Source organism: Solanum verrucosum, unplaced genomic scaffold (assembly GCF_900185275.1).
Source record: "Solanum verrucosum unplaced genomic scaffold, falcon-dt-bn FXZP01000288.1, whole genome shotgun sequence".
NCBI lineage: Eukaryota > Viridiplantae > Streptophyta > Magnoliopsida > Solanales > Solanaceae > Solanum > Solanum verrucosum.
In genome coordinates, this window is record NW_026019933.1 from 612791 (window position 1) to 684879 (window position 72089).

Consider the following 72089-nt stretch of genomic DNA (forward strand, 5'->3'; position numbering starts at 1 on the left):
AATTTAGCAAATATCTTATGTAATTCTTTAATAACACATTTAGGAGGAGTGATAGCAGAGAGAACATAAATGGGGATACTTTGAAGAGCACTAGTAAGAAGAACTTGTTTACCACCAAATGAGAGCATATTTCCTTTCCATGATTGTAGTTTCCCTCTTACTCTATCAAACAACTTTGTATAGTGTTCTTTCCTTTTCCTCGAGTATGTGATAGGACAACCTAAATACTTCATAGGAAAAGAGCCTTTACTTATTCCTGTACATTGTTCCACATGAGATGAAATCGCAACAGCTACATTTTGGTGCAAATAGTAAAAACTCTTCTCTTTGTTCACCTTTTGACCAGATTGCCTCTCATAGTCCTGCAAGACAGTCATGATTTTCTCCAAAGAATATTCATGAGATGAAGAGAAAATAATTGTATCATCTGCGTATGCTAAATGATTAAGATTACTACTCCACTTAGGCATCTCATATCCTACAAATTGAGGATCATCAAATAAGGAATTAAGAGCTCTAAATAGAACCTCTACTGATAAAATAAGAAGGGTTGGTGATAAAGGATCTCCCTACTTCACTCCCCTAGTAGAGTGAAAAAACCCATAAGACTGGCCATTCAACAATACCGAGTAGTAATTATTAGAAATTAGCCTCCAAACCATATCTACAAATCTGTCAGAGAAACCCATCTTCCTTAGAACCTTCATAAGGAAAAACCATGATACTCTATCATCTGCTTTAGCCATGTCTAGCTTTATGACAACATTAGTAGGCTTTCCTCTTTAGGTGATGTCTGTTATCAACTCCTGAGCTAGGAGGACATTTTCAATAATACTTCTCCCTTTGACAAAACTGGACTGATTAGAAGATATCAAATTAGGGAGAATATTCTCAAGTCTATCATGAATGATTCTAGAAAGAATCTTATTAACAAAATTACTCAAACTAATAGGTCTCATATCTGAGAAGGATTGAACATTATCCTTCTTAGGTATGAGGACCAAATTAGTATGTGTAATAGATTTGGGAAGAGTGTTACCTTGCAAAGAACTCCCGCACCATTCTTATGATGTCTGAACCTACAATATCCCAGCAAACTTGATAGAATCTGCCTGTAAGACCATCAGGACCACCAGAACTATCACCGTTAAGTTTGAACACAACATTCTTCACCTCTTCACCATCTGGAATGACCCCCAAAGTTGTATTCTCTTCATCAGATATTAATTTTGGAATATGAGATAGTAAGGGAAAACTAGTAGCATCCCTTTCTTGCTTAAACTGATTCTGAAAATGCATTACTGCTTCAGCTGCTATATCTTCTTCTTCATCTAACTATGAACCCTGAGAGTTTTGAATTCTAGCTACTTTCATTTTTTGTCTCCTTCCTTTAACCAAACTATGAAAGAATTTGGTGTTCCTATCTCCACTTTCAAACCAATCATAACCAGCCTTTTGTTGCCAATACATTTCTTCTAAATGAAGATATTTATTATATTCAGCTATGGCTCTCTGCATAATATTTCTATTCTCACCTGTGGGAGCTTCCTCAAACAATTTATCCTTAATTCGTGCTATCTCTTCTCTAATGATGAGTTGCTGAAATATGTTCCCAAATGTTTCCTTGCTCCAAATGGAAAGGGCCATTTTACCTTCTTAATCTTCCTCTTAAAATCTAAAAAAAGGATTAGAAGAGGTAGTACAGTCCCAATTCAACCTAACCACATCTTTGAAAGTTTCATGCTCTGTCCAAAATTTTAGAAACTTAAAAGGTTTCCTTTTACTGTTAATTATGTCTTCACAAGTAAGAATCATGGGGGCATGATCAGATCCTGTTCTTGACAAGTGTTCAACCTCCAAATGAGAAAACATGTTCTGAAAGTCACTGTTTACCACAATTCTGTCCAACCTTTCAAAAATACAATCATTGTCGGACCTACCATTCCACCAGGTAAATGGACTTCCCTTAAACTACACTTGGGAAAGATCACAAGACTCTATACAAGTCTTCAAGTCTTCATAATCAGCAGCCACAACAGGTAGACCTCCTATCTTTTCTTCCCTACTGAGTACAACATTTAAGTCACTTCCAATTAACCATGGTCTATCCATTCCACCAGATAGTTGATATAAATCATTCCAAACCTCCAGTCTTTGGGTACTATCACACTTAGCATATACAAAAGTTGCATAAAAGCTAAGTGTTGAATTCTGATCAATCAACAGAACAGTGAGTTGCTGCTATGTGTTATTCACTACTGTAACATCATATCCATCATTAGTGAACACCCATATCTTTCCATTGATGTTATGAGTTACCATAGGCATTCTTAGTCTCCTTTTATATATATTGATGCATGTAACAGGCTGAAAAGGCTCCAAAAGAGCGACTAATGCGAACTTGTGAAAGTTATGTAACATTTGTACTCTTTGAAATGCATGTTGAGACCTGACTGATCTAATATTCCATATTAGAGCCTTCATTTATATTTTTATTATTGGGATATAACCTGTCTTCTTGGTTGGACTCGAAGAGGTTGGGCTGATTCACCATCACCGTGTTTCATGCCATTTCTATCTGACTTAACAGACTTCATTACCCTTGGAGAAATATCTGCATCATTATAAATCTGCTTTTCATTTATTTATGAAAATGTAGCACATTCAATTCCCTTAATCTCTGCTAGATCCTTTGGCTTTGAATTTGCATCCTTATGAATTAGAATGTCATGCAAAGTACTATTTGGTGAATCAGAATGGACCCTCACTACTTGGTATTCCTCAGAATGCAATGTTGTGGGTACTACCACTACTGCCATATTATCACCCATCATAATTTCATGATTTTTCCTCATTGTAACAGTAGTACTACTGTTGCTACCCTGAACTACAACTGCTATATTCTCATTGTTGACACTTTTGGAGAATTTAGTCATATTGGATTCATGTTGTTGTTCAGTACTAGTATGCTTTATACCATGCTTCTCTGGACTAGTGCAATTCTTATCTGGAGAATCACTTGATATCACTACATTATCCATCTCTTCATTTTGCTCATCATCAGTAGTATGTATCTCTCCATGCTTCTCTGGACTTTTAACATTCAAATCAGAAGAAGTCGTAGCTAAATCTACAATTTGTATTTCTTCTTCTTTCTGATTTTTATGCTTCTCATTACATTTATTCATATCCAATCTATTTTCCCCGTCTTCTATGTTATGTGTTGTCACCATTGCTCCTTACTTTACTTCTTTGAGATATTTCTTACTCATCTAATGCAGGTTCCTTTCTTATCTGAGTAGACTCATTACCATTGCTCTTTGCAGAGCCACTAATTGTATGAGTATCAGACTGTTGATCATCACCTTGCAAGACAAACCCAAATGCTTTTGTGACCCACTCATTGGTTGAACTTATATCCTCTACCCTTTTATCTTGAGATGGGTTCCCTTTATCCCTTGTATCATTATTTTCTATAACATTAGTGTTTGAAGCACTGGTGCATGCATTGTGTTCTCATCTTGAGCAAGAGCCTCAAATTTGTTCTCCACCACGGTGGTTAACTAAGGTGAGATATTCATCCCTCACCACCTTCCACTTACCAGGGTCCCCAACTACTTTCCCACTTGAAAGTATTATGGCTCCTCCTTTTTGAAGTGTTTAACCCTTCGCAGCTTGCAGCGCTTGTTTGAATTGTGCTTTGTCCTGCATCTGTTGCGTATTTTTCTCTCCAATACTCCTGTAATTGATCACTTTACAATTCTCTTTGTTATGCCCTTGCATCTTGCATTCAAGACAATATTTAGGGACATAATCATACTGAATTGCAATCATATTAGTCCTTATTTCTCCTGTCTCCACATTCTCTATTTTCATTTGTACAACTTTAGGAAAAGAACCTTTAAGATCTACCAACACCTTCACACGTGCACAACTAGGCCTTGTCTTGTTTATAGTTGCTTGATCTAGATGAATAGGTTTTCCTACTGTCAACGCTAGGGAGAAAAGACACTCTTTGACAAAGAACGTGGGTAATAAGTTTGGAAAAGATATCCATGCCATGGCCATTGATGTTTCTTCATTAACTCTAAATCTAGAGTCATAGATCAGAGTACGCATCAAATACGAGTACCCATCCTTGTACGTGATATAGAAGCTCCCTTAGAGATAAGGTTAACAAAATCTTCTTGTAGGGCCAGACGAATAAGAATGTGTTTACTCCGAAATAAGCCAATCTGACACCCTCATTTCACCTTACATTGTCTAGGAATGATTTTCCTTAATTCTTCAAGATCAGACCACTCATATGTGAACTTCCCAATCACTGCATATTGGAGGTCTTCAATGTGGTTCATTCTTTCTACTTCTTCCAACGTCCATTTTACTTGAGGAATTCCCCCTACCAAACTGATATCCCTCCGTAAGGATTCATGATCATGTGAAGTTTTCTCCTCTCTCACAGTCATAGAATCAACATAAGATTTCTCAAGAGGCAGATTAGGGATTATGGAATCAGTACTAGTGCTCGGAAGGGGAGGGAAATTAGCTTTTGATAACTGCAAACCAGCCCCCGGAGGGATCTGGCCGCCGGCGTACAAGGTCATTCTATTGACAACTTTTTGGGAAGGGGCATTCATCTGGAGATTCATCAGCCATAACTTTTATTCATCTTTTATCACTTTAATTTGTAAAGAATGATATGATTTATTCTAATGTTTATTAAGTGCAGACAGTGAAATTTTATTGATAAATTCATACTAAATTTGGATTAAATCTTAAATTCATGATACGTTGATCAAGTCAAATTACTGGTTAATAAAGTCGGATTAATATTTAAGTCAAAATTATATGACTTAAATCAAATCCAAATTACATTTGGGCCAAGTCCATTAAGTTGACAAGATGAGTCCAACTCATGTCAGGGGTCAAAATTGCTTGGACCAAAATACCCCTAAAGCCCTAGCTCAAGCCTATATAAAGAGGTCTTCATAAGACCAGAAGACACACACATACACAGAAATACATAGTTGCTCTTCAGTGGTGATTTGCAATTCTTCTGCATACAACGAAGTCTTCGCTCCAAGTGTTGAGCCGCAAGTATTTCGTCAAATCAAGAACATCCGTGAAGAGAAGAATCAGGGGATTACATATCTTTGTAAAGAGATTTTATAAAGATTGTAACATTCGCATAAATTCAAATACAAATATTGTTGTTTGCTTGCTATTTTCCTTTCCTGTTTGTTGTATTTCATGATTGAAACTTTAGACGCTTACAAATTGGCACGCCAGTGGGACAATCTTTACCTCTCATCTTTTCTCTTCGAAAATCAAAGTTCAAGAACACTGAGATGGCTTCTAAGACGATCAACTCGAAATTTGCATCTGCATCCAAATCTGGATCTACATCTGTATCCGCATTTGCATCTGGATTTGCATCTGCTTCTGCAAAAATTGATGGATCCAAATTATGCATCGTTGTGGAAAACATCCTTGATGTTACTGCAGGAAACATGGGACCTATCACAAGAAACCAAGCCAAATTGTTGGGACAACAAGCCTCACGAGTGCCGTCTGAATCTACTATTGCCTTTGGTTTGTCCCCAAAATGTGTGAAGTCTCCTACGAAAGCCGCAAAAGAAGACATCGCTGAAATGGTCGAGAGGGTTGTTGCCCAATTGAGCCTATATACATACAAAAAGCCCTTCGATTTAGTCGACGATGATGTCTTGAGCACAGTATCTACCCCACATAACATGTTTGCATCATATGTTCGGGAAAATCAATGTTATTCTCCATCACCTACTATGGTAATGCACACGATGGTGACTAACACTTCATCCGTAGAAGAACAACTTGTGAGCTTGACAAGAGCTATTGAAGGCTTGACCAAGTATGTTCAAGATCAAGATGCTCGAATTGTTAAGCTAATTAATAGGGTGGAAGGCATGATGGATGAAGAATCAAGTCATGCACCTGGAAAATGTCCACAAGTACAAGAGACGGTCAATCACCCCTCAAAGCAAGTAGAACATGCTAAAGAGATCTAAGTTTCCTCTGAAGGAACGATCCTGATCAACCAAATCAAGGAGTTCATCATGGGAACCATTAAAGACAAGTATGAGGTTGCTACAAAATCCTCATTGACATATGCAAGGTCATACATTGCAAGGATTGATAGCTTGAAAATGTCTGCCAGTTATCAACCTCCAAAATTCCAGCAGTTCGATGGTAAGGGAATCCCAAAGCAACATGTGGCACACTTCATTGAAACATGCAACAATGCTGGGACATACGACGATTACCTCGTCAAACAATTTGTCTGCTCCCTTAAGGGCAATGCTTTCGATTGGTACACGGATCTTGAGTCTGGTTCCATTAATAGTTGGGAACAAATGGAGCAAGAATTTCTCAACCACTTCTACAGCACAAGATGTACTGCAAGCATGGTGGAACTTACAAATACACGTTAGCGAATTAATGATCCAAGGATTCAACCAAGGTGGACAAAGGGCCATTGGGGCAGTCAAAATAGACCTCACCATTGAAGAGTTGCAATCAAGCGTATGGTTACATGTAATTGACGCAAAGACTTCATATAACATCTTGCTTGGTAGGCCGTGGGTACATGAGAACAAAGTAATCCCATCTACCTACCACCAATTTTTGAAGTATTATGAAGATGGAGTTGCTAAAAAGATTATTGCAGACAATAATCCCTTCACTGAAGCCGAAGCACACTTTGCTGACGTGAAGTTTTACTTGAAAAAATATGCCACAAAAATTGATGATACTGCATCCAAAGATGACGAGCTCCTGAACAAGAAGTCTAAGGTAGGTGTTGATAAGGCAAAAGTCGTCAGCAAAGAAGATCCAAAGCTTGGCATTTCGAATTAGACACCCAACATGAATAATGTCTTTTCAAGTAAAAAAGTGAGATCCATTCTTTATTATGTTCCAAAGTCCAAGAAGGATGATGATCACTCTCTCAAATTACAAGAAAATGCATTAGGAGGGCTGACCTTTCCTGTTAAGCAGATTGATGTGATGAATTCATCCCCAAAATCACTTGGAAAATTTGTGGCTCTCAAATCATCGCAAAATGAAGCACTCCCAACAAGGCGAACGTATAAAGGTTTTGATCTTAATGCTTACAAACTATTGGCAAAAGCTGGATACAATCCCACTGAACCATCAAAATTGGGAAAGCTTCCATTAGAACCTGCAGCAAGGCAACGATGTGAAGGTTTGGGATACAAACAACCTTCACCTATTTGCATCGCCATAAAAAGGGCAATCTACAACTACATCACTGCGGAAGATGAGTCTGCTACTTCTAACAAAAGGTCTTATGTCTTCAATCGACTTGGAAACTCAACGAAGAGGATTTCTGTATTTGAGAGGTTAGGGCCATTAAGGAAAAAAACAAAGGTTTTGAGAAACAACAAGATTATGGAAGCATCTGCTTTACCCAAATCTCAAAATGCTCCTAAAGACTTTCAAAGTCTGATCCCTTCTAGAATGAGGCGGCAAACGAACGTTGTGATCTCATGTGGAGAAGTACTAAAGCCAAAGTCGCATGTTGTGGTCTACACCAAGCAACGTGATGAAGATGAAAAAAGTGTTGGCTCTTCATATCATGTCATTGTACAAGATGAAAGTGAACTTCAAGAAGATGTAGATGGCTTGCGAACTCATGTCATCAATGGAAAACTCTTTAAGAAGTACTATCCTTGAAGCGGCGCCATACTCATGGCCCGCAAGAGTATAAACTGTGTACGGCTCCTAAAAAAAATGTCCGCTAGGTTGAAAATCTCGAAAGAGGCGGCCTAGGCAAAAGTTAGGACACAAAAAATAATAATAAATTAAAAGCTCACTCTCTGAACTACGTAATGACTTGATCTTCTTCACTGAGATATGTAGGCAGCTTAGAGTATTCTTACTCTAGGTTCAGTCATAAGAATAAAAAAAAAACGTCGCCAAGTAAACATCATGCTAATTCTTTCAAATGAAGAGTCAAGCACGCCAGATTTTGAGCTAACTTCAAACACAAATATGTACTAATATGTAAAGCCTATGGACGTGATTTTTATACAAATTGAAGATATAGAAGTTATCTTTCCAACAAAAAAAGAAGCTCACCATTCCGGCACTCCTACTTCACGTTATGAATTTTCTTCCACAAATGCGCAAAGCTGAAGAAAGTTGAAGAGTTAAGCATGCAAATTTTGAGCCGAATTTGAAGACAAATCTGTATTAATCCATAAATCCTATGGATGTGATTTTTATACATATTGAAGATGTAGAAGTTATCTTTTCAACAAAAAAAGAAGCTCATCATTCCGGCACTCCGACTCCAAGTTATGAATTTTCTTTCACAAGTGTGCAAAGCTGAAGAAAGCTGAAGGGTCAAGCACGTAGTGAGCCTAAAATGCATGCCATAAAGTTCATCAAAATTCTAGCAGAATCTTCAAGTTTCAAAGCTCATCAAATTTGAGTAAAATCTTCAAGTCAAAATGTTCCGCGATGCATGAGTCTAAAACGCATATCATGAAACTCATCAAATTCGAGCCAAGTCTTCAAGTCACAAAAGCTCCATAAAAATGAGTTAAATCTTCAAGTTGTTACCCTTGACCCTCATGAGTTTAAATCTATATGGTCCAAAAAAAATCCAATATGTTGAAAACCTTGAAATAAGTGGCCTAGACAAATATTAAAAAAAAACTCACATGTTTTGCATTTACACATCAACAATCATAAGGAAGGGATGAAAAAGAAAATGTACATATCATCCCATACAAAAGGCCTAAGTAGAAAAAACAATCAAACGTCAAGAAGTGGTTTGTCAACTCTCTTGGATATTTTTATCAAGTTCACATCACCTCTTCACAAACATCATCACTTTAAATATTTTTATGGGTCGATACAGCCGTAAGTGAGCCTCTCTTTGGCATGGGGGCATATTTTGAAGTCTGATTTGTGAAGTTGATCATGTGACAAGTAGTTGTTCTCCAGAACTAGGACACACTACACCAAAATCTCTTTCTCGACAAAGTCAAAACTACAAAAGAAGAGACATAAATTGTGATTCGTCGCCAAGCTTCAATTTAGAGAAAGGAGCACTAAGTGTTGTTCTCGCCAAAGCTGGGAAAAAAATCATGTGTGGTTCTTCATCAAGGCCACAACTCTAAAAGAAGATGCTCCACGCCGCAATTGTAGAAGAAGATGTACTAAGTGTGGTTCATCGCTAAAGCTGCAATTGGAAAAGAAGAGGCACCAAGTCTGGTTCATCATCAAAGTTGAAACTACAAAAGAAGAAATATCAAGTGTGGTTCGTCGTTGAAGCCGCAACTGCAAAAAAAAAAAAAAGGATATTTCATGTGTGGTTCGTCATCGAAGCCACAAATCTAAAAGAAGATGATCCACGTATGATTCGTTACCAAAGCCACAATTGTAGAAGAAGATGTACTAAGAGTGGTTCGTCACTAAAACCGCAATTGCAAAAGAAGAGGCACCAAGTGTGGTTCATCATCAAAGTAGAAACTACAAAAGTAGATGCATCATGTGTGGCCGCAAATGCAAAATAAAATGCACCAAGTGTGGTTCGTCATCAAAGCCGCAGTTACAAAAGAAGATGCACGAAGTGTGGTTCATCTCCACCAAAGCCACAATCGCTAAAATATTACATCAAGTATAATTCGTCGTCAAAATCGCAACTACAAATGAAGATGCATCAAGTGGTTCCTCGTCAATTATGGATTACCCCTCATTTTTATAGTATGATATTCAGGTTGTTTTCGATCCATCGTAAACCTACAAAAAAAAGAAGGAAAAGTGATGTGTCTCACGGTGCCAATTGCACGAAGCTTCAAATCGGCATGGTGAAAATTGTGGCATATGCTCTCGCGATCGTCATTATTAATGTGGTCATATTGACTTAAGAGGTTTTTGTTCTTTCTCCATGTAGATGATGACAAAATTCTCAATCAATACAGAAATCAATATGCGGCTCTTCGGCGAAAATGCAGAGAAGTAAACTCATGAAGACTTAAGAGTCTATTTTCTATAGAATCAAGTCGCTCTCCATTCGAGCGCTCCTACGCCAAGATACAAATGTTTTGGTGAGACTCCACAAATCTGCAAAACAATAATGACAGAATTGAAGACCAACTTCAAAATTAATTCTCGTCAATCCATGAAGAGTTTTACCTTAATTTTTGGATATGTTGTAGACTTTGATGTCTAGTTTCTATAGAATCAATTAGTTTGTCATTTAGAATCTTCTGCACCAAGATATAGACGTTTTGGCGAGACTGCATTGAGCTATAAAAAAAAAGATAGATTTGATAGCAAACTTCAAAAATTCATTCCTATCAATTCAGAAGGGTTTTCATTTTGAATTTCGGATATATCGTAGCCCTCTGAGTCTAGTTTTTGGAACATCAAACGAATCATTATTTCGACATTTCTACAACAGGTTATGAATTTTCTAGCGCAGGTGTTGTGCTGAAAAATAGTGACGAAAATTGAGTTTGATATGCCTCAAGTTGACAATCAACCGTTGTTAGAGCATGTGTATATAAAGTGCATAAATTGTGTTCCTACAAATTATGGAAAAACCATATTTGAAAGAAAATTATGGTAAATTTTTCTAGGAACCAAATTATGGTAAGTTTCTATAGGAATCAAGTTATGGAAAATTTCATTGGAATCAAATATAGAAAGTTTTGAAAGACTCCAAAAAAAAAAAAAAAAAAAAAAAAAAAAATATATATATATATATATATTTCACGAGTACTTCAAGCCTTGTTTTAATAGGTTCGACAAGTTGGACACCGCAACAAGCCTCGAAGCAGGGGGGACATTTGTAGACAGTGAAATTTTATTGATAAATTCATACTAAATTTGGATTAAATCTTAAATTCATGATACGTTGACCAAGTCAAATTACTGGTTAATAAAGTTGGATTAATATTTAAGTCAAAATTATATGACTTAAATCAAATCCAAATTACATTTGGGCCAAGTCCATTAAGTTAACAAGATGATCCCAACTCATGTTCTTCAGGCCCAGGGGTCAAAATTGTTCGGACCAAAATACCCCTAAAGCCCTAGCTCAAGCCTATATAAAGAGGTCTTCATAAGACCAGAAGACACACACAACACACAGAAATACATAGCTGCTCTTCAGTGGTGATCTGCAATTCTTCCGCATACAAAGAAGTTTTCGCTCCAAGTGTTGAGCCGCAAATATTTCGTCAAATCAAGAACATCCGTGAAGAGAAGAATCAGGGGATTGCATTCTTTTTTAAGAGATTTTATAAAGATTGTAACCTTCACATAAATTCAAATACAAATACTGTTGTTTGCTTGCTATTTTTCCTTTCCTGTTTGCTGTATTTCAGGATTGAAACCTTAGACGCTTATGTCGTTATTTTCTTTTAGAAAACACTTATAAAAATAAAGTTTAAATATGTTCAAGATCAATTTCTATATAGCTCAATATCACTTGTTGTTCCGTATGATTCTATAAAAATTGTTAATATGTTGATACTTATAATTTTATTCTACTCTCTTATATAATTTTTCAAATAAAGTATAAAAATTAATTATTTAATTCGAATGAATATGTTTGAAATGATATTACATAAGTTATGAGTTATTATTTAATTTTATAAAAAAAAATGCATTTAATTATAAAATGAGCCTATATTATCATTAAAAATAAAAGTGATTATCTTTTTTCCTAAAAACTAATTAATACAAATATATTTAAGATTGTAATATTGGGCCCGTAAACGAACCTTTCAATAACTAGTACCTAATAAAAGCGAGGTATAAAGAGCAAAGGCAATACATAGACAGTGATTATTTTTGCAATAGTTTCACAGTTTCTATTTTTATTATAGGGAATTGTGTAACATGGTTAGAAGGATTTAACTGTCTCTAAACCTTGTTACCCCTACAAATTCATATGAAATTGGACAAGATAATCATGTTGACCTTTTCCTAGAGCGTTAGTAAATAAATCTGCCTCATGATCCTTTGAAGCAATGTATTTAGTTGTGATAATCCCATCATGAATTTTTGTTCCTAATAAAGCAAGATTAATTTCTATATGTTTAATTCTTTCATGAAATATAGGATTTACAGCTATTAGAATGTCATCTACATAAACCAGAATAATCGACACTCTCTCTTCTACCTTCTTTGTGAATAATGAATAGAAAAAATGACTTTGAGTGAAACCAGAACCAAACAATGGTTCGGTGAGTTTTAGATTTCATTGTCTTAAAGCTTGTTTCAGTCCATATAGGAATTTATGCGGTCTACACACTATTTTCTCCCACTCACTGGAAAATTCATGTGGGACCTACATATATACCTTTGCAAAAAGGCATTGTAGACATCCATTTGAAGAAAAGACCAATTATGAGTGGCTGCAAGTGCAAGAACTACTTTAACTGTGACCATTTTAACTACAAGTGAAAAGGTCTCTAGATAATCAAGTCTTTCTTTCTAATTGTATCCTTTTGCTACCAAGCCTGAATATGTACCTTTCAACCTCACCATCAGCCTTGTACATAATCTTATATATATATATACCTATTTGCAGTGAAATGGGAATATTTCCAGGTGGTAAATCCACTAAGGACGACGTTTGATTATCCTGTAGTGCCTAATGCTCCTGTTTCATTGCCAACATCCACTGTGGATCCAAAGTAGCCTCAACATAACTATGTGGCTCTTCATTTTAGCAAAAAAAGGACTGATAATGACCAGGCAAACTAGAAGTGGAGAGGTAAGAGGACATAGGATATAGACAGGTGTTGGAGGAACTTGTGTGGGAATTGGAGGAGTAGACAAATTCTTGCATCCATAAAGGCTGGACTTTATATCTAGTGGATCTCCTAACCTTCATATCTTGGAGGAACATGGCATGAGGGGATGCAAGAGAATGTACCACATCAGCTAAGTTGTGAGCAACATTAGCAGGAGGGACTGAGTCAGGCATAGGACTCTTTTATGTAGCAGAATTAACTCATGAGGACTGCTTCAACTGACTTGGGACTAAATTTGTCACCCCGTGGCAAAGCATAGACATCCAATTGTTCTCATTTGATGTAATGAGGGAAGTAGAGGGGTATTTTTGACCCTTTTCCCCTAATATTATATTGCGCGAGGAAAGAGTAAAGTATACATGTCATCTGTCACGCAGTCTTTGTTGATCAATTTCAATAGCTAAAATCATATTGTTCTTGAGTAAACATGATGCATGTACTTCGACCTGATACCATCTTTTTTTCTTCTCTTGTTTGTTCATTAGGACCCAAAAGATAGTGAAAGGCTTCCATGTTGTAGCCTTGCTATTTTGGAAAAAGAAGAATCTTGTCATTTGGTCAAGAAATACATCGAAAGGCAAAATCTCTTGTACTAAAAATTATATAGAATCCAAAATCCATACATCACTTTCTGACCTACCAACTGTATTTAACGTCAATAGTTAGACAGACACCTCAGTTTGTTGCTAAAAACTAAAATACAAGTGAAGACACCATACATTGAAATTGGTGCGTGCCTCTTTAACTAGTATCACCAAACTGGAAATTAGACTATTGACCTATAAATGGAATAGTCAATATCCATCCATCCCATAATGAAGGTGCTGCTTTTACTAGTAAAAACATACGTAAGAATACAACGTAACATTAAACATCTTAAATTATGTGTCTAAATGCTTTAAAAAATTTAAGACAATTTTAGCTTAGTTATTACTTACTAATCTAAAACTTAACAACAATAGTTGTAGTTTCTATTCTCCATATTTCTGTGCCCTTTTATCAATTAACAAACAATAAACACAACTCGACAACATCAATCCAATCTCTAAACCAAATTTTATCATATTATAATAAACATCGTGCATTTCTTTCCTTAACGTACCAAGTTCAGCTAAGTAATTAATTTAAAATTAACAAAAACAAAAGCGATGTAACCACAAAAACAAAATACTAGAAACTTATTAATAAGCTGGAAGAGTGTCACAATATCATCGTCTAATGTAGCTGCCAAATTTAAATCATGATATAAAGAGCAGCAAAACACAACAGCTCCAGCGAGCTTTTCAGAAATGAACCATTAACAAAAACATGCCACCACTCCCAGCTCTTCCGATCACCATCTTAAGCTTCAGCAAATCTGGCATTAATAACATAAATTGATAGGTTAGACGTAATATCTAAACAGAATTGTAATATCTTTCAATAAGAAGATATATAGATGAGTTTTCAATTAGTTATATTATATGCCTACCCCAATTCAGAAAGCTTCAAGTGAGCCTCAGCATAGTCAGCAAAGAAGGCATCTTCATCCTGACATAAGCAAAGAGCTCTTCCTATCAGTCAATACAGCCAGCATTTTACAACTTGGATGAATAATATTTACAGTTAATATATACTAACCGCAGCATATTTCTCAACAAGGGGACGGAAAGCAGGGTCACAGAGGAGAGCCTTGTCTGATGGCAACTGTAAGAGCCCTTCTTTTTCCCCACTCAAAAGCTCCCTGACAATAACAAATGTCTTGTAAACAAAATGGGATTGATAATAGTTTGCAGTTAAACACTACTCCAGAAATGAACAACTTTTTTTGAACAAGTATTCCACAAATGGAGAACTGACAAAAGACATGTCTAGTATTCTTACGTGAAGTATGAATTGTCAAAGATAAGAGGATTGGCGGTCCAAGGTCCCTCAAAACCAGAACGCTCCTTGTGGCACCTTCCCTGGAGAAAATAACACTAAGAAATAAGTATGTAGGAATAGAACCTAGCAAAAAATAAGATTAAACAGTAAGAGCAGGCAGCAAACCAAGGTATGGCCACCAGAGAGTGCAACAATATCCTTGTCAGAAAGACCCATTTGTTTCTTGAACACGTCTCTCAAGTGGTCAGAGCCTGCATTAGGTTTACATATGATTACCAACGCAGGCAAATTGCAAGAAATATTATGTTCCTCTACAGAGTTGTGCAATCAAAATTTGCTCTATAAAGCTATCAGTCTATCATTCATACCCTTGGTGGCATCCGGCAAGCGACCTTCAACTGGTGGTTCTGGCTTGTCCTGGAAAGGTAATGTAATCATAGATTCAGATTTCACTAAATGGGTAATTTAACTCTTGACAAGGTTAAGTCACTTGTACACCAGCATGAATACTTTAATGAAGTATAAATTGCATAAAGAGAACAATCACCTTACAAATCATTAGAATATGTTGGAAGAAAACAGATGTTAAAATAAGTAAACAGTATAAACTTCTCAAACAACCAACTGCAAAATTAGAACCTAGTTGGTATAAAATTATAAATATGACTTACCAAAACTTGGTCCAGAGGGGTGAAAATGGCAAACTTCGAATATACAAGTAGAACAAAGTTTATGTACATAAAGTAGGAAACGGAAGATAAGAGTATGAATGAGAATTCACAATGGAGGAGTTACTTACACACACATTTTCAGTAGTGAAGCATGTGCATATCATAATATCTTAGTTAACCAATACAAATAGAGCAGTATTTCACAAATTGTAGCGGAAGAGACTTGTGCCAAAAGCATAAAATTTCGATAGAAGTTCCCAGTACCACATATCAGTATCCTTACTAATTGGGCCTCAAATTTGGAAGTAAGCACTACTCATTAGTCATGACAAGTCAATTAGAATTGCTACAAAGCTGCATAGACAGTCTAACTAACCTCTCTGCCAGGGTGAAAGGGAACATCAGGTCCTCCAGTAACTTCAACAGCAACGACACCAGCCAACTGCACCAAAAGAAAATAGCAAGTCAGTTCTGCACTTTGTAAAGCAAATATAAACCGTTAAAAAATACTAACAATCAACGCAAGGATACATACTTGATAGAAATCAGCATAGGAGATGGTGGGAAACTGCTCCCTAATGGGCTCCAAGAGTCTGAGAGCAATGTCAAGACCATTGTTTGCACCATGTGCTTGCTCAGCTTTGAACCTCATGGTACCAAAGGGACCACCAGTCTTGGAACACACATCATAGGTACCAGCAGAGTGCCATCTGAGAGAACAGAAAATATCTTTAAGGTCATGGAACAACTTTCCCTTTTTTTGTAAAACATTTACTGCTATCATTTCAATTCACATGAAAGTTCATATTTCAAATATTTACAAATGTGTAATACTATCCATTTATACAAAATTCTCAAAAATTATAATTCCTTGTACCATTTGATCTAATGTGCTGTATTCAGTGTCAAACTAATCATTCAACCATTATTTAAAACATAGCTCCACCATCATTAACATAAAAAAGTACCTAATTAGCATACCATAAACCACGCCAAAATTGAAAAATTAGGTAGCATTTTAAACATTTACAAAAACAAATAGGACAATTTAAATATGTAGAAACCGCAAAAAACCAATTGAAGAACATACGCAAGACGGAGCATAAGAGGAGCACAATTCTTCTCAGCAATGAGTCCTCTGAGTTTCCTTTTACATTTGTCAACAGCCTTGAGGTAGTCCTCGCTCACAGTGGGATAGCACTTACCCATAGTAATTGTTCTACACAACATTTAAGCACAATAAGATCCCAAGCTTCACAATCAAAAATTAACTGATCATAAACACTTAAAACCTTGTTACTTAAATCAACTTCACCTACCTACACATTTTAGCAAAGAAAAAAGAAGTTCCTAGACACTAAAACCTCTCAAACTAAATCATAGCTAAAACATACATTCATCAAAAAAACAATTCACATACATCTTTCTCTTGCAAATTTTAAAAATTTATATCAAGTTCAGATGTAGTCTTTAAAATCACGGATCCAGACTCTGTTTCAGAAATTTTAATACTACGCTAAAAACGCAGTGGAAAACATCTACACATATTTCACAACATCAAGGCCGTAAAAGAGCTTGAAGACTTCAATCAACTTCACATTTTAGAAAAGAAAAAAGTTCGTAGAGAAACTAAAATCATAGTTAAAACATCTATATATACATTCATCAAAAAACAACTTATATACTTTTTTTTCTTGAAAATTTCATCAATAGTACTACAAAATATTCACATCAAGTTCAGATATCGTCTTTAAAATCACAGATCCGCCTCTGTTAGGAGCAGCTAATCCAAAAAAAACGCAGAAAGCCATAAAAGAGGTTGAAAGCTTGAAAACTTCAATCGGCCATAAAAGAGCATGAAAACATGAATCAACCATTAAAAAAAATGGATGAAATACATATAAAAAACAGAAACAGCATTTTAGAGAGTAGAGAGATGAATGAGATAAAAACCTGAAGAAGCAGAAATGGAAATGCAAAAGGTTAAACCAAATGGCACGAGCAGAGCACAAGCACTGAAATGAAATGGGAAATGAGTCAAGCCAAAAGGGGAAGATATAATGGGGGGTTTTGAAGAAAGAGAAGGTTCTAGTAGGTGAATATGGACCGTTGGATTAGTGTGATCGTGTGGTGAGGATTGAGATATGAATTATAAACGGCTGAGATTGGTCTAAATGGGATTTCTTCTTTCTTTATTAGTATCTTTGGATTCGTTGTATGGTTGGTAGGTGAGTGAATTGAAAATTTGAAGAATTTTGGATTTTTGTGAAAATCGTGGACTCCATCACATCATAGGCGGACTTTTAATTGTCTATTTTAATGACTAAAAAGCCCTTCGCCTCAACTAATAATTCATTTTTATCTTTCCAAGCACAGTATTTGAAAAAAAATAAGATTTTTAAAATTTACTATTTAAAACCATTCTTAGATATTTATGTGACTAAAAATTATTAAAGAAAAATTTTAAACTAAAATTATTTTTTATTACAATAAAGGGACACTTTTTTTGAAACAGACTAAAAAGAATAAAACATCACATAAAATAGGACAGAGAAAGTAATAGTTTTGTTTGGCGATTAATTTTTTTTAGAAAAGTTGAGCATCAACTAGTATATAACCAATTTTTTAAAAAGTGTTTCTAGGTATATTTTCGCAAAATTACTTTTCAATAATGCTTTCTTTTTTAGTTTTTACTATTCTCCAAAACACTTGTTTTTACTACTCATGAAGGATCATGAATATGATGATTACCAATAACGATTGTGGTGAAATTATAAGTATTTTTTTATCTTTAATCAAGAGATCTCAGGTTCAAATCTCCTTGAATACGAAGTCTGCTTTGTTAGAGAGCGTTTTACCCCCTCCAATTTATTTTTATTTAATATTTGCATAACTCAGCTTCAAACCAATTAACCAGCGATAACAAGGCTAACAATGACATACCATAGAAGCACATAGAGGGTGGTCAAGTCATTTATCAAGGAAAGATGTTTAAAAAGCAAATGTGAACGCATGAAATACTATGAAGATTCGTTTTGTATGTTGAACAAGCCTTGTGTCCTCACAAGTCACAGCCCAATTGATTTCCACATCGTGGCGTGGAAATGGGCACATGACTGAAGGAGCCGTCAGCACCTGACCAATAAATTGCCGCCTTTTGTTGACATTGACAGCAAATTCAAGAGATATCATAAACAACAAAAGCACCTAGTTTTAGGAAGAATGGCATGGTCCTCTTAATTGATCCTAACCATGTGACATCCACACGTACCAATTTTAAACAATAAAATTAGATTTTAAAATTGGAAAAAATGGCCCAAATTTGATTAGAATGATAACAAGATCTATTCACACTATAAACTAATTTCTTTAAGGACATTTTTTGTCTTTTTAACTTAAAAGTTGAATATATTCTTTAAGGATAAATCATTTTGGCCATAAAAGTTTGGCCCAAATTCGGTCAGAATGATAAAAAGATCTATAAACTAGTTTCTTTTTGATATTTCTATCCTTTAACTTAAAAATTGAATATATTCTTCAATCATATTGTCAATACATTGAAAATAGTTAATGACATTAATTATTAATGATTTGACAAATAAGAAACTTTATAAATGATATTAAATTAAATATTTAAGATATATATTATCTTTTGAAAATATATTACTGATAACTAATATTATGAAAAAATAACTGATTTATATTTTTCAAATTAGTATATTTCAATAGAACTAATCATAAAAACTAAAAGCACAAGATTTCTATGACATCATGAAATGCATGTTTGACAAAAAGATTAATATTATAAATAAATGTCATAAATTATTAAAATATTTGACAAAATATTAATCTATCAAGTCTAACTAAAAAATAAATGACTTGCAATGTGAAGTCTCAAGTCAATATTACTAAAACAAATCAAACTGAAAATATAACATAAGTTCTAAATTCAAAACAAATTAGTCTTATTTCAAATTTCAACATAACATACATAAATTTGATTTAAAAGAAAATAAAAACCTAAGTCTATAATCTTACTCAACAATGAATTCTACTTTAATTTTAAAATTAGAATACTATCAAAATTATGCCAATAGAAAAAAGCATGGCATGGAAAATAGATAATACCAAAATTGCATGGAATCTGAAACGACCCCAAAAATGCCCGAAAATGTGCTTCGAAAACACCTATAATTGTGATTTCCATATATCTCAAAATCCGTGCATGATTTCGGAAATTTGACTTCATATTCTTATTCAGGGGGTCAAATTGAGTGGGAAATGGGTCTAACCCGAATTTTAGAGCAACCGTATCAAAATTCGAAAATCGCAAAAAATGCGATTTTTAGGGTCAACTTTAAAGGGGCATATCTCTTAGCACACAAGGAACTGGAAGGGCCGCCACCTATTAAATTAAAGCCCTTTGAGTTAGCTTTCCAATTCACTTGGTTTCACCTCATTCCGAGTTAGGATGAGGGAGTTATGACCATTTTTGTAAAACCTGTCGAAGCAGATTTGCAAATTCCAGTGAGCAAAGTTACTGTAGCGGCTGGAGACGTTTTTCTTTTATAAAAAGAGGATTGTCCCATACTTAGTTATAATTTGTTCTAGCTCCAAAACACTAAAAAACACTCTCTAAGCCCTCTTCAAAATTTCACCAAGATCTTCAACCAAATTCAAACATCTCAAGCTCTAATTCCGGATTCAAGACTCAATCTCAAGCTTCAATTCTCCATTCCAATCTTCATCAAGGATTCTCCAAAGTTGAGGTATGTGGGTTGATTGTGGAAACCTTCCTTTCCACAAGTCCAACCATTTATCCTCTATTTTACTTCAAGTTTATGGGTCCTTATTAAGGGTGGCAACGGAACCGGTAACGGAACTACCGGACCGGGACGTTCTGGAACCGGGCACCACGGACCGGGACGTTCCGGAACCGGGCACCACGGGCCGGAACCGAACCGGAACCGAGACAGACCGAAACCGGTAATTCCGGAAAAAAATACCTGTACCCGTCCCGGACCGGTAACGGATCGGTAACGGACCGGACCGGAAACCGGGTCCAACCGTTATAAATTATATTTTTTTATTAAAATTAAAAAATTAGGAATATTACACTTAAAAATTTTTATGTTTAAAGTTTTAAATACAAACTTTCAAACTTTTAAAAGTATAAAAGTTTAAATTTCACAATTTAAAACTTTGAAAATTTAAATTCAAACTTTAAAACTATAAAAGTTTAAATTTCACCCTTTAAAAGTTTGAAAATTTAAATTCAAATTTCAAACTTTAAAACTATAAAAAGTTTAAATTTCACAATTCACACTTTAAAAGTTTGAAAATTTAAATTTGAATTATAAACTTTAAAACTATAAAACTATAAAAATTTAAATTTCACACTTTAAAGTTTAAATTCAAACTTTAAAACTATAAAAGTTTAAATTTCACACTTTAAAAGTTTGAAAATTTAAAACTTTAAAACTATAAAAGTTTAAATTTCACACTTTAAAAGTTAAATTTGAACTTTTGAAGACAATAATAAAAAAAAATTAAGGCGAATAGCCTATACTTTTATTAATATTCATTAAATAGTACAAGTTGAGTTACAAAATATTAGTAGAGTATTAAAAAATCTAATCTACACAGCCACCTTCTAGGAAGGGTTCTGTTTGAATTAGACCTCGAATTATTATACTCATACTAATAGACATTTAAATTTAATAGTTCATGCTACCAAGGAAATCTTTTTTTAAATCATTTAACATTTCTCTAGTAACATGCTCTGGAATTGGTTGATTAGCTAGTTCTTCCATTGCATCAATGCCGTCATCACTAAAATCTAGCATTATTTCATCAACGTCATTTTCAAATTTGGTCGGTAGAGGTGGACGACCATAACTCCTTCTCTCGCCATTAATCCAATCTCTAAATAGTACGGATATCTCCAAGCTATCTGTTGCTAATGAATATCTATGCTCTCCAATTTGAAATCTTGCTGCACTAAAAGCGCCTTCCGAAGCTACTGAAGATGCTTGAATAGCTAACACATCTCGAGCAACCGGTTGTAGTTTTGGAAATTCTTTGCCGCGATTGCTCCACCATTCTAGAAGATCAATAGTAGTAGGTTCTGTATTTTGATTAATATATGCATCAAAATCATTTCTATCATTATGAGAAAGTTCAATAATACAATCTATCATATCATCAATATCATCTTCATTATTATATCTACTCCTAGAACTTTGAGGCTCTTCGTTATGTACTACATTCCTTATATTATAATTATACAAGTCGTACAATTTTCTAGCTTCAATTTTTATATTATCTTTAACATCTTGACAACTAGGTGTTTCATCATCTTCACTATCAATACCCAAATTAAAATATATTTTATCAACCATTCGTGATGCACCTTCATCTTTGTAATGTGGGTTTAACAAACAAGCAGTTAAATAAATTTGAGGAATAGGAATAAAATATTTTTTAAATTTTTCAATCATTTTCTTAACAGATTGTTCAAATCTTGGTTTATTTTTAAATTTATAAAATTTATTAGAAATAGCACAAATATTAGGTAAAACAGAGCAAATAGTTGGATAATAAAGTGCAGATATTTTTTTTGTAGTTAAATAAAAAACTTTTAAGAATTCTATAAGTTATTTTATGTCATTCTAATCATTATCATCAAGTCTATATGTCATATTTGAATTATGAGCATTCCAAACCATTTGTAAAGGTTTCCTATATTCATAAGCAACTCCAAGCATTTCAAATAAAAAATTTCATCTTGTACACACTGATTTTAGAATTTTTTTAGGTGGAAGATTAAATTCACGACAACGATTTTTAAAATCTCTACGTCTAGACTTAACTTGACATTTAAAAATAAAATGACATGCAGTTTCAACTTTTGTGCAACCATCATCATATATTGCTATACCATCTCTAACAATCAAATTATATATGTGTGCAGCACACCTAATATGAAAACCATCAATATAAATAGGGCAAAGAGACGGTTTTAGTATTTCAACAGCATTACTATTATTAGAAGCATTATCTAATGTGACACTACTTATTTTATCACAAATTCCATAGTTTTGCAAAATATCTATAATTGTTTGAGCTATATAACTACCGGTTTTATGCATTTCACAACATTTATAACCTAAAATTCTTTTTTGCAAAGTCCAATTTTCATCAATCCAATGCGCAGTAATTGTGAAATAATCATTACCATTTACATTACGGCCCATATCAGAAGTAATAGCTATTTTACAATTGTTATAATAAAATAAACAACGAAGATATTGAAAATGTTGAGCTTGATAATCAAAGATAGCCTTTTTAATTGTATTTCTAGTAAAACCTTTAAAATGTGGATTATACACAATTTGAATATAATGAATAAAACCGGGATTTTCAGCAAAACTAAATGGCAAACCCATAACAACAATCATTTTAGCTAATTCTTCAAGATCTTTTTCTCTACTATATGACCGTTGTATACTAGAACCAGAAACATTAGAAGGATTTAATTGTGTTTGGACCATATTAGAGCCATCTACTCCTACATTTTCAGGAAGGGTGGTACCATTTTTTTTAGCTTCGGCTACAGCTTTAGCATGCAAAAATTCATTTTTACAACATGACATTAAATGATTACTCAAATGTCCCGTCCCACCCTGTTTTCCTACAGTTTTATGATTCATTCTATGTTTACATTTATTACAAATAGCTTGTGTTTTATCTTCATTTTGAGTCATAAATTGCCACACAACTGATTTTTTAGCGCGTTCTACCTTAGTCCTAGGATGCACGGGGGGAATGGGAGCAGGACAACGAAAGGGAGCGGGAGCCGGGGAAGAGGGATTGGGAGGGGGACTAGTAGCCGACGGTGGCTCAGTTTCATCATCATCATATTCATCAATATTATTATCAAAACTATCAACATAATCATTAACATCATGTTCATCATCTTCAGGTAATTCCTCTTCAAAATTACCAAATCTTCTTTGTAAATGTTCATGATAAGGATCTAATCCACTATTACTATCAATATTAAAAACAATTTCATCAACATGCGTATAATCATCCGTATTTATTCTTAATTGAGAAGTTTTTTTAGTTTTAGATTGAGAAGTACTACCGGTTTTTTTATTTTTCTTGGATTTTGAGCTAGATAAATTAGTGAACGAATTAACTATGGTTGTTTTACCCTTTTCAATAATGTTTTTTCCAAAATCCATATTCAAAATATAAAAAGTGAGCAAATTATATATAATACGAAAATGATTAGCAAAGTTTTAAACAAATAAACAACTAAATAAGTAGAGACTAGAGATTAATTACTCACAAAATAAATAATTAAATGTAAACAAATAAATAACTAAATGAAAAGTGAGTTGGAACGAATGTACCAAACGTCTACTTAAAAAAGTAGACGTGTTTGACCGGAAGGCGAAAATTGAAAGTTGAATTTTGAAGCTCCAATTTCCAAAGATCAAATTCGTAATTTTAACGAGAATAAGAGAATTTAGAGAGTAGAGAGTAGAGAGATTATAAGATATTTTTGTGAGTGAAAAGAATGAAAGATTAGGGGTATTTATAGTTAAAAAAAAAGGTTGAAAATGTAGTTTTAAGAAGTTTGGGGTATTAAAAAAAGTTTGGGGGGTAGGGAGGTGTAAATGGGGGGTTATGGGGTGAAAGAGCCGTTGGTGGGGCCCAAAACCCGTTGCCCAACGGCTCTCAACGGCTATTTTTCAAATTTTCAGATTTAAAAAAAAAAAAAAAAAAAAAGTTCCGAACCGGACCGGAACCGGGACTAACCGGACAGGGACGGACCGGTAAATCCCGGTTTCCGTCCCGTTACCCCTCCCGAACCGGAACAAGTCCGGATCTAACCGAAACTATCTGGGACCGAGACGGAACCGGAACGGACCGGAACCGGAACCTCCCGGTTCCGTTGCCACCCTTAGTCCTTATGATCATTTATGAACTCTTGAATTATGGAATTACTACTACACATACTATTATGGTCTATTTTTGCATATTATCATGAAATGGAATTATTATGTGATGTTTATGGTTTTCATGCTTCCATGATCAAATTATGAAGGTTGATATATATATGTATGTTGTTGGTGGGCTGATTTATATGTATTTCGGAATTGGTTGGACTTAGTACTCTTGAAGTACATGATTTCATTTACATGAACAATAGCCCATCATGTGTTTGATAAAATGCCCATTTATAGAATCCTTAGGAAATGGAAGGTCCAATGTACGTCCTTTGAATCGAATGGTTATATAATTATTGAAATGATGATGAAATGGACACATGTATATGATTTTCTCTATAAAAGTGTTGTGAGTCGACCAAGCCTAGTACTGGGGGTAGTAGGCCCGTATAACCGTATCAAGGGGTTGGTACCTTGGTTGCCTAGTACGGGGGGTAGTAGGCCCGTATAACCATATCGAGGGGTTTGTACCTTAGTCCCTAGCTCGGGGGGGTGGTAGGCCCGGGTAACCACATTGAGGGGTTTGTACCTCTTTCGCCTCTCCAAGGTGGTGGTAGGCCTTGGAAATACTATATTGATGGTCACTCACCACACATGTACTACGTCCCACTAAATATGATTTTTATGTAAGCGTCATTATATATATCATTTCATTTATGTGCTATCTATCGGGTATGATTATGCATTTTTCCTATGATGTCCATCTATTGTAGCATTGCATTGCATCCTATATACTTAGTACATTCAAACGTACTAACGCATACTCTATGCCTACATGATGTCACCATGTAGGGACCGAAGCACCGCTTGACCCTCCTCCTCCGCGTGGCTAATACGATTTCCTATCAAGGTTATTGGTGAGTCCTCCATTCCGGGGACGTTGCTCATGATCTTTTGCTATGTATAAGATTTTTTTCTTTTTAGTTATGTTTTGACTATGAGGGTGAGCCCGGTAGTTTGTCTTGGCCCCCGCTAAGTACCCATGTTTAGAGGTGGTGTTGGACAAGTTGTGTATTATGCTTGAGCTTGACTCATCTATGGTATTTATGTATCATTCCTTTTTTTTTCTTGCTCCCTTAGTCCCGATTTCCCTCTTGATTATGCTTATCGCTTATGGTCATTTTAATTACTTCCGCGACCAAGGATGTGTAATGATATGCTATGAGGCTTGTTTGGGGTTCCTTCGGGTTCCCCATTCGTCGGTCACGTCTAGGCCCTAGGCTTGGGTCGTGACAAACTTGGTATCAGAGCACTAGGTTGATAGATCCTCGGAGTCCAACACACCGCGTTGATTAGAGTCTGATTCATGGTTGTGTTGTGCACCACAACTATGAGTAGGAGGCTATGAGACGTTTTAGGAAATGTTTCCCTTCTCCTTGTTCTAAGTCGTGCTATAGAGTTGAATCAAGTTCTTCCCTAATGGTTGCTCTTTGCTATGCTAGATCATGCCTAATACAAGAGGAAGACGAGCCCGCGCACCCGAGGAACAACCGACCAATGGGGATCTTCGGGATGCCCTTACTTTATTTGCTCAAGTTATGGCTAATCAAGCCAACCACGGGGCCCAAGCTCCTCAGGCTCCTACCCCGGCATCTCGGGTGAGAGACTTCGTGCGGATGAATCCCCCGGAATTCTATGAGTCTAAGTTAGATGAAGACCCTCAAGAGTTCATTGATGAAGTCCACAAGATATTAGCTATCATGGGCATGAGGTCAGAAGATAAGGCGGAGTTGGCGGCCTACCAACTAAAAGGGGTGGCCCAAATATGGTACAACCAATGGAAAGAAGAGAAGGGGGCAAACTATGTAGTGCCTTGGGAAGAGTTCAAAACGACTTTCCTTAATCGATTCTTTCCCCTTGAGCTTAGGGAAGCCAAATTGGTGGAGTTCATGAATTTAAAACAAGGGTCTATGAGTGTGAGGGAGTATGCCCTCAAGTTTAACCAACTTTCAAGATATGCTCCACACTTGGTTGCCGACTCATGATCTAGAATGAACAAATTCGTGATGGGTGTGTCCGACCTAGTGAGTGAAGAATGCCGGTCCGCAATGTTGATTAGTGACATGGACTTGTCCCGCTTGATGGTCTATGCCGAACAAATGGAGGAGGAGAAGTTGAGGAAGAGGAGGGGTCATGAGGCCAAGAGGGCCCGTTTTGAGGGCAAGTTCCAAAGTCGAAGGGGAGGCCGGTTTCATCAAGGCCAAGGGTCTTCTCATGTGCCCCATAAGGGGTTTGCCAATAATGTTCCAAGGGCCCAAGGTGTTGGTGGTATGGGTCCTATTGATGTATGTCCGAAGTGTGGTAAGGGTCATGATGGCCCGTGCTTGAGAAATACCGGTGCTTGCTATAGTTGTGGGAAAATGGGGCACAAGGCGATGGATTGTCCCCGAAATCGCAACAAGGGTAAGGAGGTCCGTCCACAAGGTGCCAATGCGGTTCCTTTGGGGAGAGGGGGCCGACAAGATGGTGCCCCAAGGCACAATCGATTTTATGCTTTGCATGGGAGGCAAGGGGTCGATGAAGTCCCCGATGTCGTTACCGGTATGTTGAAAATCTTTGACTTTGATGTATATGCATTAATTGATTAGGGTGCCTCTCTTTCTTTTGTCACCCCCTTTGTTGCCAAAAAGTTTCATGTTGAGCCCGACTTGTTGCGTGAGTCATATAAGGTGTCTACTCCTATTGGTGCATATATTGTTGCTAGGAAGGTCTATAGAAATTGTCCTATTTGCATCTTGCATAAAATATTGCTTTGTGATCTTGTTGAGTTGAACATGGTCGATTTTGATGTTGTTCTTGGGATGGATTGGTTGCATGCATACTATGCTTCCATTGATTGTAGAACCCGTAGGGTCAAATTCCAATTCCCTAGTGAACCCATTCTTGAATGGGAAAGCCAAAATGTGGTAGTCAAGGGTAGGTTCATCTCTTGCATTAAAGCCCGTAAGTTGATCTCTAAGAGGTGTCTCTATCACCTTGTGAGTTAGAGATGTGGAGTCCAAAACCCTTCTTATAGAGTCGGTTCCGGTCGTAAATGAATTCCTTGATGTCTTTCCTAATGACCTTCCCGGTGTTCCTCCCGAAAGGGAAATAGATTTTGGCATAGACCTCCTCTCCGATACTCAACCCATTTCTATTCTCCCTTACCGTATGGCCCCGACGGAGTTAAAGGAGTTGAAGGAACAATTGAAGGACTTGTTGAAGAAGGGTTTTATTAGGGGTTCCTTCGGGTTCCCCTTCGCCGGTCACGTCTAGGCCCTAGGCTTGGGTCGTGACAGAATCATATGAAGTAAAGGTTGAGAATGAGAAGGAAATGAAATATAAAAAATAAAAAATAAAAATGAGCTTTTAGAAAAATTTAGAATAATAAAAATACAAAAAAGAATCTAAAATATTAGAAATAAAAAAATAAAATAAAATGAAAAAATAAAAGAAGAAATTAAAAAGTAATCACCTTGTAATTATCATCAATTCACAGCCTCGGCCTAGGAATTGGAGAGTGTAATTACCCCTGCCAATTACACCTAATTACATGGCCAACCAAACAGGTCAAATATCGTAATTACACTAAATTACACCAAATTCAATTATCAGAGTGGCTTTCCAAATTGTCCCTAAGTGATTTCACGCATTCTTCTCTTGTAAAATTTCAAGATTTATATATATATATATATATATATATATATATATATATATGTTGTCAAATTATGTTTTACAAAATAAAAAATTATGACAGCAGTAGTAAGAAAAATTCTTTCACTTTAATCATACACGTCTTGGTATTGTTTAGCCATAAATATTTTCAAATATATTTGCCAGAAAAACAGAAAATAGTGTTTGGCTAGGTCTAATGTGTTTTGAGTTATTGTTTTTTAAATATTTTACAAATTATGTTTGAAAATTATTAAATTATATAGTTTAATTTTATTCAAACATAATAAAAAAAATATTTAATTGAAATTTAGAGGTCATTTTAGTGACAAAAATAAGTAATGATTTATAATTTATCAAGTCGACGTAATATAGGCGATAAAACTTGTACGATTAATACTATTAATGTTTGACTCTCTTTGATTCGACATATATGAACTATACACATGATTTCTATAACTATTGACATTTACCAAGTCTAATGTGTTTTGAATTGTTGTTATCCCAATATTTTACAAATTACATTTAAAAAATTATTTAATTATATAGTATAATTTTTTTAAAAACATATAATTAAAAAAATTACTTAGTTGAAGGTCATTTTAGTAACAAATATAAGTAATGATTCACAATTTATCATATCAACGCAATATAGAAGATAATATGATTAATACTAGTGATGTCGGATTCTCTTTGGTTCGACACATATGAACTATATGCATCAGTGTTTTAAAAGGCAGGGGCATAAGGCAAGGCGTTTACTTAGTATAGGGCAAAACGTAAGCCTCGAGACGTGGGGCGTAAGCCCTATTGATCTTTAAATTTTTAATTTATACTATAGTATAATAATATAATAACACTAAATTATAAAAGTAAATCAATAGTTTGAAATAATTACAAATATGATTAAATAAACTAATAGAAAATAGAAGTTCTAACACGATTATACAAGTATAAATAATCTAATATCGTAACTTTTTAGTAATAAAAGAATCACTATTTCTCAAAAATATATTTTTTATCATACTATACAATTTACCCCCTAAAAGAAAATAAGTAATAACCTTACTAGTATCATATGATATAAACATCGCTCCATCATGAATAAAAATGAAATTACTTTCAAATGCACTACAAGAAAAGTATGGATTACATGGACATTTTTCTAGGGATATTATACAAAAATTCGCAGGAAATTAAGTCTACTACAGATTTTTCTACTAAAAAGAATCCGAAGGTAAAACCTTCGTAGGTAATCATTTCTTACGAATTTTCTTGCAAAAAATATTTAAAATATCACGAAAATTTTGGTAAAAATTACCAAAAAAAAAGGAGTTCTCTTATGGATTTTAACTTAATCCATGCCCCAACTCCCAAGTATTAATGTAGTTTCTCTTTGAAATTATATTCTTTCAGTGCTACTTGTCATGGCATTATAAATGCTACTCTTTTGGTATCGTGGTACAAAAGTACCACTGGAATTACAGTAATTTTTTGTGTTTTTTTATTTGATTATTTTTTAAAACTAAATTAAATTAAATTAATTGAGTATTTAAAATATAATTTAGATATTTATAAATTATACAAGAAGTACTATAAATTCAACTCGTATTAATATGGTATGAAATATATATCTTAAAATGTTCCCTAAAATTCAGGTAATTTAACTCTTAAAAAATGAAACACGACAATTAATTATATATTTAAAATAAATCACTACTACCCAACATATCATGAAAATTTTATGCTAGCTATTTGTATAAGATAATATTCATGACTAAGCATATTAAAAGTAGACAAATTTATATTATACATACAAGGTTCTTATAAATAAATAATTGAAAAGATAAATATATTTATAAGTTTAAAGTGCAAGAAAGTTATAAATAATAATCGATAGTATATCTTATAGGTATTTGTGGTATTTATATTATTAATTTATCTTTTAGCAATTATATTTTAACATACTTAATTATATATTTGTAAACAAATAACATTTAATAACTTATTATAGATAAATTCTATTATTTTTAATGCTTGTAACCAAAAATATATAAATTGGATATACAAGTAAAAATAATTTATTTTTCATTTCATATAATTCTATCAATTAGGGGGTAATAAACTTCATATTAATAATGTATATAATCGAATTTTTATCTACTTATAAGTACTGCATGACTTATTAAATAATACATTATTTAATATAAAAATAACATCAAATCAAGATTGATTACACTTATGATATTACTAGGGAAATTGTCCGCGCTTCGCGCGGCTATAAGAAATATTTATTGGACAATAATATATAATATTTATATTCATGTTAGTATCAGACATATAAATAATATTTGATATTCTCTTCATATGCGATATGATACATTTTTTTTCATTTTTTTTAAATATATAAAATTGAATTTTTTTACATCTTTTAAGTGCAAACTATTCATGTGTATATAGAAGAATAAATTATTTACCACGGTGAAGTAAATGAGATAGAGATCATATTTTGAAATAACAATATATTGTATACATATTTTTTATGATCCTCTATACAAATTTTGATTTCATAAAAAAACAAAATTGAAGTTCTTCATTGTGTCTTTATTATTAATTTTAAAAAAATTTAAACATTAATTAAAATATTTATAAAAATTATGAAAAAAAAAACATGAAAAAGTTATTACAATATTTAAGAGTAGAAGTTACAAGTAAAATGAAGAGACATGAGTTATGGATTTTATCAGATATTAATTGCATTAATAATCATGTATTAATTTTATTTGTAAAAATAAATAAATAATAAATATATAAATGTGAAAATAAGGGATAGAAATACAATAATGAAAAAAAACGCTTGGTGACTGCATAAAAAATATAAATACATTTCAAACAAAAAAGAACAGTGACGAAAACAAATTGTTACATAAAAAAAAAAGCATCATAGAATTTAATATTTTCGTTTTAATTATTTTCTTGCAAGCATAATAAAAATGAAGCTCATTATCATCGTAATTTTTTTTAAAAATGAGATAGTTATATTAGTTGTGCTTCATAACAAAAAAAATAATAGAATAGTAAAGAACCAAATGAAGAGCATTGCCAATACATGTAGTTAATTTACTTATATAGACTAAAGTTTAAAAAATTCTAACAAAAGTAGCTACCTTACCAATACAAGTCAAAGTAACAACAAAATTTCTAGCAAAAAATAATCCCTAATTATGTTTCAAAAATTCCTTTTCTTCTATTATCTATTTATATTCCTTTGTAAGTAGATTCGCCATCATATTTTTTACTCCATTTGTCAACCTCTTCATTATATGCTACCAATTGAATAAAAAAAAACATAATTATGAATAAATAAAATATCATACCAATTGAAAGTGATTATACCAAAAGAAAGAAAAAAAAATCTAAACTATATGTAATATATTTGTAAATGATTTTTTCAATTGTACTAACAGTAAATAAGAATTGTCTCTTGAAAACTCACACATATTGTAATCAAACTATATTATATTCAGCAAATTGACTATTAAAGAGAACAATCACATACTAACAACACATTGTTCATTATTACAAAAAAAAATTTAATCATACTTGCTTGGAGAATGATAATACATACATAAATAAAATATTAAGAAAGCATATCCAAATACATAAAAATAAAAAGAGATTTGAGAATGAAATATTTCTTACCTTTCATGTACATCTTTTTCGTTTCATATTAGTTAATTCACAAACTAATATGATAAAGAAGAGAAAATATATTCTTGAATGTGAATTTTTATGAAATTAAATATTATTTAGATAGGGAAAATGTAGAAAATAAAAAGAAAGACTTGGAAATGAAATATTTCTCACCTTCATGTACTTCTTTTTTGTTACATGTTAACTAATTCACAAACCAATATGATAAAGAAGGGAAAGGATAATCTACACATTGTTCATTATTAAAAAAAATAAAATTTAATCATACTTGCTTGGAGAATGATAATACATACATAAATAAAATATTAAGAAAGCATATCCAAATACATAAAAATAAAAAGAGATTTGAGAATGAAATATTTCTTACCTTTCATGTACATCTTTTTCGTTACATATTAGTTAATGACAAACTAATATGATAAAGAAGAGAAAATATATTCTTGAATGTGAATTTTTATGAAATTAAATATTATTTAGATAGGGAAAATGTAGAAAATAAAAAGAAAGACTTGGAAATGAAATATTTCTCACCTTCATGTACTTCTTTTTTGTTACATGTTAGCTAATTCACAAACCAATATGATGAATAAGGGAAAATATAATCTTGAATGTGAATCTCCATGAAACTAAATATGAGTTTATATAGGCAAAATATAGGAATACCATAAGACATCATAAACTTACAAATTAATTTTTGGAGGTTATGGACATGAAAATTATGAGAGTCTTGAATATTATTAAAAATACAACATGGATAATTACTCCTTGACACTCCTTGTAAATAAATTAAATAATAAAGAGAAAAACACTTAAAATATAAAAAAAATATTATAATTTTATGATTTGAAGTGAGGCTAACAAAGAAAAAAAAGAATGTGAAGTGTCTTTGTTATAAATGTTACTCCATTAATAAAATATTTATTTGTAATAAATTAAGTAATTTGATTTTATAATACAATAATTAATTTAAATAAGAAAAAAATGAGAAAAAAAACAAATACAAATGAAGGTCATAGAGAGGTGTCACATCACCTTGTCTATGTTTCTCATTTATATTATATATACATTTTTCTACGGATAAATAACACGTCATATAATTTTATTGTTTTGTATCTTTCAAATAAAAAAATAAAATAAAAAAGACATTATTGATTATTAGTGAGATTAAATATTAATTATACACAAGTCTAAAATATTGATCCTACCATTTGTGATAATGTTCTAACACTGTATTAGATTGATATTGTATAATAATTTTTTAAGCCTAAAAGTAGAGTAGATATTTTAACAATAAAATTCATTCTATAGTTCCTCTTAAATTTCAAGAAAAAAAATCAGTTAAATTATATCAAAATAATAATAATCAAGTATGCATATTTCCAAGTAAATCCTTCAAAAATCTCCAATCAAATTCATAATAATAAAATCCCCAAATAATTTTAAAGCGAGAAAATTCCCAAGTAAATCCCTATGAAATAAATCCCCAACAAAATTTGGGGAACATGAATCCCCAAGTAATATCACATATAAAAATATTTTTAGATAAATTCTCAAGTAATTATTCCTAGTTAAATCTGAAAATAATTTTATCTAGGATTTTTCTTGCAAACCGATTACAAAATATACTTTTTTCATTACTTGCGAATTTACTTGTGAAAATGGTACTTGCAAATTATCCGCCCCAAATAATTCTCCAGGAAATAGTTTTGTGAAAATGGCGCCAAATTTACTTACCAATTTTTCTAGGGAAATATTTTTCGCAGGTAACAAGATCTAGAATTTAGGAATTTCATATTTTCGCATGAAAATTCGTAGGAAATTTCTGCAGAAATAATCCCCAATTGTAAAATTCGTAGGTAATTTACAATTTTCTAGTAGTGATGGCTAAATAAAATATGATAATTTTGAGACATATGACAAAATCATGAAGACAATTGATAAGTGAAAAAATAAAATTTTGCGACGTATTTTTAAAAGAAATATTACGTAATATATAATTACTTTCACGGTGTTGCAAAATAGGAAAGATACGTTATTAAAACTTGTTATTTGAGTTATTCTCAATCTTCTTATCTCAATAGATTAAAAATTATTAAGTATCATTCAATTATTCAATAATTATGAGGGTCAACAATGTTAACTAAAGATTTTAACATATAATTTGTGTAAGATCTGTTAGGCGAGCCTTTTGCGTGCTTAGGGCGTACAATCGAACGCTTAGGGCGTAAGTCTTAGAAAACTAAGCCCCACATTTGAGTCTCAAACGTTTTGTTAGAGTCCCGCCCTAGGGCGAGCCCCGAGACGAGTCCCAACAGAGTTTTTTAAAACACTGATATGCATGATTTCTATAATTATTGACGTTTACTAGGTCTACTTTCATTAGTTCATCAGTTATGTATTTGTGTTTGAGAAACACACACTTTTGGGTTTCAACTGATTTTCATTTTGTGTTAAATAGGTATAAATTTCTTAAGATTAAAGTGTTCAATAGGTACTAGCTAAGTTAAGGTGTCTAATTAAAATATGCGAACAAATTTAACTAGTTGCATATGACTTAAGCCTAAAAATTTAATTATAAAGGGATTAAAAAAAAAGGCGGTGGACATGGGAGGGAGAAGGGAAACAGTACATTTCAACGGGGAACAATATAATAGTTAGATTTTTTTTTAGGAGTACTATAATTTAATATCCTCAAACAAAACATCATAATTTAATTAAAATAATTAAAAATAATATTTTAATATTATCAATATATCGCGCGAATACGTATATCAATTATTATTTTAAAGATAATGTCATGAACCGCAGTGGTAGATGTTATTGGATCGCGAGAGGCCCCTTTGGTCACCCACATGTTCCCATTTTCATTCCACCATATGCAAAATAATTGGAGGTGAGAAGTTTCATTAAAATTTTGAAAGGAATCATTTATAGCATCCATGCGTTCACATTTGTTTCTTAAATAAATTAAAGATGCTGCCAGTCATATGTCTCTATTGATATGATATTTATTTTTGGTTTTTAAATCATTGACGGTCCCTTAAAGTTGTCCGTATAATTTACTTAGATATCTCAATTAGGAGAGTAATTTCCCTAGATAGTCACCCATGTTTGAGAAATTATCTAGTAATATCACTTATGCTTATTTTAGAACTACAATATCACCCAACTTTACATATTTTCTCCAAAATATATTTGACACAAAAAAATATTATTTTCTCTCCTATTGGAATGCCATGTCACATTTTCATATTTCTTAAAAAAATTAAATTTTTTAAAATAACTCATATGTTATATTCAATAAAAAAAAATTCTTAACTATTTATCATTTTTAGTTTTTTACTTTAGCATATAAGAGATAGACATTTTTTCTATTATTACATTTAACATTAATTATTTTTCTAAATCATGCCTTTATTAATTTCTTAAAGAATATGCAAAGTGCACACTTTTAGTGGGATTTCATGTCATATTATTCTTTTTTTTAAAATAATATTTTTTACTTTTTTTTAAACTGGAAAATTTAGTTTCTACTCCTTCCGTCCATCTTTACTTGTTCAGTATTAATTTGCCATATCTCTTAAGAAATAATAAAAATAAGTTTACTATATCAATCTTTTAAAATAATAAATTTTATATTTTAAAAAACGCATTGACAAATGACTATAATTAATAATAAGAGTGAATTAGGAATTAAGTAATAAATTACCACTTGATTTTCTAAAGTAAACAAGTAACAAATGAATAATTATTTATAACGTAATGAATAAATAAAAATGGACAGAGGGAATAGTTGCTAGAAAAAAATCCGTAAAAAGAATTAGTTGATATAATACTCTTGATTTTTTATAAGTACGTAAAAATTGTTCTCTAATGTCACTTATTTTTCTTTTTTATTCTGTTCACTTTTACTTGTTTTTAATGTTCACCTGACGCATTTTATAAGAACTTCAAGAATGAATTATTTGAAAAATGATTTAGAATAAATAATTAGCATTACAAATATAAGTTGTTTAAAAATGTTCACTTTACGTTATGTAATTATTATTTTTACCGAGTATATCATATGGGTTGATTTAAAAAGTTAAATTTTTTAATTACTAGTAAAAAAGGAATAATGTGACATAGGAGAGAGAAAAATATTTTTTTGTGTCAAGTATATTTTGAGGGAAATTACTCCAATTAGGACTATTACCTATTAGATACTCTTGTTGGGATATATACTATCAACCATATGTTTAGATATAATATTTATTATAGAATAAATTATTTATTCAGTTTTAATAGATAATATATTCGTTTGTGGTGTCTGTTTATTTATATAGTAGATAATTTAGTGTATAGAGTTTTATCTTATATACAAATGATTAAATCATCGGTAAATATAAAGTTTTTTGTTCACAATCTAAGATGGAAATTGGATATGTCATCGATACGATTGTAGCACAAGATTATATATAATTTATCTTGATTATGAGAATGGTATAGTTCCAACTTCTTATGCTATGTCATTTTGTATGTATTGAACGGGACGAGTAGAGATAGTTGTTTTAGACTAACTGACAAAAATATATTCTTTAAACTGTTAAATGTACTTATATTCTTAATTATGATATAACTATTATGATTTGTATGTATTAATTATCGTTTTAATTTATTAAAAGGTGAGATTCTGAGATGAGTCAATATATCTGGTAAATTAGATGATAATAATATATATTGCTGAAATAATAAGTTAATTGATGGAATCCATGTCTCGATATAGAGATTGATGATAGTCTTTTTGAGAAACTTATAAGTTTTCATCGTGTCAAACCTTACAAGTGAATTTTTGAATCCGACACATGAAATAAGTTAAGCAGTACTCTAAAGGAAAATAATTTTTGAATTAAATTAGTCAATAATTTTGATTAGTATTTGTAATCTTAACATGTGGAATTACATAAGTGTTCAATGGAGAATTTTGAAATATAAATAGAGTGTGATTACGTGAAATGATTTGTAATTTATTATGGTAAGAATAATTCAAATTAATTATATGAAATTATATCCATAATAGCAAGCCTTATTAATTAGTTTTGTGATTCCTACTGTGCCCATATTTAACTAGAACTCATAATCCTATTTTCTAGGAAAAAAGAACAAAAGATTGTGACTTTTTAGTTCTTGAAAATAACGTCTTTTTGTTCTTGTTTTTGGACTGTGAAGAAATTTCTATAAGTAGGGATTCTTCTAACCTAGAAAGTGAATGAGTTTTCCATTCGATACTTGCCCACCCAAGTATTGAAAAAACTTTCTTTATCAATATACTGTTTCTTCTACACACGTCTCTATAATCGAAAATGTAGAGAGTTCGAATGTGAACGTGGGATCACCGTAGAAGACTGTGATTTGTTGTTTAACTTGTGGAGTCGCTTGAAGGTCTAACTCGTGGATTCACTTGAATGTATCTGCTCACGCTTCAAGAGGTAATTCTTGAATTAAATTTCAGTAAGTTTATGTGTTCTAGCATAAACACATTGATTATCTATTATTCATGTAAGCAGTATGATTCTGGTATGCTTCCACTGCACATATAGTTTTCCAACAATCCCTACATTATTAATACATGTATAACTCTAACCAGCTACCAAACGGTCCCTAACGATGTAGTGGATGTGATAGTTCCTCCATTAATCAGATATCTCTGGTTCAAATTGTGGATATGACAAAATCCTTAGCATGACGCGCTTATCCCCGCTACAACGAATTTAAATCAGTGGGACTTCAATAAGGATTTCTGACATCAAATAAAAATAATAATAATATAAATTAAAGTTTGTATTGGATTGTGATAAGTAGGAAAATAAAAACATGTGAGTAAATTTGTTCTTACGAGATGAAGAATAATGATTCTAAAAGTCATTGAAAAAAAACATGGCACACAATATCGTATAAATAAATTGAGAGTATATTTGTCATTAACGAAATTTCCAATGAATATAAAATTGGATTAATTATCTATATACACACTTTTATTTTTCATAATTTTCATTATTCTCTACCATTTTAAAATATTTCCAAAATTTCTTATTCAAGTCATCCGGATACATAAGTATTTTAACATTAACCCACGTTTTTTCTTCCTTTTTTCACTCCTTTAATCTCTTCTAATTTCACTCCACAATCTTATCCGTTACAATTTTCATCTCAATTTGAATTTCAAAAGGATTCTCTCTCTAGTAAATCAAATTTAAACCACTGAATTAGGTACTTTTCATATTCTCCATTGTCGTTTTTTATTTTTTTTGTTTTTACCCTTTTTTCCTGATACATATGATTCTCCATTGTATCTGATTCTCCGTTCATCCTTGTTTTTTGCAATGTATCATATTCATATTTAAGGTGTTGGTACATAATCCTAATGTTGTTGAATATTCGTTTAGTTTTATCACGTTCAATATAAATGTACTTGATAGTTGATACATAAATACTACCTAATGTATCATTTGCAGGTATCAAGTTTTTCAAAGTATTATCAAACTTATTCAAATTTAAAAGGTTATATAGACAATAACAAATCAGTTGTGTATTATGTATCTGCATTCTTTAATATTTGTTCAGTCTTATCCAACTTAGAATGCGATGTATATGTAATATTACCCAATAATAATCTTGATATATAAAAACTCAGACGATATGGAACAATCTGCAAACATTAAAAAATTTAGTGATACATTATATGAAATACATTTTTTTTCAATTTTCAAAGCAACACCTATCTAACAACAAACTAGCACATATCGACACAATTTTGTAACCATCTTATAACATGTACTAGGTATATTAAAATTATCAATGATACAACCATTCACAAAAATCCAAGATTGATATATATTAATGTATCATCCACATTTGTCTTGATCAAAACAAGTAATTTACGTATCTTAATTGTTACATATTTACATGTACAATATACACAATAATAACCTGATACATTACACAAATTTGTGATACACACACTCGATATTCAAAACGTATCTGATCCGTCTCAATTGTTAATCCATTTATTATATATATCATATACAATATATTATGATATACATTTTTATACAAATCACATCGAATACAAAATAATGACCACATCATAATCTATAGATACAAAATTACAATACACGCGGGTCGTTTACCACTAATGTATCATGTCTTACATAGTCACATCAAAATGACAAAATAAAACTATAACATTGATACATTAAAAAAAACTATATACCAATGGTGGAGAGGGCATAGGAAATGGTGGAGGAGGTGGTTGAACGGTCGGAGATGGATAAGGAGATAATATAAAAGATAATTCCTTCGTCGGATAAGAAGTCAATGAATTAATGGCACAAACACCGTATGGAAAATCACATGGAAAATCACTGTTTCTTCGTATATATCCATACCCCTCCACTCCCCATGATGTACCCCATGAGTTCTTGATTATTCAGTAGTCATCATGTTCCTAACTTTTGCTTTTATCGCAACCATTTGATTTGCATTCTTTTTCTTCCTATTTCTTCCTATTTTTCCATCAAAACCCTTGATATTTTAATCAATTGAGCAACTTTTTCTAACTTGATAAATACCAATCATTGTTGTATCATCAATTACTTCAATCTTGAGTGAACATCTCACAGTCCCATCATCTTTCTTCTCTTCCATATTAAAGCTGCTTTTTGCTTCATTTTTCTTGAGAGAACAAAGTGCACGTTATTTTTGGAATTCTTGAGAGAAGCAAGGGAAAAAAAAATGTGTAAAAAAAGAGTAACAAATAAGAGTACCCCTCTATACAATTGAAAAACAACAATCGTTCCATCAATGCTAACATTGACAGGTTGTAACACAAAGAAGGGCAATTTCTCATGTGGAACTTTTACGATTTCGAATTGATAGAAAAGATGAAAATCTGAATTTTGAATTTTGTAAAGTTGTTGCACATTGCATGGATTGATATCAATAAGATCTGCATGATTTATGGGAAAGAAAATCAATTTTATGTTAATATTCCATATTAAGCGCAACAAACAAGTTTTATAATGTATCACAATCAGTGTATCCGGATGAAACTTATGTATTCGGATGACTGATATTTTAAGGAACTTTTATAAAATAGAAAAGAGTAGGAATAAGATGTAATTTAGGTCTTACACTATGAGATTCATGTAAGTTATACTATAAAATTAAACTAAATTGGGTTTGCTATTGGAACACCTTAGTTTCTCTTCTCACTATGTTCTGCATGGATATAATATGGTTGGTACTTGAATATTTTAATGGAATGGAAACCATATATTATAAATGAAAAATAGTAAAAGATTACATAACTACTAACAATGCAAGTTAATTTATTTTTATTATTTGGAAAAATCAGAGATATTACGAAGGAACAAAATTAGAGAAGTTGGTCTAAATAAAAGTTATATCACTCCGAACAAATTTTGAATAGATAAAAGTGTTCATTAGATATTAATCTTAGTTGAGGTGTCTAAGTGAATTATACATACAATTTTAAGGGGCTGCAGATAACTTAACCTTATGTAATTTCCACCAATTAGAGACGATCATTCTAATCCTACGGTCTACATTCGCCTTCTAGAACCTTCCTTTCCCTTTTATTTTCCCCATTTTGGGTTTTTGTTTCATTTCATTACTGTGCTTGTGGTCTGTGCGTGCCGTACACACTCTCTCTCTAGGGTTTATCATCTTTGCCTTTCTCTCTCTTCAGGTTCTTATCTCTTTCATCGATCGATCGATCGATCTGTAATGCAGCTCTATTTTATTCACTTTTTATGGCTTTGATGATGTTGTGAAATGTGTCTATAGAATGATTATTTCGATTGCATTTTTGTTTCTGAAATGCCTTCTTTTGCCTGTGCTATGTGATCTTTACAGAGGGTGATCCGTGATCTTGATATGAATCTATATGTTACTAATAATTATTTGTTAAAAAAATTGTATAAATGTTTTTACGATGAATCTGTACACATCGCGATTTTAAATTGACCGGAGATCAGGTTCAATCCCCCACACCATGCAAAGCGAAGCCCGGTATTTAGGTGGAGAAGGATAGAGGGGCGGGCCTATTATTCACCGAGTTTAGAAAGCTGTGATTGGTCCAAAGGGCGGCGGCTCACAGACGAATTCGTCTTGGTTATAAAAAAAATAAATAAAATTGACCGGAGATGTTTGGCTATGATAATTATTCACTTTTCTGATTTTTTTTTGCATTATTATTTATTATATTTTTCTATAAAAATGACAAAGGGCGAAAAATACCTTGGCCTATTCGAAATAGGTTAAAAATACATTTTTGGCTAAAAAAATTATCCAAATTCATGAAAAACGCCTTTCTTTCTAATGGTTTGTTCCAACACAAGGGAAAATGAGTCAATTTTTGAAATGGGATAATTTTGCTATCCTATTAAAGTTTAGGGGACAAGTGCTTTTGATTTTAAAGATTTTAAATAAGAATTATTAGGGAGATTATGAAATTAGTTGATGAACTGACAATTTTTATACAATGCCAATATTATGAAATATAAAGTTTAATTATCAATATTAATTTTTCTACTATACATTTATTTTACAGTTCCTTTTCAAAACTATTACACTGAATCTGAGATGAAATAAGTAATAAATCTGATTAAAGTATAATTAAAATTGTTTTCTTTTATCATATCACTACTAGAGTTGGTAACCTAATATTGCATAGAGTTGGCAAAATTGTACCATTTTGAATAGTGCAAAGGGTATTAAAATTGTTTTCTTTTGAATGGTGCAAAGCGTAAATAATCTGTCCAGAGTCTGTTTTTTTTTTTTTTTCAACTTCAAGAATGGCATGGATCTGCTTACACATAATATTTGTGTTTTTTTTCTACAAATACTTAAGCCTTCTCGACCTAACTATAGTATATGATTGGTTAATTTCTTGATTGTGAAACTTATTGTACTTAAATGCTCTGTAGATCAATTACTATGGGTAAGTCCTATCCCACCGTGAGCGAGGAGTACCTCAAGGCTGTTGACAAATGTAAAAGGAAACTCAGAGCACTCATTGCTGAGAAGAATTGTGCTCCTATTATGCTCCGTCTTGCGTATGTTCTCTTCAATTGGTTTTTTTTTTTTGCTGATAAGTTAGACAGTGAATACAATACATTTGATCAAATGGATAATGAGTTGTAATTTTTGTGAGTTGTGTATAAAGATATTTTCTGTTGTCTCAGATGGCACTCTGCTGGTACCTATGATGTGTGTTCCAAGACTGGTGGTCCCTTTGGTACCATGAGGTTCAAAGCTGAGCAAGCTCATGGTGCAAACAATGGTCTTGACATTGCTCTCAGACTCTTGGAGCCCATTAGGGAGCAGTTTCCCACCCTCTCCCATGCTGATTTCCACCAAGTATGTATCCTTGCGTTGATTGTTAGTATTTTTTTTAACGGTTAATATTTGCTTAACAAAGTGCAGAACTAACTTGCTATTTTCTTTTGGTGCAGTTGGCTGGTGTTGTTGCTGTTGAAGTTACTGGAGGACCTGATGTTCCCTTTCACCCTGGCAGAGAGGTTAGTTAGACTGTCTATGCAGCTTTGTAGCAATTCTAGTTACTTCCCAATTTGAGGCCCTGTTTGTAAGGAAATACTGACTTGTGATTCTGGGAACTTCTATCTAAATTTTATGCATTTGGCAAAAGTCTCTTCCACTACTATTTGTGAAATACTTCCCTATTGGTATTGGTTAACTAAGACGTTATGATATGCATATGCTTCACATTACTGTAAAGGGTTGTGTGTAAAGAACTCCTGCATAGTGAATTCTAATTTGATGATTCTTATTCTTATATTCCCTTTCCTACTTTATGTATAGAAACTTTGTAGTATTATATATTCAAAATGTGTAACATTTTCATCCCTCTTGTTTGGTGAAATCTAAATTTATGTTAACATTGCTTTGCCAGGACAAGCCAGAACCACCTGTTGAAGGTCGCTTGCCTGATGCCACCAAGGGTAAGTTCTTCCTTTGCAAAATTTGTCTTATGATAGACTGATAGCTTTATAGAGAAGATTCTGATTGCAAAACATTGTGTTGAGGAACTTAATATCTCTTGCAATTTGCCTGTCTCGATAATCATATGTAAACCTAATGCAGGCTGTGACCACTTGAGGACGTGTTTGTGAAACAAATGGGTCTTTCTGATAAGGATATTGTTGCACTCTCTGGTGCCCATACCTTGGTTTGTTACCTGCTTTTACTGTTTAATCCTATTTGTTGCGAGGTTCTATTCCTACATGCTTATTTCTTAGTGATATTTTTCTCCAGGGAAGGTGCCACAAGGAGCGTTCTGGTTTTGAGGGACCCTGGACCGCCAATCCCCTTATCTTTGACAACTCATACTTTACGTAAGAATCTAAAAGAGTCTTTTTTGAGTTCTCCTTTTGTGGAATACTTGACTGTTATCAGTCCATTTTGTTTACTAGATATTTGTTATTGTCAGGGAGCTTTTGAGTGGGGAAAAAGAAGGGCTCTTACAGTTGCCATCAGACAAGGCTCTCCTCTGTGATCCTGCTTTCCGCCCCCTTGTTGAGAAATATGCTGCGGTTAGTATAAATACTATTCATCTAAGTTGTAAAATGCTGGCTGTGTTGTTGACTGATTGGAACAACTCTTTGCTTATGTCAGGATGAAGATGCCTTCTTCGCTGACTATGCTAAGGCTCACTTGACACTCTCTGAATTGGGGTAGGCATACATAATAGCTTCTTATTGAAAGACACATACATACATGCACGATTCTGCTTAGATATTATGTCTAACCTATCAATTTCTTTTTTATTATCAGATTTGCTGAAGCTTAAAATGGTGACGGGAAAGAGTTGGGAGAGTAGTGGCATATTTTACTATTGTTTCAATTCTGAAAAACTCGCTGGAGTTGTTGGGATAATTTTAGGCTTTTTAATAAGTTCCATTTTCTTTTTTGATAATTTTCCATTTGGTACTTTTTTTTTCTTAACTTGCTCTACTTTTAGGAAAGAAATGCAAGATGAGTTATGCGCTCCAAATTGTTATATTTACAGTGCAGCAAAATTGTTATATTTACAGTGCTTGATGTTTACCCCTAACTCTTTATATAAACCAATAAGCGAAGTTAATAATACAAGATAAAAAAGGTCTAGTTCAAGCCCTGGATAGCTATAGTACTTCAATTACTAACTTGGGGTCAATTTGATTGAGACTTTGATGTTATCCTTGATATAGCCCAACCTTAATTTTGAAACCAAACACAGATTGATCTACTACCTTTGTTTCTGTTTCCAAACATTTATATAATGTCATGTCCAACACTCTTGACTTTTTAAGATTCATGCTTAACTGTTGGTGAATGTAATAGTGATGTAGCTAAGAGGTAGAAGAAATGGAAAGCCTGAACTGTTCGAGAGATGAGCTAAATATATTTCTTTAAGCCGCCACATCTACAAGAATTCAATGGGTTTTATGTACATATGGAACTTATTTGACATTCCTAGTGAATAAATGATTAGCTAGAATCTCTATATAGGAACTCAAATCTTTAAGATTTTTTTCTATATGAATTACTGTAAATTCTTTTTTCTCAAAGATGTACCTTATCTATAGATAAAAAGTAGGTTGCTTATACAACAAAGCCCACATTTTTTTAATATTTTTTTTCAATTCTCATTTTATTTTTATTATTCTAATTTTTCTAAAAGTTTTTTTTTTTTTTGTTTTTATACTATTTATATTTCATTTCTTTCTCATTTTCAACCTTTACTTTATGTGGTTCCATGTAATTTTTTTGTATTATCTATTTTTTATGTTGTGTTTATTTTATTCATTAGCATAATTTTTATTCGTATTCTAATTTTTAAATTAAAGTAGAATTCATTACTGAGTAAGGTTATAGACTTACATTTTCCTTTTCTTTTAAATCATATTTACGCATGTTATATTGAAATTTGACATACGAGTATTATGTTAAATTTATGACATTTTTTTATTTTTAATATCAATCTTTTTGTCAAACATGTATTTTATGATGTTCACCGAAAAATATCAAATGATTAAAAGTTTATCCACTTTAGCAAAGGTAAAGAACTAAAATATCAAAAAAAGAAAAAAAGAAAAAGGACTAGATATTTAAATTTATTTTTCTTAAACCTTATTCTTTCATGGGCGAAGTGAAAACCCAAAATAAACACAGGAGGTTGAAGTGTTAAACCCTAAACCCTAACTCTCTCGCCGGCGAATAAATAGACGTTGCAAATCACTCGCACAGGAGGTGTGTTTTCTTCTGAATTCTGTTTGTTTATCATTTTTCAATTACTGTATTACGTTGATAATCCTAAGTTCTTTCATTCAGTTCAAATTTATAGCATGTATGTGTGCATCTACAACTCTGATTGGTGCCGAGTTAGCGACGAAATGAAAGTTTATTTGGTGCTTAAAATGTGGCAATGGCAATAAACCAGAAAAATGTGAAAATTTGTAGCTTTTATGGAAGAGAAATGTTTAGAATTTAATAAATACTACACTGTTTGCTTTTTGTGCTTAAGCTGGGAAATCGTTGGGCAATGCGTAGCTGAATTGAGAAAGAGTGGTTAAGGTCATGGATTTAGTATTTGAAAATCTAAATTGAAATCGGTCAATATAAGGTCTGGAAGTACATTTACTGTTATTCAGGATAAGTTGATTTAGACTGGTGAAGTACATTTAGTTGGAGGAGAATTACAAAGTGTCATGTTCAAATTCCAGCACAACAAAGAACAAGCCGAAAGTAATTGACGCTCAAACTTAGATGAATGAAGTGATAAGAATGATGATTCCCAATTGCCAACCTGACAACGGTAGACTAAAAAACAATCAAGAGAAGTGAAGAGAGGAAACGTACCTAAGAGCAGAGTTTGAGACGAGGGAACTTATGGAATGTGGTAGATTGGTAAGAGATTAGAAGTGGTTGCTCTGTATGAAAAATAGGAATTCACGTGCTAAACCTCCAGTTTATGATGAAATTTAGATTATTGAATGTCCAATTAAACCCTATTGTTGCCAGGAAGGCATGTTGACTGTGAGTGTATGCTTATCCTCACTTATATATTTCTTCCCATCTGCCTATGCCTAAGTTTTGGTGGACAAAGTTACTAGATACGTGTGTTGATGGTGGTGGGAAATAGGTAATACCCGGTGTAACAGTCGAGGTGTAAGCAAGTTGATCCGTGTAAAAAAAAAGAAAAATGTGGTGAAGTGCATTTGATGTATAATATGCTGTTACAAAGATTGTTGACTCAAATATCTGAAAACGATGTGTTCTAAACGTGGCTTGTCTTGATATCTTTTTATGGTAATCTCATATCTGATCTTCTTGTCAAAGCAGGCAATACAAAGTGTGTCTGTAATAAAAATGTTGCTCCGTTTGATCCGGAGATCTTATGCTGCTGTTCGCCCTCTATCAACTGAAGCTTCGACAACAGTGAAGTCCACAAGATCAGGAGGTGGAAGTAGCATTACCACTAGTTTAGAAGGTGGCACTAGTACTGCCACAAGTACTCGTGGCAGAGACACACTAGGGAGGAGGCTTTTGAGTTTGATCTATGCAAAACGTAGTGCTGTCATTGCTATACGCAAGTGGAAGGAAGAGGGGCACCCTGTCCGGAAGTATGAGCTCAATCGCATTGTCCGGGAGTTGCGAAGACACAAACGATTTAAACATGCCCTTGAGGTTTCTCTTTCTTCTCATTAACTGGTTCATGATTTACTTTGAATCATTCATTTCTTAGGCTTATAGTGGTAGAGTATTGCAGCACTGGAATACATTTCCTTTTGTTGTTTTCTATGCTAGCTTCTCCATTTTTCCATGAAACTTGCTTAGGATGGATGGGCGGGATAGGGTAAGAACTGGAAATTATCTGCTTCTTTTGTTGAATACTCAAGTGAATTATTCTATGTGGTTAATTGCTGAATACAAAGTCATTGTACACGGTGCCACCTTAGATTTTGAACAAGGGAATTACTAATCCAAGATATGGTGTTATATGATTGAGAAGGTAACTGCTTTTTTCAGTATTCCCAATTGCTCCGGAGTCTCCTCACCTACTGAAGGAATTGCTAGAGTTTTCAAGCTTTGCTGATATTCCTTATATTATTGCTAATAAGAACTCTGACCACTGATATGACCAGTTAAGAACGGAATGCATGTTGTAAATGCTTAATACAAACATGCATTTTATTTTTTCTACTGCTTGTTTTTGTTTTGTTTAAATTAAATTAATTATTGTCCTTGCTCTTGAGTAAGTGTCTCATAGTTTTCTAAATAGCCCTTGCGATAGTTTTCTGAAAAGCAAGGCTACATGCCATTTTTAATAGCATTGAAATCTGCAATGTTGATGGGATTATGTTTACAGGTTTGTGAATGGATGAGGGTACAAGATGATATCGAACTATTATCTGGTGACTATGCAGTTCATTTGGACTTGATTGCAAAAGTTCGTGGTATGAACAGTGCAGAGAAGTTTTTTGAAGACCTGCCTGATAAACTGAAGGTCCAGACCACCTGTACTGCCCTTCTCCACACCTATGTCCAGCACAAGGACACTGCTAAAGCTGAGTCTTTGATGGAAAAAATGTCCGAATGCGGGTTCTTGAAGTACCCTCTTCCTTATAATCATATGCTTACCTTATACATATCCCAAGGGCAACTAGAGAAGGTTCCAGGCCTGATTAAGGAATTGAAGAAAAATACCTCTCCTGATATTGTTACATACAATCTGGAGTTGGCAGTTTTTGCATCACAGAATAATGTTGAAGCTGCAGAGAAAGCGTTCCTTGAGCTAAAGAAGGCAAAATTGGACCCTGACTGGATAACATTTAGCACCTTAACCAACATCTACATTAAAAGCTCACTTCAGGATAAGGCAAAGTCAACTTTGAGAGAAATGGAGAAAAGGATTTCCAGGAAGGGTCGAACTGCATATGCTTCTCTCATTAGTTTGCATACAAATCTACAGAGCAAGGATGAAGTTTTCCGAATATGGAAGGAGATGAAGTCACTCTTCCGTAAAGTGAATGATACAGAATATAGTTGTATTATATCGTCGTTACTGAAGTTGGATGAATTTGGAGAAGCAATGAATCTGTACACTGAATGGGAAGCTGGTTCTGTGACCAAGGATACTAGGGTTGCAAATTTAATTCTTGCTGCTTACATTAACAGAAGTGAGATGGAAAATGCTGTCGATTTTCACAACAGAATGGCGGAGAAAGGCATAACTCCTAGCTGCACCACTTGGAATCTTCTTACACGGGGTTATTTGAAGCAAAAGGAAATGGATAAAGTTGTCGAATTTTTCAAAAAAACTGTTACAAGTGTTTCAAAATGGGATCCGGATGCAAAGATGGTTCAAGAGATGTTTCATGTAGTTGAAGAGCAGGGCGACATTCAGATGGCAGAACAGTTACTAGTTACCCTTCGACACGCTAAGTATGTGAATACAGAGATATATAATGCACTTCTCCGAACTTATGTGAATGCTGGTAAGATGCCAATGATAGTTACAGAGAGGATGAAAAAGGATAACGTGGAGATGGATGAGGAAACTCGAAAGTTAATTGGAATAACTAGCAAGATGACTGTAACTGAGGTTCCAAATGGGGTTGCTTAAGAACAAGGCTGGACTTTCAACTATGTAAAATATTCAGATTATGCACAAGAAACTTGTATCCAAAGCTTCTCTTGTAGCAATTAGAGTTTTACTATGCCTCCCACAACAGCTATATGTTTTCTATTTATATATCCATTGAACAGTTATTGTAATAGTTGATGTAGTGATTTCAATTTTCAATTAGTCAATCAATGAAATACACCTACTTCGGGTTATTTACATATACTTGCAAGTAATTTGTGTATCCCTCCCCAAAAAATGTCCGTTTTGAGGTCAGACGTGCAATACATGCTCTGATGGTCAACACTCGCCATCAAGTAGTTATATAATAGATCACACCACATATAAATGCTGTTTCATAGTAGACATGCAATATGTTTTGATTTTAACATATCATAGTAAAATTTACCGATCAAGCCGTGTCGAGGCACAACACTCGGACACATCTTATATGTTTTTTTTTTCATCGTTTGAGAGTCAATTTTTTAATTTTTGCCATGTGAATTTAGAATGAAATTTTAAAATAAAATTTACATAGTTAAAAATTACTTAAAAAGTATAATAAGTTATATTAGTTTATAATTTAAAATATTTTAAAAACATGAAAAGATCATATCAAACAGAATTCAAAAGTTACTACATAAAGGTGGAGCTACTTCTCAATCCTGGGAAATCTTAGTTGCAGAATTGAAAACTTATACTATTGTGTAATATTTTTTTTTTTTAGGTAGGATATTGTGTAATATGTTCTCAAAAAGAGTGGAAAAGAAACTTTTATTCAAATTATAGTAGTAATACTAGTTCTGCAACAATACAAGTATCAACAAACCCTTTCAATTTGAGTTACGGTGGAATGATAGGAATCCTTCATTTTTAGTTATATATTTCGAGTTTAGAGTTATGAGAATGAAAAAAAAATCTATTTGTAGGCGCTACTCAAAAATGTGTTTTGTAATGTATAAATATAAGTTTAATCAGCTTTTAATATGAGTACAGAAAAAAAAAATCCCTTTTCTTTTCTACCTAAAAGAAAAGAAAGAAAGGATTATTAAAAGATTGTGTGGCTGTGGGTGTAGGTGTGGGGGCGGCATAAATGGTTTTTGAGGAATTAGATGAAAAAAGAAGGGAAAATTATTTTGGCCCCTAAATTGATGTATTAATTTTTTGTTTTTATTAAATGAAAAAGATATATTTAGATCTTAATATGTTTTAGTTAAGTTGTGAGGACGGGATAATAGGGGTTCACTAGCATCGAATATATAAGAGTAGTAGATGGATTAAGGACCATTTTAATCAAATAAAAGATCAAATAAATACTTTTATTATATATTAAGGATCATTTTAATAAAGGCATATTTGAGCCCTTTTCCTTTATATAAATAGGAAAAACCCTATGTGCCTCTCGACTCTTTTGTGCATTCTAGGTTAGAATGGAAACATATTGTTGCAGTAATGGGATTGATAGAATAAGCTCATTGCCCGTTGATATACTTCACAACATTCTTTCAAATCTCTGTATTTTTGATGTGATTCATATGACTGTATTGTCGAAAAGATGGAAATACATAAGCACTACCATCCCCTACTTCCGGTTTGATAGTAGTTTCTCTGATTCAGATCCAGATCATGAGGAATTCAAAGAATTTATCGATACCTTTTTAATTTCCCATAAAACGATTAACCTTGTCCGTTTTATCCTCTCATGTAGCAATATGTTTGAAAGCACAGATATATTGCGTTTTATTGATGCAGCAACAAGAAGAAATGTTGAACAACTTGTGTTGTGGTTTTCGCCTTGTGAGCCATTTGAGTTACCGCATTGTCTTGTAACTTGTGAATCTTTACATGTTTTGAAACTAAATTTGTGTGGATATATACTTAAACTGCCTAATCATAATCATTTAAACGGATTTCGTCAGCTGAAATTGCTTCATCTTTGCAATGTTGAGTTATTAGATGGACATTTGACAAGTTGCTTCTTCTCAGAATGTCTACTCCTTGAAAAAATGGAATTATGTGATTGCAATTTACAACATATGAACCTGCTTCATATTGCTTCGAAATCTCTTTTATACCTCACTTTTGATGAGGGCAACTATTATGACAATTGTGAAATCAAAATTTCTTGTCCTGCTCTCAAATTCTTAACATATAAATCTCCTATGCCAAAGGATATTAGTAATCAACAATCTCTTTTCAATAGAACATGTGTTAAATCAATTTTGATGATTATGATAGAAATTGTGATGAGAAAATTGGAATTCTTGTGCATAAGATGATCAAGGAAGTCCCTTCTATATCACTTCTGAAACTATGCAAGGCTTCTCTTAAGGTAAAGTTTTGTTTTCTTTGGATTTAATAAGCACATAGATTCTTAATTTTCTCATTTTTTGTATTTTCTTTTGGTGTTATAGGGTTTGTATAAAGAGGCTTGCCTCTCTCCCATCTGCTTTAATAAGCTCAAGTCCTTAAAACTGAAATTGGGAGTTGATGAAGATTGTATGCAAGTTATGATACGATTGCTCAAGTATTCGCCTAACCTCGAGGTTTTAAAATTGTGGTGCGATGAGGTAAGGCACTTCATCTGTGAAGTGATGTAATAAAAGTCTGAGATGAATAACATGTTGATTAGATGGATGGCTTGGTTTGGTTTGAATTGTAGGTATTAGACTGCAATACGAACAGATCACTTGGATTTTTTATGAATCAGTGACACTTGAAAGTGAATCCTGTTTGGCATTTTCACTTGAAATAGTTACTTGTGTTGTTGAGTGATTGCTGCTTATTCAGATTTATAGTTGTTTCAATACAAGCGTTTGATTCTCTTCTGACTCTCAATTGTCTTCTAGGATGGAGAATGGAGGGAGAATTATTTAAAGTATCAAGAATGGTGTGACTATTGGCAGGTACGGGAAGATCAAGGCCGGGGGATAAGGTTTTTCACCCGACCCCCCTTGGTAAAAAATTACAATGTACATATAAGGTAGTGAGTAATTCTCTACTTGTTATGTTTATATAGATTTTGAGTCCCCTAAACACAAGACTAGAGACTGGGGAGTTGAAAAGTCACCTTTGGGATTGCAAGTTTCAGATCTGAAACACAATATTTTTAATTGTTGGCAGATGCATGATCCTGAAGTAAGCATTGTGTGTTTGGACTCTCATCTAAAATCGATTCAGTTGATTGGTTTCAAAGATGAAGAAAACGAGATAGAACTAATAAGGTTTTTTCTGAAGAATGCACGGGTATTGGAAAAATTTAGGATTGTTTGTGCTGGTTATGCTCTGACATCAAAAGAGGCATCAAAGAAGGTTTTGAATATTCCTACAACTTCTTCACAAGTTCTTTTGACATTTCACGATGCCAAGCTCAAACGGTGGTCTGATAACTGGTTGGATAATTGTTAGATTTAGTCTTATTGAAAATCCAAGTGAGAACCAAACTGTTGTTGAGGTTTATGAAACTTGTAGTTCATGTTTGACTGAAATAGAGTACTTGCTAGGACTACATAGTATATATGCCCAATTTGGAATTTGCATTCTAGTCCATTGTATTGTGACTGTGGAGTTGCATTGTAACATCACAGGTCGAAGTTTCTTAACTGCTCGTCACATAAACAACTATCATCGATGTATAGTTTCTTCAATCAAAGCCAACCAAACAATATTTGAAAGATACAGCACCAAATTAAATTAGCAATCTACAGTCCAAAGTAATGGAATACATAATGAAACGTAAAAATATTCATTCTAGTCTAAAGAGAAGATTATTTACACATAGATAACAACATAACATATAAGTAGTGAAATGTGGCATCTTAATTTTGTAATTCCTAACTAAGAAAATGTTGAAAAAATATGGAGTATTATATATCTCATAAAGAATTATTCTATCTCCTATTCTATTTGAAGGAAAATATTATTTTATGTCCTAAATTATTCACTCCTTAAAAGACCTTCATTGTCCATGATAGTGGTGATTGACTATGGTCTTTAATACCATCATAAATACTTTTTCTCTATTGATATTAATTCCCATTAATCCTTTCCAATAATGAGGGAAGAAAATGTCACATTACTAATATATAATGTTCTTCATCCATTGTGGATAGTAGAAAGAACATGTTTTCATTTTGTGAGAACAGAGAGGCACAAAGTTCTCTCTTGTAATTTCTCCATCTATACTTTGTTATGCTAGGCTTTCTTTCTTAATTTCTGGCTCCTCGTTTATACTAGAAGAGCTTGTTGAATCTTGGGAATACACCTATACCAGGTGAAATATCCTTCAGCTATGAGAATTTCCTACAAAAGTTTATGGTGAAGTATAAGTTTTGGTGAATTCAATACAAGTGTTTGTGATGAAGGTATTCCACTTGTATCATGGGAGAAAGTTTGTTGCCCAAACAAGACCCAAGTGAAATGTAACATCTGTTGGTCAATTGCTTGTAAGAAAGATTCTTTAATGCGTATTCACTAACTCCTCAAGGGGAGGGTGGAGAGCATTATATTATATAGGGTAAAAAAACTAAAATATCTATCTATACTACCTAAAAAGCATGAACTCCAAACTTGAATGTTAAATTACTATAATACCTTCAATTAAAAATAATCAATTTATTTTATTTATTAATTTAATAATATTAAAAGTAAATACCTTTTCACATTAAAGGGTTGTGATTTTTTCAAAGGGTTGTGACTTTTTTGATGGGTTGTGACTTTTCGATGAGTTGTGACTTTTCCGAAGGGTTGTGATTTTTCAAAAGAGTTGCGACTTTTCCAAAGGGTTGTGCCTTTTCCGATGAGTTGTGACTTTTCTGATGAGCAATGACTTTTTCGAAAGGTTGTAACTTTTCTGATAAGGCAGAATTAGCACCTATTCATACTACTATTTGTTAGCTATAAATAGAGGGTTTCCTCTCACTTTTAAACTACGATTTTTTTTTGAAGTTTTCTACTCTTCTTCTTCTTAAAAAATATCAAGGGTTATTTGGAACAATTGATTAAATTCGAGGTACCACATGAGAAAGAGTCCGTGAACAAATTGTAGCAAATCATTCATCAATTCACACTCATATTTTTTCTTACGATTTTCATGAATTAATAGTGAAGAAAAGTTGTGGGAAATACAATAATAATAAACAAATGTGAAAAAAGACACATCATTTGGGTAAGATATTTCATCTTTATTTTTTTATTTTTTATTCTTTCACACTAAACAAAGGAGTTTCTTTTTAATTTTACTAAAACTCAACATAGTCCATTGAATTATTAGTTTTGATGTTATATCCACTATTTCAAAAATAGATTTTCACCTTTACTTATAATACGATAATATAATCATGATAATAATTATATTATTTTTTAATACATAGTGAATGTAGCATGAACATATATTTTCGCCTTCCTTCTTCATTGGCTATGTATTGTTCCATATGTTTTTTCTTTTTTTTTAATAATTTTATTGAGTATGCAATTTTTTAAGTATGAATTTCCTGTTATTTTGTGCTCATTTTAATTTTAGAAAATGTTATGTCACAAGATACACTCCTTGATAGCTATATAAAAATAGATAAGAAAATAGTGATTGGTCAAAAAGTATTCATAAATAGAATTAAGGATTCTATAAATAACACTTTAAATTTTATTCATCAATTAAATTTTATTATTGAAAAAGGTAAATATTTTATATCATGATATAATTCTATATGATATGTATGCGGTAGAAAAAACTATATGATATGTATGCGGCAGAAAAAATGAAAAGACTACAATTCTACAAAGATAAGGTAGAAACTTAATGAAATGAAATATTTTTCACCAAAGGTGATGTTCATATATTAAAATTAAATTATGGTACTAAAATGTATATATATAACAAAGTGTTGGTCAAGTTAAATATTTGACATACATTCAAGCCTCTATTTAACTATCATTCGTTATAACAACAAAGTACTCTTTTTTTGGTAAAATTACCTTTCTATGATAGTCTTACTCAAATATTAATTGAGTAATAATATTTTATAAAAAATAAATTACGTATAAAGATAAAATATTGAAATATTTATGGTAATAGTGTCATGCACATACTAAATTTCAAGTATGAATTTTTAAGAGAATAATTATACTTAAATGGTGTCCATCATTTATGTTCATAACCTCAAGAAAAAAGACTATTGATATTTTTTTAAAAATAAATTTGTTTGTTAGATTTGTTTACAAAATTGAGTGAAGTAAAAATAATACTACTAAAAAATGTCACTTTCTCACCATATTTAAATTCTAAACTTATTTTGAAATGTTTCAATGATATTTGATCAATATAATCTCAAAATACAAGTAAATCTATAACAATATGTATTAATCATTTAAAAACATTAGTCCTATATTCTTTCAATTATAATTATTTACTAAAAAGCATTAATTTAGTAATATTAATTCTATTTTATAACATCGTATACTATATATGCGATACACACGTGCAACGCACGTGCCGTAAAACTAGTACAATTTAAGCACATAAATAACTCCTATATAACAATAATTTGACTTTTCACAAACATAGCAATAGAATTTTTACAAAACACAAAAAAATCAAGAAAAAAGGGAATTAAAAAAAAAAAGGAATTACAAAAAAAAAAAACGTATAAATAATTATTATATAAGATTCTCATCCCTTAATTAGCTCTCATTCTGTTATTTGCTTCCACAATTATCTCAACCATTAACATAATCCCCTCCCTCTCTCTCATAATCACAATACTAGTATACTAACAAGTAACAACAATCAAACTCTCTATCTTCTCTAATAATTCTTTCAATGGCCGAAAATTACAACGTTTCAATTTTAATTCAGTATGGCGAAGGATGAGGTAATTATTATGAAAATTTAGCTTTGAAACAAATTATTTTGGTTAAAAACTATTTTGAATATGAATTTATTTTTTTGATTGTTTCAAAATTATTTGTTTTTTTTTTCACCTTCCGAAATTATTTGCTTAATTAATTAAATATGTTTATTTTTTTATTGATAAATATTGTGTTGATTCAATTTGAGATTTATCCACGTTGTTTCAAGGAGAAAAAGTTTTTTTTGTAATTTTCTGCTTGGTGATAGTTTCATTTTTTTTCAATTTACTGATGTTGGTTTCTGCTTGGTGATAATTCAGTTTTTTTTTTAAAAAAATTCTATTGTTTCTTAATAAATAAATTAATTTTCATTGAGAATAAGACTTTTGCCTAAATAAATTGTTTCGATTTATTAACTCTTTTTTAAAACTAGCGTTACATAATGTTTTTTAGTTCAATTATACTAAAAAATTGATAAATAATTGATTAGATTATGCTGTTATGCACTGTTGGATTGTAACATATAATCATGTTCAACTTTATCAATCTTCATAAATCAATGTTATACCTACAGTTTGGTTATAAGTTGGTGTTCGAATTTGATTATAAGAATAATGAAGTGACACCAATTTTTAATCATATTATACACCATTTCATATATAACTTTTTTTTTTGGTGATATAAAAAAATATGATTGTGTATTTCAAATTTGATTGTTATAACTGTTGTTTAGTAGTTTTTCTTTTTTGAAATGCATTCCAGGAAGGTATGTGGATTTCAAGATTGAAGGAGTGATATGTGACGCAACTAGCAATTGTTTTTTTTTTTTTCAAGAGATCTAAAGTAAATTGTAGAAAATGTGTTATAGCCTATAGAGGATCACAACAACAAAACTTGTACCAAATATCCATATGAGAATTAGCATTGTTGAGTTAATTTTTTATTTTTACGACACTTTTTTTCATAATCTAATTGAATGATATTAGCGGATATGAATTTTATTCATTGTTTATTAAATATTTTTTTCATAATCATATTTAATCATATGATGTAATTAGTTCTATTATTTATGTTGGTTACCCTTGTGGTATAAAATGTCATTTGAAAAAAATAAAATGACACGAAATATCAACTAAATTGGTATATTATATGGGGTAGAATTCAATAATTGTTGGTATATTATATGGTACAATGTTAGTATTATTAAATGGTACAATTTTGATATTAGAAATTTTCAATGTTATTCGTAAATAGTGTCATATAGTTCTAGTGTAATTTCAAGTTCTCAATGTAGAAATCTCACGTCTAGGATTAGAGAAATCAAGGATTGTATTGATGAATAAAATTGTTGAGTACATACTCCTTATATATGGAGAGAATTAGAGTCCTAAGTTAACTATACTTAGAGTCCTACTACAATACCTATTACTACTATAATAATAATAATGCAATTATAAATAATTTAATCCTAGTCATTATATAATCCTAATCATAATATAATTCTAGTCGTAATATAATCCTAATTAATATAAGTAATCTAATCCTAGTGCGACTCTAATTCTACAACAGTGTTGTAAACTCGCCAGTTAGCTTCGTTGGACCTGTTCCTTTGACATGTTCCAATCGTCAGCTTCCTTCTTCATCAACACTTGCTGTAGGCATAACAATCAGCTTCGTTGGACTTGTTCTTTTGACATGTTCCAATCGTCAGCTTCCTTCTTCTTTAACACTTCCACTCAAGCTAGTGAGTAGAGGAACGGTTACTTCTAGCTTGCTTTGAATACCCAGTAAAAAAAACTTTGAATACCCAGCAAAAAACTTGTTTCGTCAATGCTTCAGTATGAATGTGATGTCTAGTCGTTGCTTGTGGTAGTTCATCTGCAGATTGATACGAGTAGTTAAATTCCACCAGTAATAACACTTAAGAGCAGTATGATTAATCCTACCACATATTTGACATGACTCAATATTATTCCTTTCTTTACTTTCACTTTGAGAACTTTTATTATTCAGAGAACCTGGTCCATATTGACTGTTCTTAAAACCTGTTCCCTGTCCAGCAGGCTTGAAACCTGTTTCTCTGGAGTTGATGTTGTTGTTTCCTCTTCCCTGCTTTTTTGAGCAGAGAATACCATGTTATGACTTTGTTGTGCCACCTCTTCTTCATCTTCCCTTATATCAAAACTCGTGAGAGCATAAACAAATTGATTAAGAGTGGAATATGATGCCTTACCTAATATGACAAAGGTCTTGTATTTGAGACCTAAACCTCTAGCAAAATTAATTATTTTTGTTGCTTGAATATAAGCTTTTTTCATGCATTCCCACATCTTTGGCAGTTGAGCAGTCCACAATTAGTTGCATGCTTTCTTCGGTCAAGGTGCTTGAGATCCAACTCCTTAGCAACACATCTTTCTCCTTCCAATCATCAATGGTGTCATTATTTTTTGCATCCTTCTCAACCGCTACAACTTCCCTAGCCGTTTGTCCAGTGGAACAACTACTTTTACTTGGTTCAGATATGTTAGTTTCAACATTTGAATCAATAGGGATATTTGTGTCCTCCTTATGAAGTAGTTTGTTGGCTTAAGTTTAATGGAGCAAGCGACAACAAGTTGGTGAAGTGAGGAGGTTGACATAGTTTTGGTAGAAGTGGTCATTGCAATCTAACGTGTATTTTTTTTTTGATCAATACTCAGAGAGCGGAAGAACTTTTATGCTCTGATACCATGTAGAAATCTCACGTCTTGGATTAGAGAAATCAAGGATTGTATTGATGAATAAAATTGTTGAGTACATACTCCTTATATAGGGAGAGAATTGTAGAATCCTAAGTTAACTATACTTAGAGTCCTACAACAACAACAACAACAACAACAACAACAACAACAACAACAACAACAACAATAATAATAATAAATCATTTCTCTTTTTTCTACCTTTTCATATGTTTTGATATCATCAACTTTTTCTTTGGCGATTGAAGCAAAAGAATCACCCTGCTTTTGAGTTATAAACTCTTGTAGTTTAACATATAATGTGGTATCAGAGCCTTGGAACTTTCATGGTATATATATAATTGATGTGAAGAATTTCGGCATAGATATAATCAAACTTTTATGGATCAAGAAGATATTAAAAGCACTCGACTAGAAGAGGTAGATATACCTCAAAATCTTGATTTGTTAAACGAATGGACTATTCCAAAAGTTAATATAAAAACCATTTATGATTATGGTTGGTTTGATAAGATTTCTAATAAACAGTTGATTAAAACAACTGAACAATCCTTGGCGCTAAACTCGTCCGAACAAACTATTCGTTTATTAAATAAGCGTGATATTGAATTATATAAATCTCAGTATAAATTTTTGCATATTGGCATGGTTCAAATTGCTTTTAAACCTTTAACTCTTAAAGGGTTACCAGAGACTTTCTTAGCTGCTCTACGAGATGCGAGGAATTTAAATTTTCGTCAATCCTTGATGGGTTCGATAGAATCTACAGTGGCCTATGGTCCAGTTTATTTTAATGCTCAGCCCAATTTGCAGTTATCTTTGACTGATTCTAATATATTAGATGCTTTAACCTTAAATGTTAAAACACATGGTTATAACTATGCACCTGGATCTGAATTAATTTGCTTGTCGTATAGAATCTATTATAAATTACTTGCTACTTTGAATCCTAGATGTAAGTTATATGATACATCTGATCAAACTATTTTAGTAGAAACTAATTTCGCCAGATCTAAGGTCACTACTAGAAGACCTATAAAATGGGAAGAAATTAATTTTTCTACCACTTGGATTTTAGATTCTGTTATACCCCCTGAGCAAATGACCGATGCTGTCACTAATTCTGAATATTCTCATATTAGTCAAAATTCCGATGGAAAAATTTGTATGTAGTTTGATGAAAAAAGTGTTCCTTATAGTAGACATTCTTTTGCTTCTGATAGAAGACTAGCTATTCAACATATTTCTTCGATAGAACCTTGTTATGGTCTAGCAAGAAATCGCGCTGCTTCATTACATACTTTATCAACAGTTATATCTGCAGAAAAACAAAAAATTAAAATTGATCCTCGATTAAACATTGTCCAAACGAATGATAAAGCATCTGATATTTCTGATAAGGATATTCCTTCTGTATCCGAGATGGATTTTAATCTTAATGATACTTAATGATGAGTGAACATCAAATTGATTTTAGTCCGGTTCACTGGCAAGAAAATATATTCAAAACGAATTTTTAAATGAAAAATGGAACCGGTTTAAAACTTGGTTTTTTGACACTTATAGTAAAGAAGATTTAAATAATATTTCTCAAGAATTTTATGAAACTTGTGCATTACATAATCATATTATGTTTTTTGTGCCTTGGTTTATAACCACTTGTTTGCCCCTGTTCATCAACGTTCTTGAACGATCTTACAAAGATGAATCGGGTAATATTATTCAATCCATTTATCCTCCTCAAGCTCCGTTTATTTTACCCAATAATACTGGTATTTCTTTCACTGTTTTTCATAAATTTATTGATAATGATGTCGCCGCAGTAAGTATAAATGAAATTAATCGTCTTATTTCTCAAAATAATTATTTGGGCCTATATGTCAAAGTTATTGGTGAACATATCTGTTCTCTAGACAAAAAAATAGATAACCTGTCTAATCTGATTGTTCAAATTGATAGTAAGCTAAAATCTGTGAAACAAGTTTCGGAACAGGCTTCTTCGTCAAAACAACCTGATGTCCATATTCAAAGGCCTCCTGAGATTCAGGATTGTATTCTTAGACCTTTGCACGACCTTGAAAATCTTCTTGATAAAAAGTTTTCACAATTTGGTGCAAGTGCGAAACCGATAAGTCTCGCTGAAGATTTTGCAGATGAGATGGAAGCCACTTTTGATTTCAAAACTCAAATGGAAATGGAAGTTAATAAACTTCATGGGTATCCAAAGAAGAATAGTGGTAATACTGCTTATGCTAGAAATGATGATGATGATGATGATGATGTAATTATAAATAATCTAATCCTAGTCGTAATATAATCCTAATCATAATATAATTCTAGTCGTAATATAATCCTAATTAATATAAGTAATCTAATCCTAGTATGACTCTAATTCTACAACAATGCTGTAAACTCGCCAGTCAACTTAGTTGGACCTGTTCCAATCGTCAGCTTCCTTCTTCATCAACACTTGCTGTAGACATAACAGTCAGCATTGTTGGACCTGTTCCTTTGACATGTTCCAATCGTCAGCTTCCTTCTTCTTCAACACTCAAGTCTATACTAGTGTTAATTTTAAAAGATAATGTTAACAAAATAATAATTTTCGTTATGTTATAAACTGACAATTTGAGAAAAAAATAATGACAAAAAATATCAACAATTTCAATTTATTAAATGGTGCAGATGCTGCTATAATATTTGTATTTCACATAATACAATACTGATATAATTTTGGTATGTTAGATGATACAATGTTGATATAATTTTGATATTTTAGATGATTAAATATTGGTATAACTTGGAATTTTAGATGAGACAATATTGATATATTATATGGTACATATATTTTGTTTACACAAATTTGATATATTATATGGTATATATTGAGGTGTCATATAATTTAACATATTATATAAGACTTATCACCAAAGTTGTATGGAAATCCATATAACATGCAAGTTTTAATTACTTTATTAAACTTTCTAGATTTAAATGGTTATTTAAGTCATGCCATAAAAAAATAAAATATTTTGTCAAAAAAACAACGTAGATAAATTTTAGAATTTCAGAAAAAATAAATTGTCACAATAAAAGAAAAAGATATTTGTATGAAAACAATTTTAAAGAGGTCAGAGAAGACTACAATTAATAAATAGTATAATTATGGTTGGAAAGTAAAAAAAGTAAACAATAATTATCAATTCCATAAATTTAGCACATATCGCCCAAAAATAGGAAATAAATCGGATACTAAAATATATATAAAAAAATAATCTAAAATTCAATATATGGACAAAAAAACAATATAAAATAGTATTATTATGGTTGAAAAGCCAAAAAGTAAACAATAATTATCAATACCCTAAATTTACCACATAATTCCCAAAAATAGGAAATAAATTGTATACTAAAATATACGAAAAAAAAAAAACGAAAAATTCAAGATATGGGTAAAAATAATAATATAAAAGAGTAAAATTATGCTTGGAAAACCAAAGGTAAACAATAATTTTCAATCCCATAATTTTAGCACATAACCCCAAAAAAGGAAATAAATCGAATATTTTTTTTTTTAAATTTATCAAAAATTAAATATTATGTCATGTTTGTAATTAAAAACATAATTTTGTAAATAAAAAGGAGTATATATACCTTATTATTAATTAAAGTCTTAAATAGTATATTCTTGTAACAGAGAATTACAAGAGAGAATTATATTTCAGTCCACAATATAATTTAACCACAAGAGTTAATTAGGCCATGATAACACTTCCGCGACTACAAATTCAAAAGTAGTAAAATTCAACACCAAGAAAACAAAATTGCAATTACGCTTGTAACATTAGACTTAAAGTGAAATTGTTTAATACATAAAATATATCATAGTTGTATTTTTTTTCATACGTGATACACGCGTACAATAATACATTATCTAGTAAGCTAAAAAGCAGGAAGAAATATATTTTTATTCACCCCACAAGGTTTATTTTTAAGTAGCCCCGAACATGTAATGAAATGTGTCACTCCTTGATCCAAACAAAGACACACCTCTTTGAGAAGCACATGTCTGGTGCTATTAACCATACACGAGAAGTATACATTAACGTTAGGTCCAACCAGATTAGAAAAAGCATGTCTTATGAGACTCCGAATATGGTATGTAATTTGATGGATGTACTCCTCCTGCGTTCATGTAGTCAATCAGATTCATCGTCATCGTGGAGAGCCTTACCGCTGCTTCAAAGTACTGAATCAAGGGAATTATGTGTCGAGTACAATATCCATGATTAATCCATTCGTGCCCCCCAAAAATCAACATCTATACCCAACTTTCAAATTTGGCCAAATGACTTCAAGCTGATTATTTAAATTTGGATTTTGCTGCATCTAGTCAAAGCATAACAAATTACAACTTAAAACAGTACATATTTTTCAATCCTTAAATATGTTTGAAACCTTTTTAATTTCCCATAAAACTATTAACCTTGTCCATTTTATCCTCTCATGTAGCAATATGTTTGAAAGCACAGATATTTTGCGTTTTATTGATGCAACAACAAAAAGAAATGTTGAACAACTTGTGTTGTGGTTTTCGCCTTGTGAGCCATTTGAGTTACCGCATTGTCTTGTAACTTGTGAATCTTTACAGGTTTTGAAACTAAATTTGTGTGGGGATGTACTAAAACTACCTAATGATCATAATCATTTGGGCGGATTTCGTCAGCTGAAATTGCTTCATCTTTGCAGTGTTGAGTTATTAGATGGACATTTGACAAGTTGCTTCTTCTCAGAATGTCTACTCCTTGTAAAATTGGAATTATGTGATTGCAATTTACAACATATGAACCTGCTTTATATTGCTCCGAAATCTCTTTTATACCTCACTTTTGATGAGGGCAACTATTATGACAATTGTGAAATCAAAATTTCTTGTCCTGCTCTCAAATTCTTTAACATATAAATCTCCTATGCCAAAGGATATAGTAATCAACAATGATCTTTTCAATAGAATATGTTAACATCAATTTTAATGATTATGATAGAAATTGTGATGAGAAAACTGGAATTCTTGTGCATAAGATGATCAAGGAAGTCCCTTCTATATCACTTCTGAAACTATGCAAGGCTTCCCTTAAGGTAAATTAAGTTTTGTTTTCTTTGGAATTAATAAGCACATAGATTCTTAGTTTTCTCATTTTTTGTTTTGTTTCTTTTGGTGTTGTAGGGTTTGTACAAACAGGCTTGCCTCTCTCCCATCTGTTTTAATAAGCTCAAGTCCTTAAAACTAAAATTGGGAGTTGATAAAGATTGTATGCAAGTTATGATACGATTGCTCAAGTATTCGCCTAACCTAGAGGTTTTAAAATTGTGGTGCGATGAGGTAAGAAACTTGTAACTTTTATAACTTTCTAAAGATTTTTTTTGTAATAGTTAATGCTAAACTATAAACCTATATCCAAGATTCGACGAAACATGCCATGCCACAATGAGAGAGAGGGACTGTTGATCATCACCTGCATATAACTTATAAAATTCACTTTGGAAGTTGGAAACCATCACCTGCATATATACTCATGCCATTGAATTTAATCATGTTTGGTGTATGAAACTTTAAACTGTGAAGTGAAGTGATCATGTAATGAAAGTCTGAGATGAATAACATGCATGTTGATTGGATGGATGGCTTGGTTTGGTTTGAATCGTAAGTATCAGAATGCAATACGAACAGATCACTTGGATTTTTAATGAATCAGTGAATCCTGTTTGGCATTGAAATAATTACTTGTGCATGTTGTTGACTGATTGCTGCTTATTCAGATTTATATATAGTTGTTTCAATATAAGTGTTTGGTTTCTCTTCTGACTTGATCTCAATTGTCTTCTAGATGGAGAATTATTTAATGTATCAAGAATGGTGTGATTGGAAGGTACGGGAAGATCAAGGGCTGGGGGATGAGGTTTTTCAGCCGAAGCCCCTTGGTAAAAAATTACAATGTACATATAAGGTAATTCTTTACTTGTTATGTATATATAGATTTTGAGTCCCCTAAACACAAAACTGGGGAGTTCAACTGTTAGATGTGTCATTGTTGGCAGATGCATGATCCTGAAGAAAGCATTGTGTGCTTGGATTCTCATCTAAAGTCGATTCAGTTGATTGGTTTCAAAGATGAAGAAAACGAGATAGAACTAGTAAGGTATTTTCTGAAAAATGCATGGGTATTGGAAAAATTTAGGATTGTTTGGGCTGGTTATGCTCTGAAATCAGAAGAGGCATCAAAGAAGGTTTTGAATATTCCTACAACTTGTTCACGACTTCTTTTGACATTTCACGATGCCAAGCTCAAACGGTGGTCTGATAACTGGTTGGATAATTGTTAGATTCAGTCTTATTGAAGATCCAAGTGAGAACCAAACTGTCTTGTTGAGGTTTATGAAACTTGTATATATTGCTGCATGTTCATGTTTGACTGAAAATAGAGTAATTACTAGGACTACATAGTATGTATTCTTCTTCTTGCTCTTTCATTGTATTGTGACAGTGGAGTTGCATTGTAACATCACATGTCGAAGTTTCTTAACTACTCGTCACATAAATAACAACTATCATTCTCCACAAGGATCGATGTGTACTTTCTTCAATCAAACAATAAATTGATGTCTAGTTTGAAAGATACAACACCAAAATAAATCAGCAATCCACAGTCTGCTACAAAAGCATTGCAGTTCAAAGTAATACATAATATAATACCCTCCCCTTGAGGAGTTAGTGAATACGCATTAAAGAATCTTACAAGCAATTGACCAACAGATGTTACATTCCACTTGGGTCTTGTTTGGGCAACAAACTTTCTCCCATGATACAAGTTGAATACCTTCATCACAAACACTTATACTGAATTCATCAAAACTTATACTTCACTAAAAACTTTTGTAGGAAATTCTCATAGCTTAAGGATATTTCACCCGGTATAGATGAATCCTCACAAGCTCTTCTAGTATAAACTAGGAGCCAAAAATTAAGAAAGAAAACCTAACATAACAAAGTATAGACGGAGATATTACAAGAGAGAATTTTGTGCCTCTCTGTTCTCACAAATGAAAACATGTTGACCTCTATCATGGGAATATCAATAGAGAAAAAGAGTTGTCAAAAAAGTATTTATGATGGTATTAAAGACCATAGTCAATCACCACTATCATGGACAATCAAGGCTATTTAAGGAGTGAATAATTTAGGACATAAAAATAATATTTTCGAGATAAATAATTCTTTTTGAGATACTCCCTCTGTCCCTAATTATTTGTCAATTTTTCCTTTTTAGTTGTCCCTAATTTCTACCCTTTGCTTAGGTAAAAATATCACCATGCAGTTCGAGAAACTATGCCAAAATTCTTGTGTATTTCGATTCTTTCGCAGGCGGACTACCGCTAGCTTAAGGATGCTGAGTTTGCTAGATCCATGACTGGGCGAACTACCGCCAGGTCACAGATCCTGTAAAACTGGTATCAGAGCCTAGAACTTTCATGGTATATATATGAGATGGAGGGAAACTATTTGACTTAGATATGATCTTTTCCTCATGGATTTGGGAGAAACGAGTACTAAAAGTACTAGACTTGAAGAGGTAGATATACATCAGAACCTTGACTTGTTAAACAGGTGGACAATTCCTAAAGTCCCGATAAAAACTATCTATGATTATAGTTGGTTTGATAAACTATCTGCTAAACAATTGATTAAAACTACTGAGCAATCTTTAGCTTTAAATTCGTCAGAACAGACTATTCGTTTACTAAACGAGAGCGATGTGAATTTTTATAAAAATCAGTATAATTATCTGCATATTGGTATGGTGCAAATTTCCTTTAAACCTTTAACCCTTAAAGGGTTGCCTGAGACTTTCTTAGCTGCTCTTCGTGATGCTAGAAATTTAAATTTTCCACAGTCTCTCATGGGTTCGATAGAATCTTTGGTGGCCTATGGTCCCGTTTACTTTAATACTCAGCCTAATTTGCAGTTATCTCTTACTGATGCGAATATTCTCGATGCCTTAACATTAAATGTTAAAACGCATGGTTATAATTCTGCACCTAGTTCAGAACTCATTTGTTTATCTTATAGAATTTATTTTAATTTGTTATCTACTCTTAATCCTAGATGTAGATTATATGATATTTCCAATCAAACTATTTTGGTGGAAACCAATTTTGCAAGGTCCAACGTCACTACTAGAAGACCTATTAAGTGGGAAGAAATAGATTTCCCAACTTCATGGACTCTAAATTCGGTTATATCTCCAAATCAGTTAACAAATGCTGTTACTAATTCTGATTTTTCTCATATTTCTCAAAATTCCGATAGAAGGGTTTGTATTCAGTTTGCTGATAATAGCTATGCGCCTCAGATGCAGTCCTTTTCTAACAACATGTTGATTTCTTCTGAGAGTCACAGTTTTAAGAGACAGTCCTTGTCTAATCGTAGACTTTTGCCTGCGATTCATCATATTTCCCCTATTGAACCAATTTATGGTCCGGCCCGAGATCGTGCGGCTTCATTACATACAATTGGATCTGATGGAAATTTTGTGGTCGAAAAGGTAAAGATCGACCCACGAACTAATATAGTTCAGGTGAATGATGATGCTTCTGATAAGGATATTCCTTCAGTCTCCGAAATGGAGTTTGACCCCAACGATTCTTAATGTTTTCACACCAAATTGATTTTAGCCTAGGTTTCCTGGCAAGAAACATATTCAAAAAGAATTTTTTGATGAAAAATGGGATCAATTTAAACTTGGTTCTTTGATTCTTATAGCAAAGAAGATCTTAATTGTATTTCTCAAGAGTTTTATGAAACTTGTGTTTTGCATAATCAAATTATGTATTTTGTCCCTTGGTTTATAACTACTTATTTACCTCTTTATATTATTGTTATTGAAAGGACTTATAAAGATGAGAGTGGTAATCTTACAAAAGCTATCACCCTCCTCAGTCATCTTTTGTTTTACCAATTAATACTGATATCACTTTCTCAGCTTTTCAAAAATTTATTGAAGAAGATATTTGCTTCTATCAGTATTGCTGAAATCAATAAACTTATTACTCAAAATAATTATTTGAGTTTTTATGTTAAAGTTTTGGGCGAGCATATTAGCTCCCCTGATAAAAAACTCAACAATTTAGCTATTTTGATAAAAGATATAAAGGCTGATATGGCTAGAGCTAACTTTGTTCTTACTACAGATATTGCTTCTACTTCTGAAAGAAAACCGACAGTCATTTCTACTCATGTTCAAAGACCTTTTGAAATTCAAGATTTTAAATTTGGATTCGCAAAAGAATTGGAAGAATTTCATGATAAAAAGTTTTCTAATTTTGATTTTACGGAGCTTATTAATAAAAAGCTTTCTGGTTTAAAATGTAAACCTATCGATTTATCACAAGATTTTGCTGATAAAATAGAGCTTACCGGTGATTTTAAAAATCAGATTTCTTCGGAGTATAATAAACTTAGGAGTTATCCCAAGAAATACAGTGGTTATGTTACCAAGCCAAGTATGAATACTTATTATTATTATCCTCGTCCTACTCCTTAAGATGTTTTAATTGAAGAGCGTGACTGGAATCAGACTAATACGTCTTACAGTGGTTTTGAAATTTATGAATGAAATCTCGATGGACTGACTGATAGACAGTTAACGATTCTTGTCCATAGAATGCTTATGTATGCAACCATTTGCAAAAGTGTTAAAAACACTGATAGGACTATATGCAAGATGATTGTGGCAGGTTTTACTGGCCAGCTACGAGGCTGGTGGGATAACTACCTTAATATGGAAGAGAAAGCTTCCATTATCAATGCCGTAGCTACCGATGAAGGTATTGATAATTTGGGTATGGCTCTAGTAAAAATTAGAGAAGACGCTGTCTATACCTTGGTTCTTACCATTTTGGAGCATTTTAATTGTAGATTTACCAACCAGCATGAGACTATTCGTACCCTCCTTAACGGTCTAAGATGTTAGACCTTAGGATTTTTCAGATGGTATAAAGACACCTATCTTAGTAGGGTTATGGAATTACCCGAAAATAAAATGGAGTATTGGAAAGCTAAGTTTATAGACGGCTTCCCCCTTTATTTGCTGAAAGAGTTCGTAAGGCTCTCAAAGGCAATAATGTTGAAATCCCTTATAAGGATTTAACGTATGGGAAGATTATAGGAACTTGCACGCAAGAAAGTTTGAATTTGTGCAACGAATTGAAGATGGCTCGACAACTTAAGATGGATAAGCTTAGAGAAAAATATCAATTGGGAGATATTTGTGCACAATTCGATTTACCCGATCCTACTGCTAAAAGCGACAATAAAGATAGGTATTATAAGTCCTCAAGAACCGAAGGTTCCCATAAAAAAAGGAGATCTCGATGAAGATCTAAAGAGGAATGCGAAGCTAGAAAGAGCTCTCATAAATCTAAAAGATTTACAAAAGATATATCAGGAAAGGATCAAGCAAAAATTAAATGTTACAAGTGTGGTTACTTGGGTCATATTGCGCCAAATTGCAAGCTAAATAAGTTGAAAACCTTGGAGCTTGATGGAGAAACCTTTGAAAAGGTGTGTGGTTTGTTATACACTTCTGGTTCAGACGACGATTACAAATTCGATTCAGGTTCTGATATTGAATTGCTTAATTTATCTAATAATGATAATAATGATGCTAATCCTTGTACTACTTGTTAGGTTAATTATTGTAATTGTGAAGATGATGAAATTCATAAACTTCAATCGCAGTTTCAAGATTTTAATATGAATACAATCACTTCTGATAATGTGACTGAGCTTTTAAAAGAAATTACTGATAGTAAACTTCGTGAGAAAATCATCGATTTAGCTACTTCTAACGAAGCTAGTTCAAGTTCTTCTAAACCTTTTGAAAACAAGAAGAACGATTTACGTGATTTTGAATATTCAACTCCTTACTCTTTAAAAGAGGCTGATGATCGTCTTTTAAAAAGAAATACTTTTTCCGAAAAAGATTCTTCCTTTGACGATTTAAAAATTGAAGTTGAGAATTTGAAAAAAAAGATTAAATCTCTAAAATAAAATCAATTGATTTGTGATCATAGAATTACTCAGATTGAGATAAATAATTCTGAATACAGGTTATCCAAAAATAAAGGCATTTCTGGGAACAATGTTGAAAAAGAACCTGTTAGTCTTGACCCCAAACAAGATATGTTTTTGGGAATGATGCAAATTGTTACTGCTCATAAATGGTATGTTAAATGTACTATTTTGATTGATAATAGTTTTTCAACTACTAACATTGCCATGATTGATAGTGGTGCATATGTTAGCTGTATTCAGGAAGGCTTAGTGCCCACAAAATATTTTCAAAAAACTACTCATTTAGTTAAGTCTGCATCAGAACATGCTTTAGATATAAAATATAAATTGCCTAATGCAAAAATTTGTCAGAATAAAATCTGCATTCCTCATTTCTTCTTTTCGGTTAAAAATCAATTAAACCCTCCAATTATACTTGGTATCCCATTTATAAATGCGATTTATCCTTTCACAGGTATTGACTCAAAAGGTTTTTCCGCCACTTACAAAGATAATGAGATAACCTATTCTTTTGTTACAGATCCGGTAACCAGGGATATTAATGCTTTAATTAATATGAAGCAAAATCACGTGGATTCCATACAAATGGAATTGTTCAGCATGGATATATTTGACTCTTTGAAATCTGCTAAAGTACAGGAATAAATCAAATTGATTTTCGAGCGGATCGCCGTTGATATAGGTGCAGATCACCCCAGTGCTTTTTGGAATCGAAAAAAGCACATTGTAACTCTTTCATACGAAAAAGGTTTCTCTGAGGATGATATCCCTACTAAATCTCGGCTCTGCCAAATGAACGCTGAGTTAGTAGAATTTTACAAAACTGAGATTGATAATCTCTTACAAAAGGGTTTGATTAAACCTTTCAAGTCTCCTTGGTCATGCGCAACCTTTTATGTTAATAACGCGGTTGAAAGAGAACGAGGACTCCCTAGATTGGTTATTAATTATAAACCGTTGAACAAGTTTTTAAAATGGATTAAGTATCCTATTCCAAATAAAAAAAGATTAACTGTCAAGATTATATGATGCCAATATATTTTCAAAATTTAATTTAAAATCAGGTTATTGGTAGATACAAATTGTTAAAGAGCATTCTTATAGAACAACTTTCAATGTCCTGTTTGGACAATACGAATGGAATGTCATGCCTTTTGATTTGAAAAATGCTCCATATGAATTTCAGAAAATTATGAATGATATTTTCAACCCTTATATGGATTTTATTATTGTCTATATAGATGACATTCTAGTGTTTCTAAAACATTTGAAATGCATATCAAACATCTTGATATTTTCAAGAAAATTGTAATACAAAACGGTTTGGTTATTTCAAAACCAAGAAAGAGTTTATTTCAAACATATGTTCAATTTCTAGGACATCAAATTTGTCAAGTAAAGGTCACTCTTATTCAAAGAGCTATTGACTTTGCCTTAAAATTTCCTGATGTTGTTACCAACATGACTCAATTGCAGAGATTTTTGGGAAGTTTAAACTACATTTCCCCGTTCTATAAAAATCTTTCTCGAGATTTGGCCTCATTATATGATAGGTTGAAGAAGGATTATAAGTCTCCTTGGAATGACAATCATACTAACTTGGTCAAAGAAATCAAGTCACGAGTGCAATCACTACCATGCTTAACCCTCGCCAATCCTGCTTGGCAAAAGATTATTGAGACGGATGCATCTAATATTGGTTATGGAGTGATTCTTAAACAGATTAATCTCCATGATAAAAATGAATATCTGATTAGGTTTCATTCTGGAAAATGGAATGAGGCTCAGAAGAAGTACGCAACAGTGGCTTATGAAATGCTGACTATCGTTAAATGCGTTTTAAAATTTCAGGACGATTTATACAACCAAAAGTTTTTGATAAAGACTGACGCTCAATCGGTTAAATTCATGTTCAATAAAGATTTCAAGCATAACGCTTCGAAATTAATATTTGCAAGGTGGCAAGCACAATTAGCCCCTTTTGACTTTGAAATTCAATATAAAAAGGGAGTTGATAACTCATTATCGGATTTCTTATCAAGGGAATACATTCAATAATCATGTTTTTTCAGACCTTTCTTGATAATGAAACTCTCGTTACTTTACTGAAGGTTCTCACATCTTTACCCAGAGATCTGAAAGATCTTATCATTACAAAGATTATTGATAATATTTTAAATGAAGATTTCTCTCATATTCTTGTAGAATATTACTCAGATGATATCTGATAGATTATTTCTCTGAATAATGACGAAAGGATGTTATGTCTACATGATGGATCTACCATGGATTCACATTAAAGGAAAAGGAAGGGGTAGATTAGCCCAGGAAGAGGACTGTCATACGGAGCCATAGCCAGTTCATCACAAGGATCGTCATACAGATCCTCATCAAATTCCCCAGTTATACAATTGGGAAAAAGAACGTTGATCAACAAAAAGACTACCTATGAGATGTTTTCATCCAGTTCGAAACAAATGGTTAATTTAGAAGATATTCCAAAAGATAGTCCATTATATGCTCATATGCAAGCCTACCTGGAAGGTCAAAAGCAAAAGAAAACTTTTGCTTCTATCGTAAAAGAGGATACTGATGGATATCAGATCCTATGAAAAATTGCAGAAAAAAGAAATGATATTTCTTTTAGAAAATTATGACCTTCAGAGAAAAGAAGAACCTTGGAAGATATTTCAAAGGTACTTGATCAATGAATTATACTATCCAGGTGAGTCATACAAAACTCGATCGTATTACGAAGAAATCTTAATAAGTTCAGTGAGTGCAGAGTTTCAGCACTTTTCAGGCATGGGTCATAACCCTCATGAGAAAAGTTATAACTTTTCCAAAATCATTATTAAACAGATCATATCTGTTGAAGATTGGGGTATGTCTACAATGAAAGAGAGGCAGATAAATCTTAACA

At 32.4% G+C, this 72089-nt stretch overlaps 4 protein-coding genes across 5 annotated transcripts; 3 read left to right on the plus strand and 1 right to left on the minus strand.

Moving 5' to 3' along the window:
- Positions 1-13991: 13991 nt before the first annotated feature.
- On the minus strand, positions 13992-17474 carry LOC125833137 (L-ascorbate peroxidase 1, cytosolic-like). The gene is made up of 10 exons (XM_049512284.1): positions 17327-17474; positions 16464-16592; positions 15909-16083; positions 15750-15815; positions 15071-15119; positions 14868-14953; positions 14703-14782; positions 14460-14562; positions 14311-14369; positions 13992-14196 (listed from the first exon to the last, which is right to left on the minus strand). Exons 2-10 carry the CDS (start codon positions 16580-16582, stop codon positions 14181-14183), a joined length of 753 nt encoding a protein of 250 aa, XP_049368241.1. The 5' UTR covers positions 16583-16592; positions 17327-17474; the 3' UTR covers positions 13992-14180.
- Positions 17475-40450: 22976 nt separating this feature from the next.
- LOC125833147 (L-ascorbate peroxidase 1, cytosolic-like) lies at positions 40451-43653 on the plus strand. Its single transcript, XM_049512291.1, is given in 11 exon segments — positions 40451-40507; positions 41748-41876; positions 42006-42180; positions 42276-42341; positions 42734-42782; positions 42925-42936; positions 42939-43009; positions 43096-43175; positions 43271-43373; positions 43456-43514; positions 43615-43653. Coding segments are annotated over 10 exon segments (750 nt in total). The 5' UTR covers positions 40451-40507; positions 41748-41757; the 3' UTR covers positions 43631-43653.
- Positions 43654-44969: 1316 nt separating this feature from the next.
- On the plus strand, positions 44970-48651 carry LOC125833005 (pentatricopeptide repeat-containing protein At4g02820, mitochondrial-like). 2 transcript variants are annotated; one of them, XM_049512181.1, is made up of 3 exons: positions 44970-45072; positions 46165-46509; positions 47192-48651. In XM_049512181.1, the coding sequence occupies exons 2-3, from the start codon at positions 46192-46194 to the stop codon at positions 48446-48448; spliced, it is 1575 nt and encodes a 524-aa protein (XP_049368138.1). In that variant the 5' UTR covers positions 44970-45072; positions 46165-46191; the 3' UTR covers positions 48449-48651. The 2 variants fall into 2 exon arrangements, with proteins under 2 accessions (XP_049368138.1, XP_049368131.1); XM_049512174.1 differs by lacking the exon at positions 44970-45072 and having other exon boundaries at positions 46129-46509; positions 47192-48522.
- Positions 48652-49878: 1227 nt separating this feature from the next.
- LOC125833268 (putative F-box/FBD/LRR-repeat protein At3g49030) lies at positions 49879-51856 on the plus strand. Its single transcript, XM_049512420.1, has 3 exons — positions 49879-50274; positions 51298-51354; positions 51572-51856. The coding sequence occupies exons 1-3, from the start codon at positions 49879-49881 to the stop codon at positions 51854-51856; spliced, it is 738 nt and encodes a 245-aa protein (XP_049368377.1).
- Positions 51857-72089: the final 20233 nt, after the last annotated feature.

Excerpts from the sequence above, each read along its gene's own strand:
- LOC125833137 (XM_049512284.1), bottom strand. The coding sequence starts at position 16,582 with ATGGGTAAGTGCTATCCCACTGTGAGCGAGGACTACCTCAAGGCTGTT. Across the intron at positions 16,084-16,463 it reads CCTCTTATGCTCCGTCTTGC|ATGGCACTCTGCTGGTACCT; the intron begins GTATGTTCTTCA and ends CTGTTCTCTCAG. Across the intron at positions 14,370-14,459 it reads TTGTTGAGAAATATGCTGCG|GATGAAGATGCCTTCTTTGC; the intron begins GTTAGTATATAT and ends TGCTTATGTCAG.
- LOC125833005 (XM_049512174.1), top strand. The coding sequence starts at position 46,129 with ATGGTAATCTCATATCTGATCTTCTTGTCAAAGCAGGCAATACAAAGT. Across the intron at positions 46,510-47,191 it reads GATTTAAACATGCCCTTGAG|GTTTGTGAATGGATGAGGGT; the intron begins GTTTCTCTTTCT and ends TTATGTTTACAG.
- LOC125833268 (XM_049512420.1), top strand. The coding sequence starts at position 49,879 with ATGGAAACATATTGTTGCAGTAATGGGATTGATAGAATAAGCTCATTG. Across the intron at positions 50,275-51,297 it reads TTGAGTTACCGCATTGTCTT|GATGGAGAATGGAGGGAGAA; the intron begins GTAACTTGTGAA and ends ATTGTCTTCTAG. Across the intron at positions 51,355-51,571 it reads AATGGTGTGACTATTGGCAG|ATGCATGATCCTGAAGTAAG; the intron begins GTACGGGAAGAT and ends AATTGTTGGCAG.